The 72,089-nt window shown below is 44.0% G+C and overlaps 1 long non-coding RNA gene across 1 annotated transcript; it reads left to right on the top strand.

The window, feature by feature from the left end:
* The first annotated feature begins 28,120 nt into the window (after positions 1-28,120).
* LOC118169466 lies at positions 28,121-38,187 on the top strand. Its single transcript, XR_004752129.1, has 2 exons — positions 28,121-28,242; positions 36,229-38,187. It is a non-coding gene; the product is annotated as an uncharacterized LOC118169466 (long non-coding RNA).
* Positions 38,188-72,089: the final 33,902 nt, after the last annotated feature.

Raw genomic sequence — 72,089 nt, 5'->3', positions numbered from 1 at the left:
AGTTTTGGTGCAGACAAGAACCAGTCTGAGAAACATCCCTGAACGAGGTGCCTGCATTAAGGACATTAGGTGCTGCAGAGAAAGGAGTTGGTGGCCCACTGTATTCTTTCATATTGTGAGTGCATTTATTCTCTTCTTTATCTTTCCTGCCTTCTTCAGCAAGGGAAGAGCCTCAGCACTGTAACAGATGCTTTGTAACAGACTCTCACCACCTCCAGGTAGAAGAGGATTGTTGGGCAAACAGCCGATGGAGAGCCCACCAGCCAGCTTCAGCACAGAGATGTTGGGCTGCTTGGGAAAAGGCAGGAAGGCAAAATCCTCGTGCTCAGGAGCCCAGCGGTATTTGCACTGCTGATAGGGAGACAGGGACAAAGGCCCAAGAGCAGCTTTATTTGTTCTGTGCAATCTCATGCTGGGGCTGCATAAGTCTAACTGTTTCCATCCCTTAGCTAGATTCATCTGGGACTTGGCTCTCACTAAGCCATCATCAACATGTGTTCCTTTACACTGCTCTGCTAGGGAGGAGAGTGGATGGCAGGCTCCGTCCCCTTACCCAGTATTTGTTGGGAAACACTCCCAGGGAGTGAAGGGTGTTCAAGTGCTCTCCTGTCCCCAGCAGGAGGCTTGAGATGCCAGCTGGCAGGGGCAGAGTGTGCTGGGGGTAGATGGAGCATCACATTTGGTTAGTGCCTTGCATCAGACCTCTCCTGGTATTCAGAAGTCTTTGCTCATTAGGCCCCTCGGCCAAGCAGTGCTCACAAGGGTAAAATTTACAGCAGACGTTGTGTGGGTGGGTCTCCTCTGAGAAGAATGATACTAACCCAAGCACAGAGCCAAACAGCTTTGCTTTCCCAAGGATGATGTGAAGATAAAGCCAGTTATGGCTAAAAAATATTTTGCAACATGAAATCTGGACGCTGTCATGAACATGGAATTGCAATTAAAATTCTGTCCTGCTCACAGCCTCACCATTAAAGAGCGGGTCACCAGGATCCTTCTGCTGATGACAGCCAGGACATTTGTCTATTACTCTCAGTGTGGTGGCTGCAAGAATGTTATTAGGCAGAGAATGATTTTATCATTTAAACTTTGGAAATGCAGCTCATCTTAATAGTTAGGTCCATCAGAAGGTATAAACTCTGCAAGGGTGATAGACCTGGCTTGAAAAATTCATACCCACACCTGACCTTTCTAGTTTCATCTCTGAGAGATTGTTTCCAGGGGATAAATAACAGAGTATTTCATCTGCTGGGCCCAGCCCATGGTCTTCCTGAAAACTTCAGTTGTCCAGAACTGATGAAGATAAGCCAGCATCTCAGGCAGGGGTTGCAGTGGGTAGAGCAGAGGGCAAATAAAAAAGTCTCTTAGGTATTGCCTGTGGCTTTAATTCAGGAAAACACTAAGGCATGTGCTCAGCCTAAGACTGTAATACTAGCAATAGTCACTTGTCTACTTAAAGCTAGGCATGCAGTTAAGTACTCTGTTGGACCAAGGCCAGCGTGTATAGCACGATGCTGCTAGAGGAGCAGTCAGCAGCAGGGACTGCATGCACACATCGGGGCTGAAGGCATGCCCCCGGCCTGCCAGCTGAGCTCCGCAGGCAGCCCTTTGGGGCTGGAGACTGTGACGCTAACCCCTAGGAGACAGCCTACCTGCTGCCCTGGGGATGCCTCCTGACAAGGATGAAGCCCTCCGTGTGACCTGCACGTCTGGGTAGCTGCGCTGGGGGCCCCGAGTGGAGCGGTACCAGGAACAGGAGCAGCTCTGCTGGAGAAGCACGCTGACACGCTCTGGAGGCAGGGAGCCTGGCTCTGCACCAGACGGTGCCGCCTGAGCCACAGAGGCATAAGCACATGGTGCAAATGTCAAGGGGAAGTTGTTCAGTGCACCTACCCAGTGCTGCTGGGTTTGGGGTACGTAGCTTAGACCAGGACGCTTTGGGCCTCCTCGTCCTTTTAGCTGTGTGGGTGTAATACTGGTGAGCACAAAGTGTGGGCGAGAAGCTGAGAGCAAATGTAACAAGGATGTAGCTCAGTACCTGAGCGCTGGGGGGTGGCCTGGAGAAAAACCAAAACGGCAGGGGTCACCTGGCACTGGAGCTGAGAACAGAGGGACTTCTTCCTGCCATGCTCAGGGAAAGGAGTTTTCCTCATTCTCTGCAAATCTGCAAATGGGCAGGCTGCAGTACAAACATAACTCTCAACAGCACTGTGTTGCTTTTTGGTTTTGATAATTTTTTTTTTGTTTTATTTTTCCTCTTGCCAGAAGTAACACTCATCATCTTGAGCACTGTGAAATGCTCGGGGCAGGATGGGCTGCTGCTGCTTCAGCAGCCAAACACTTCAGGTGTGCTGGATGCAGTCCTCAGACAACAGACCTCTGGGGCAACGGTGTGCTTGGAGGTTGGCTGCCATGCAGAGGTTGTGCTGGGAGCCCTGGAGCCATGCAAAGGGATGGATCCTGCTCTGTGAACGTGGCAAGTAGTCAAATGAGGGAGAAATTCCTCACTTTTTTCATGAAGAAGCCACGATGTGTTTTTTATTGCTTCACAACAACAACAAGTGAAAGAAAAGCAGTCCTTTGTTAGTAAGAAAATGAGATGCATTTTGCCCATTTAAACACATATGAGATTAGACAAATGTGCATTCCATTAAGAACAGTTTTCTTTGAGGAAAATACCTCATGTTAGCAGAGAAAAAAATAGCTCAAGGAAGTAACTTCTAGTATTACACTGTGTCGCCGGAGTATTCTAGGTGACTGAGTGCCAAAAGTTAGATTTCATTCATTAGAAACCATGCACAGCTCGATTGAAACCTCTGAATGAGCAAGGATCTGGCTTTTGAGTCTTATGGAATATTCAGCGTGGGATGTCAAAAACATTTCTATTCTAAAGTGACATAAATGAAGACAAATTTGGGATTGCTTAAGCAGTGTGTGTGAAAAGATTCAAATTATATCATTTTGCCTTTTTAATCTATATATTTTTAAATAAAAGGACTTTCAAAAAGAAAAAAATAATTTTTCCCTAAAGTGGTATCATTTTAAAAAGATGTTTCCATACTTTTGAAATGCTTCATTTTGGAGTTTCTCCCCTAAACAAAAATGCTAAAATCATCTTCTAGATTTTTTCCAAGTTGAAGGAAATACATTTTCTTAGCTAACAATTCTTTCATTAAAGAATATGAAACGTACTCTGAAAGCGTACTTGATGAAAGATGGGCTTATTTCACTGCACACTGGAAAGCAGTCAGTTCTGGCAAGGGCAGTGTGAAGGTTTTTGAGGGCTCAGGAATTCACAACGATTAGACACTTAAGCTAAGATGCTTCCCAAAAGGGATTTGGAGCATGGCGCTCTCAGCTATGCTTGGTCATAAATATTACTCCGATTTTAATACCATGTGTGGTAAGCGATCTTAGACTTCAGTGGGACTCAGAAAGACTGTCTTGTGTGCCTAAAAGAGACCCTTACTGCCAAATACTATGTCTTAAAAATGTATTTGAGAATAGCTCTAGCTTGGATTTAGCTGAGTGTGTTGGGATGCAGCTTGCCCAACAAAATAAAGATATATTCCATCAGGAGATTTGAGACTGGTCCATTTCTTTGTTTGCATGTGTACATTTCTTTGGGTGGAAAAGTAATATATATAGCAAAGGTGAAAAAACAGAAAAACTGAAGTTTCCAGAACAAATCTTTCAGCTAAATTCATTTTGGTGAATGATATCCAAACACAGTATTTTTTGTTTATATATATATATATATATTTTAAAAAAGCTATACACATATACATATATATATTGCTTTCAGATACGAAGTGTTCTTTGTTAGGAAACTTTCTGATTTAACCCTGATCTTAGATAGAGGTCTCTTATCTACACAGTACCCAGTAATGGAATAATCCAATTAAAAGCATTTCAGATACAGGTAATTTTATGAAAAGCACCGAGCTATTCCAGGGCAGAATTCCTATCTCACTGCTTAATTATATTTTCTTTCTCTACAAAAATACAGCTATCTGCAAGTGTAATGAAGTGCTTGCTGTGAGGAAGGGGAGCTCACTGGTTCATTAGCAAAGCAAATGATTTGCCTTTGGCATTGGTTAACCCTAAGGGCCAAATGCCACTCTCAAGTACGGCGACAGGAAAAAAACAGGAGGCAGTCTGGATTAACAGTGCTTGGAGTGCGAGAAAACTTTCATCCTTACCCTTCAGTGGGAAAGTAAATACAATATTGCTGCTTTCCATCCATCATGTCAGGTAGCTCGATGGCCTGACTAGATTACAGAGGCCACACTAAGAGTTATGTATATTGGATCAAATTGAAAAATGCCCATTAAAATGGGATGCCTGGAATTTAGCTGGAAAACAAAATATTTCCTCTCCAAACTCATTATACTTACAGAAAAAAATGGGGTGAGTAAATGAGAAAGCCTTAAGGGACCCTCCTATCTGTTTTAAGATTGAAAGCATATAAATATAGTTGTGTGTTTGATTTCTTTCATGGATTTGTCACAAATGTTTGGATATTTCTGGCTTAATTTTGGGAAAACTTGTAAATGTTAAACCTTTCAAAACTACACATTTGTATCATCTTCTCATGTAGAGTATATGTAGAACATAATGTTTATCCCAGATCTGGAAGATGGAATAGATCTTCCAGTGCTGGCTTCTTGGTGGGAGAGACATTCTTGTCCTGATAATTTGTTGATTTTTCATTCAAAATACTCCACACATGGCCCCAGTTTTCACACTGCTCAGGAACAGCTGAGCACTTGCCTCCATTTTAGCCAGCTCACTTTCCTTGGCTAAGGGCTGGAGGCCCAAACTTTCGGGGATGCGCCACTCATAACAGCTGACCCTTCTCCTTCACACCAGGGCAAACGGGCTGCCAAAATGCAGACGGAAGAGAAGGGGATGAAACAGGCCTTGGACAGACCTGCAGGCCCTCGGCTTGCTCCCACCAAGTGTGGCAGTGGCTTTCAGGACTTTTCAGAGCGCCACACAGGGTGTTCAGCTGTCACCGTACAGGTGATATGTAGTATAACTTCTCAAACTGGATCAAGATTTTTGCGTTTTTCCTCAGAAGTTTCCAACACCCGTGTTTTAAACTCTTGACAGGCATCCCACCATCATTCCGCCAGTTCTCACCTGAGGCTTCCTAAACTCTCAAGTGTTCCTCCCCTTTGTATCCAACCACATATCCTTTTGCACAGCAGCCCCCCAAATGCAGAGGATTTCACCAAACTGAATTATACTAAAAGCCAGGTCAAGCAGAAGGGATTGGTGAGGTTGCTGAGTCCATGCAGGGCTGGCTGTACCAAACCAGGGGAAGTATGAGCCTTCCTGCTCTATTTCTTCAATATTAGGTTTATATTTCTGAATATCTGTGCATGTGAAAGCAACAGGGAAACATCTCACTGTGAATGCAGGCAAGGAATTGTTGGTTGTCAGCAGGAGTGGAAAGGAGCTAAGAAGGTGAAGCCACGTGGTGGTGGAAAGAACACCAAGTCATTTTTAGTCATTGGCTTTGAAGGTTAGAAGTGGCTTCTAGGTCATCTGGGCACTGCAAAAAAGAACACCAGTATGTGGTGGGCACTGGAAATCTCACCCTGTTTTTTGAAGTTTTCTACTAACATATTTTTCTTGAATTAAGCTTCCTCTCTGTATGCCCTTGCATATATCCCCTTGCGTAAGGTTTCCCTGTTATTCCCACGTGCATTTTACGTTTTCCCTGTCTTCATTCTTGTCCACATACACACAGCAGGTGGGCAGAGATTTGTCATCCAGTGTGATTTTTAAAGGTGTACAGGGAAGGATTCCAATGTTATTAAGCTTTCTCACACTAAACAGTCTAATTTATTGTTGATATGTTACGGTTTTCTCTTGGACTCACAGTCCTTTTGTATGTTGTGTTTGAATCCCTTTACTGCCAGCGCAGTAAAACTTTGACTACATCTAAAAGCATTCCTAATAAATAATCTAGAACTCCAGTTATTTCCCATTAAAAAGGCCTCTGTTTGTAAAATTCTTTTCTTCTTTAATGGATTTTTTTTTGCATTCAGCATTTCCATCATTTGTAACTGGATCCAGTGCAAAACCTTGTGGAATAAATTTTAATCCCACTGTATAAACTGAGAGCAATTTAAGTGTCATTTGAAGGGCTACTCCAGATTTGCACAAGTGTAACTCTGAGAAAGGCCCATTGAAAAAGCAAACTGAAGATCTGAATTTGCAAAATAATGCTTCACAAGAGCTACAAAGCTGCAAACTGACAATTCAGGTGCAGTTTGCAATGCAATTAAAGACAGTGTTTCCCAAGGGCATGCCAGATTTGATCAAGGATCTAGAAACAGCCCAGGTACTGAGATATATTTGGGTGGTCAAATATACTTGCTTCTCCAGCCCATTCCTAGAGGTTTCCAGCTTCTTGTGCAAGAGGGAAGCAGGAGCCGTGGGTCCCTGCCACCTTGCAGCACCCACCCAGAAGGGCAGGTGGAGCCCTGAAGAAGCTCCCATACAACAGAGCCAGATATCTCAGCTGTGCTGTTTAAGTCCCTCATCCCCTCCAGACCCCAGGCCTGAATAACTGGGAAGTGAAAAACAGAAAGATCCCTCACTCATTCCTCTTGTGTCCTTATTTTCCTTTGGGACAAAGCCCTCGATGAGTGTGCAGATGTATGTATAGCCACCTAGGAACAGAAATGCAGGAAAGCCCACCTCCCCGCCCCACGGCTGCCTGACCCTGCCCTCTGAGCCCCCATCAGCCAGATCCACTGGTTCCGCGTCCGTCCCCGGGTGGTTTCTGCAGTCAGTACAAACATCTCAGAGGCAGGACAAACATTTCAAAGTTTTGCTTTGTCTTATGCCAAAATACTCCTTTTCTGCATTTAGGAAAGCAGATAAAGAACAATGAAGAAAAGCTATCTGAAGAATAGATACTTGTACCAGCAACATCATACCACAGGAATGCAAACATGCTGTAATCCCAAAATCATACTGGTCCTCATTCTGCTGTTGTTGCCTCCCTGTTTGAGAAGAGATACAAACACCAGTGTATCTAAACCCCGTGATTTGCAATTTCCCCAGATTCCAACAGCTCTGAAAACTTTCATTTAAAATTTTAATTTATTGTAGCAAGAGCACATGCCCTCCCATTGAAAATCCTAGGCTTTGGGCAAATCCAGAGTTTCTTAAAATTACATCTCACAGAGATTCAAAAGCAATATATTTGATATCAGAACAAAAATATGTGTGAGGAAAGCAGGGTGAGAAAGTGACTGAAGAAATTGGCAAAGGAAGATTGCATCCAAAAGATAAACCACCAAACAGCCAATAATGGATCCTTCTTAACTTCCAACAGTTTGACTTCATGATTTTTCTAACTTAACTTATTTGCAGGTAACGTAAGAGACATATCTGTAGTTACAGATAGCTCGATAATAAAGCAAATTGCAGAAAATTAGTGAAGTGTGTTATTAATGATGGCCTGTTCCCTGCCTCTACAAACGGCTGTGCAGACAAGTCGCAGGAAGGAGGAGGAACGTGGCGGTGTGGCGATACCTGTCACCAGCCTGTAAGCAATGCAAAGAACAGAAATCAAAGCACAGATTGTTACTGTCCAAGCTCTCAGAGGAAAGACTTCTCACAGACACTGTCTGTTTACCATCCTTAGGCAGTGCACAGCAGTCTCTGGTGCATGCTGTCCCGCTGTCTGCAGGCGCTCAGGAGATAAGTGGCAGACCTTCAGTACCTTGCAGCATCTTATAGAGCAGCACTGCAAACTGTAGTGTGCACAGCTGTCCGGCTCTCCTCTTCCGATTCCTTTTAAATTAATATTTTTAAGCTTTTCTGTGGCAATGCAAGGTCTATAAAATACCTCAGGGGAAAAAAATGCTATTTGAATTTCTTGTAAAACCACATTATTTTGGGACCTTGGACTTTACACAGCTTCAGTGACGGCAGGATCAGGTGATAGGACCCTCTGCAGGTGGATCAGTATGGTGTGGTGGCCCCTCTTGGTTCTGGTATTGAAGAACGACTGACCTCAGTGTGTCCCTGCAGAGGCTGTCAAGGCACGTGCTAATCTCACCCTCCCGAGCTGTGAAGCCCCAAAACATCACCTCCCCTTCAGAGCACGTGTGGCAGGAGACAGGCATGCTTTAGATATTATTGGCCACGTGAGAGATCCGGGAATTTCCAGTTCTACACCACTTCTATGCATCCCTCTTTTTTGCTTACTGGACTGAATAGGAATATTTATGGCTCCTGGAGATTATTGTTGGCCTTCTCTCTTGCCATCTATCTATGTGGGGTAAATAAATCCCAGGTCTTTTCTCAAAGGAGAGGATATCTGTTCATCATTTTACAGTGAATGCAAATCTTCCTTTTAAAGTCTCTCTTAACCATATAGTCTCCAGCTTTAGCTAGCTCAGGGCCACGAGCCCAGTGAACATTTGGCTAATGTGAATCTCTGTGGATCTTCTGTGCAAGCCATTTCCTTACGCGTGTTCAGCAACAGAGACACTAGTGATGAGTCAGTGATTGCATTAGCAAACACTCTATTTTCAGGTTCCTATGGGGCCAAGAAGACCCTGATAGACCAGGGGAAAAACCTGGTCCAAAGAAGCATTGCCTGGGCCATTATCCTGGCTAGCAGGCAGTTTGGTCTATGTTTGTTTCTTTCATTTGCCTGGGCCATGACAGCTTTTAAGACTGTTGTTAAGGCTGAGCTGAGATCCCTTAGACAAGTAGTCTTAAAGTATGATCATGACTACAGTTACAGGTGCTGGCCCAAGCCAGAGCTCCAGCAGCACCAGTTACTGCCAGATAACAGGTACAAGGTTTTCCTGGCAGCCAAGCAGAGAACAAAATTTAACAGAAAACAAGATAAAGATAATTGCTTTTCTCTGCCAAACATCACCACCCTCCCTGATCTGCAGCCAGAGCAGCTTCTGAGACCGCTTCTTAAATAGTTCCTCCAAACCAACCTCCCGCTGCCACTCTTGTACGTGGAGTCTGACTCGTTTGGAAAGAAACAAGTTGGAGAGGAGCCTGCCGAGCAGCTTCGCAGGCAGACCTGAGTGCTGGAACCCTGCAAGGTGGCAGTGAGCAGAAGCCTCTGCTGTGTCCCAGGTGCCTGCAGTGTGCACAGCTGCCTGCAGTGTGCACATATGTCTGCAGCATGCACAGCTGTCTGCAGGGAGCACAGCTGTCCTCAGGGAGCACAGCTGTCTGCAGAAGCACAGCTGTCTGCAGGGCATGCAGCTCTCCACATGGCACACAGCTGTCTCTGGTGCACAGCCTGCAGGTTGTCCTGACGTGAGCATGGCACGCAGCTCTCCGCATGGCACACCACTTTCTCAGTGTGCACATCTGGCGCAGGCTGAACATCTGGCACAGGGTGCACAGCTGTCTCACCCAAGCCTGAGGTGCACATCTGGATCAGGGCACACAGCTGTCTGCAGCTACAGAATCCCAGTAGCCTCATTCTTCCCTGAGCAGATTCACCTTAATGCAGTTTTATTGAGCTTATCCAAATTCACACCTTCCTTTAGATGGGGTTGACTTTTTGGGGGTTCCCAGTAGCTGAGCCACCAGGCACACGGTCCTGGAGCTGGGCAAGGTGTGGGGAACTTGCTTGCTGAGGGATGCCAGACATTTCAGCTGGCATCAGCCACTGAGCTGCCCATGGTTGCAGACTGCCTAAACCTTGGCAGAAGCCACAATTACCTTCCCATGACATCATGTGGGTCAAAAACTTGAAAGGACAGACCCTGAGAACAGGAATTGGATGTGACAAACCAATGTGACGTGTGTCAGCAAGGCTTTAGGTAAAGCTGGTCCTGCCCTGGGCAGGAGAAGAGATTAGATGATCTGTCAAAGTCCCTCTCAGCACTGCAGGAAAGAAATGAAATCCTCACATGAAGTACAGAATGTAACTGTTATATATGGCCACAAACAAAATGTTTAATAATACTGAATAATTAATGATACCAGCGCCACTTGGCTCAGTGACTCACTGGAGATGGGAGAGATGCCAAATCCATTTCCACCCTCCCTGCTTTCCCACCTTCCCTGCACGCATGGCAGTAATTCGCAGCGCAATGGAGGCTGTCTGGCTGGCGAGAGCATGACAACCTTTATGGGGTCTGGTTTGAGTTTTCTCAGGACCAAAGCATCCCCGGAGGGACAGTCATCTGACGAAGAGAGCAGCTGCACTCTGCATTCAGGGGAGCAGTACTCCTGTGGCACAGCACACCTTCTGCAGGCTTGCTAACTTCAGACCTCTGCTCTCCGCGTAATGAACTGCTCTTTATGGACTGGCAGCTGGGTTACCTGCTCCGGAGGTGGCAGCACCCCCCAGGGGTGCAGGGACCCAAGTCAAGAAGCCTGGCAAGGTGCTGGGACTCAGAGCAGGCAGAAAAGCAGGGCCAGGGAGCAGGGCAGGGAGGATGGGACAGGCAGCAGGGGTCCAGGCTGACTGGGAAGATGGGTCCCAGGAGATGGCAATGCAGGACGGGATGCTGGTGCCTGTTCTAGCTGGAGGCACACCAGGTTGGGACCAAATGTCATTAACAGGATTTAAACCCTTCCAGTTGCTAAATCCACTTGCAGAGGAAATAGGAAGCACTGCTCTGCCCTAGGCATGCAGAAATCCATCTCCTGCTTTCTGTGTTGCATTGGCAGTCATGGGCCAAATCCCCCCAGGCGGTGCAGTGCGGACTTGCAGAGGGGCCATGCTATGGGAACGACGGAGAGGGGACAGGGAGAGTGGCTGAAGCTGGGCATGTGGCAGGGTGGGTCTGCAATGGAAGCTGCAAAACCTAGAGCCCAGCGAAGGCAGGAGTGCAGGAGGAGGGAGTTGTTCTGTTCCTGAAACTGCTGAGTAAACAGACTTTCTGCTGGATCAGGGAAGCACAGTTTGTCCAGAATATCCCAGGATTAGATTTAATGGTTTTCATCCATTGCCTACTTCATTTGCATATTGCAGCAATTGACTCGGATCCAGGTGAAATTCAAAACTGCAGGCCAGTATTATTCTGTTCCTCGGGGTTTCCTTGGCAATCACATGACATTTAATAAAATAGCTGGAGGTGAAATAATCCTATCATAATCCCAGAATAGTCCCAGCAGCTCCATAATGCCGGAATGCAGATCTATTCCAGGGGATATTTCCTTTGCAGTAGGCAAGGCGCTGGTATCTAGAGGGCGGAGGAGAAGTGTTGAAAAGGGCTTGGCATTTGATGTGAAGGCTTAGAGAGTGTTCAGCTCTGCTGTGGCCGAGCTCATTCTTGATTGAGGACAAGAGGGTAAAAGCAGCCAAGAAAAGACTTGTTTGCAGAAGTGATGGTTTCCAGCCCTCCTTACGGGTGCCACAAGTGTCCAGGTCTATCCTTCCTGCCCCTAGCGTAGTGTCTGAGTTTCAAGCGAGCATTTGTTCTCTTAAAAGTCTGGAGATTTCCAGCATCACCTCCTGTGTGACTTTCAGCTGCCATTTAGTACTGGTGGAGCAGAGATGATCTTCTCAAGGAGCTATGCTGTGATGGGTTAGAGGAACAAAACTCCCCTCAAATGGTCAAGTTGACCAAATCCTTCCAGAAAGTGTAAATATAACTTACTTGACACAGCTGGTGGAGTAAGGAGCTTTTTGAGTGCCCTCTGCACTCTGCAATGGTAGATAAGACAGCAGCAGAAGGATCTTTTCCTTTTGTACCCGTCCTGGGCAAGCCCACACCACCAGGTAGAGCCATCCCACAGTGATCTGTTATCATCCCTGCCAGAGATTATTAGGAGTATTCAGAGCTGCGTTAGTACATGCAAACTTTAATGAGAGACACCTGAAAACACTGAACCTCTATCCCATGGGAAATGTGGGTATTCTAGCTTTAATCTTGAGACAAAAATGAAAGGAAAAAAAGGAACAAAGTGGAAGGAAAAGTCACAAGAATTAACATTTTTGTTGGATGGGAAGTCCCCAGAGATGTCATCTGAAACCTCACATATGTTAATTTTCTACAGATAAGGAAGTGCTGATTGCTTTGATGTGACAAAGCCTCTAGTAGAAGTAACATTTGGTGTTTTAAAGGGGTGATGTGAATATGGGGTAGGAGCACAGTTCTGGTGCTCCGCTCCACTTTGCTGCTACCAGAGGCATGCGTACTGTAACCCCAGTGTTTGTTTAAACACATTAAGCCCAATCTTAAAGTAGGTTTATTTTCCAGTTTTGCTGCATTTGGAATGCCTGATCTTGAACACCATTCGTTCCCATTTTTGGAGAAAACACATTTTTGCTTAGTAGTTCTCATACCAGCACTGCTCTTTGGCTCTTCCGCCTTTGCAGTTTCTGCCCACCAGCATCCAGTACTTGTGGAGGGAATAACCACACTGCTTCACCTCTGTGTCATTAGCCAATGCAAACCAAGCAGCCTACTTTAGTTCTCTCTCACAGTACACTCTCCAAGTTCCTAAGCATCTTTGTAGCTCATATGGAAATACCTCTTCTCATTTATCTCTCCTCAAGCATCTTCTTTCCTCTGTCAGTATTGTAGTGGTGACCGAGACATCCCATGTCTGAGAGCTGCAGAGTTTCATGGGTTCCCAGTGATGGGCTGTCCTCTCACGGTGTAATTCTTGAGCTCACTACCAATGCATACAAATCTGTGTGAGGCACTTTTGTCCCATTTCACTTGTTCTAGTCCCTGAGATTTTCTAATTCTTTCTGCATATGCTATAATTGCACAAAAAATGACAATTTCCCATGTATGCATTCAATTAAATCTGTGTTTCATAAGAATTTTTTAATGGGATATGTTTCTTATTGTTTTGTTTATTAAATCAGTTTTCATAATTGTTTGCTTTTTTACTTTTTATTTTTTATTTTTTTAGCTCTGTTTTGACAGTATCCTGCCACTGTTCTGGATTGGTCTTTTGTAGCTGATGTCTGGTCTTGGAAAAGCTGTGTATATCTGATGTAATACCACACAAACACAAAATGTGTCTTCAGATTAGAGCTGGAATAACAGACAGCATTACCAAGATGGTTCTCGGTGCACTGAGACAGGGATCTGGCCTAGTGATTCCACTGAGATAACCTCTTTGAGCAAAAGAAGCAGGACCTTACCCAAAATGTAGGTAGTATTGCACAGTAATGAAAACATTCCTTGAAGGGGGTGTTCCTTCCTCAGCTTAAAGCCAGTGCAAGTCTGCTAGCAAGGTATAGTCAGACTGAAGAGCTGGGATCCTGTTTCTGTCCTAGTCCCTCCGACCAACTAGCCAATTTATGGCTAGACATCAATTTTTCCATGAATTATTCAAAACCTTCTGAGGACTGGGGCCATGAGTTCAGCTTTTCAACAGATCTGAAGAAACAGCCTCTTGCCTGGTAGGATCCACAAGGACGGGAATAACCTGCAGGTGCAAGTTATGGGGAAGGGCAAATAACAGGGCCGTGTGCTCTCCCCACCAAATTTCCATCTCTGTGCTGATGCTGCAGGTCTTGTGATAGGGAGGAAGCCAAGAGCTGCATGGGCTTCCCTTGGCTGCATCCAACCTCGAGATAGGTGTAGTCGCTTCTGAAAAATCTCACTGAGTGTTTGGATGTATTTTTAGGCTCTAAGTATTTCTGGCACTTCAGTCCCCTTTCATTTCATCAGTATTTGCAACTGTAAGAGAGAAACAATTTCATTTCTCTGCCAGGGTGGTTGCTAGGATTAGTGCATTCGTGAGTGCAAAGGGCTGAGATACTGTAGCAGGGAAAGTAACAGAGGTCCCTGAGACGTGCATTGCTGTGCAGCGAGCATGGGAATTTGCCAGCATTGTGGCAGGGCTGATTGTTTGAATTAAGCCTCACCATATTTTCAGGAAGAAAACTGTAAACAGAGAATACAAATGTAACCATTGTTATTTGCAACTCAGCTTTCAAGACTCTTGCCAGATTATAAATCTTGACTGCATGTACCTCTGCCGTTTCTCAGGTCTGAATCAAAAATATTTACCAAGGAAATAATGTTTGTAGCAATGATCTCAGAGCAGTGCAACTCATTAGCTGGTAATATGCCTGCAGGCAGTACGAAAGATTCGATCCATCTGGAATTAAATAGCAAGGGATAGCTGGAAGCTGTATTCAATACCGATGGTGGGAAAAGCCTTAAAACTCCTTGATTGCAACACATGAAAGCTGTGAGCCATCAATAACCAAAAAAATATGATGTGCCAACTGTAGCAAAAGTAACGGCAGGGCAATGCCATTATTTGAGGTCATTTCACCTTCATCTTGTCAAAAAGGGATAGTGGAAGGGCGTGACACAAGCCAGATCTCTAGCCTATCCCTCCCTTGTCAGTAGGACCTAATTGGCATTAAATGCTGAATGTGTCTGGCTTTAATATAACTCCTCTGCTCAATTACTTCATCCACTCAAGCAATGGAAAGCTGCCCATTTCAAGTTTATAGGGGACAGCTTGCCTAAGTGCTTCAGACATCAGAGGCCCAAATGACCTAATTGATATTTTATTAATAAATTCTCAGAATGCTTCTAACTTGTGCCAAACAGGGGAGGAAAAACCATGTTGGATTAGGAGGGAAGGGGCTCTCTTCTACGTAATACATCTCTTTGAAGCTGCCTAGAAGTGAGGGCAAACTCTGGAAACTTGCTTCTATCCCTGTCAGCAGGGTCACTGGGAAACACACAAAGCACAATAGGGGAAGGAAGGGTGAACATTTTATACTGCACCTCTGACTGGTGAGTCCATTTTGGGGCAAGTGGGGAGCCGAGCTCCATTGCCCTTTTGCTCTATGGCTTCTCCACTAGCACAGGGGAAAAGGAAAGGTGGCATTGCCTGGTAGAAGTTTAAATATTTGAGATACACCCCAAGTTCATAACAAGCTATATTGAGAAGCAGAGGCCAAATGTCAAGAGGAAAGATTTCCTTCTGGATTCAAATTTGATGGTCAGCTCTGGCCACGAGCATGACGAAATCATTACTGCAGTAAGACCACTGCTGGCTGTTGCCTCCCACTCTGTCTGGGAGCACCTTTATCACATAAGGCTTTCCAAGCAGGACATCTGTCTCCAGTGGGTCTGGGTGGGGCAGGACAGGACTGTCACACCACGGAGCTGCCATTGTGCCTTGCCAACCTGGTTAATACTAACAGGGACAGAACAGGGTTTGACCCCATTAGTTGCCAGGTGTTGCTGCAGCTCCTGAAATGGTGGGGCACTGACCCCAGCCAATAGTCTGCAGTCCACATTAATAAATGTAGCATTTTAGCAGCTCTGACAGATTGATAGGCTCATAAAAAGCAAGATGGAAAGGGACCACAAAGCACCATCTAGTTCAGCGTTTCTCTGGTCTGCAAGGCATCAGGAGACTGTGAAAACAATGCAAAAAAATTGTTGTAAAACTGTACCCGCCCAGCCCATACACTCTTGTGTGTGCCAAAACCTAGTGGGGGAAACTAAACACAGCAAATGAGTGCTCAGCGCTTAGCTTCATTTTCAGCCAGTTGTAAATGAAAAACATGGTGGAAATGCTGCACGGGAGGACCTGCAGATTCCTCTCAGATGGTTCATGTAGCCTTTCATTGAAATATATATATATATATCCAGAGGCATTCGTCCATTCTCTCCTTGTGCTTGCCAGAGAAGTGAGCTCTAACCATTCATGACAGAAGTCTGTCCAACCTGTTTTTTTCTCGCGTTGCCTTCTTATTTTTTTATACCTAAATCTCCACATTTTTCAGGTAGTGTCATTTGACCTATTAGATGTGTAAATGGACCCCTCAGTTACTGCAATTTTTCATTGTCTTTCATCTTGACCTTCCCACATTGCCAGGCAGTTCTTTTTTGCTGAAGCACTAGCGAATTCATGTAAGCCTGATGAAGAGTATCTTCCCAGATCAACCAAAACCTCTGTCCAGCTGTGTGTGCATCTGCAGCAATCAAGTCCAGGAACAAGAGGGAAAAGGAAACTAGGGAAGCTGTAGGCAGGAGAGGCTAAACAAGCTCCATCCTTCTGCAGCAATACTAATAGCAATGAAGCAAAGCAGCAGTATTTTATTTTATTTATTTATTTATTTTAAGGGAGTAATTATCTTTTTTTTTTTGCCTTATTTATTTTTGCTTTTTGGAACCTAGTGAGATAAACTTACTGACTTCCTGGTGCAATGTGTATGTTTATATTCCACCTTTTATATTCCACATATGAGTTCTGGTCTAATGTCAGGTGCAGACAACAGACAGGGTCCCCACTCTTTAAGGAATTCAAGTATGAGTATGAATGGCCACTTCCCTAGAACAATTTTCCACCAAGGGTGTAAGGAAAAGGAAGAACAAGGAAGTGTTTCAGCTGTTGGCCATAGCTAACCAGAAAAGCAATTTCACTCCCAAATCCGCAATAATTTTAAAATGAGATTAGACAAGGCTTGCTTGATTTAAAAAACGGACATGTAAAGACATATAGTAGCCATATCTGATTATATCTGCCATAAGGACAGTGCTATTATTATGTGTTATTACTCTGAAATTATTTTTTTCAGCTCTATCTGATATGCAGAACCGCCAGCCATGGGGTACCACATGGTGATGACAACCTGCAGGCAAGGTCTCCTGCCACTGCTAGCACATTTCTGAATGGTATCTGAGGTAAGTTAAATTAAGCATGCATTGCAGTAGCCTGATTTTGGAATTCTGATTCGAGTGAGGAATGTACACACTCTAACAAAGGAATACAAATGTTATCTGTCTTTTGGGTTTTCTGAGTCACATTTTTAAAATTATGACATATTAAATTGTACTTTATTTCACTTGATTTTACTTCCAGTACTGCATAAATAACATAATGTATGCATCACAGAGTGTATAAATTGTCCATGTGCGCACAGCCAGCTGTCAGCTGTCTTTGGAGGGATTTTTGGGATTGCATGGAAACAGTGTCTGTGATGCCGAGGTGGGAGTAGACACAGCTGGATGAGTGTTAGCACTAATAAGCCTTCCCAGAACCTCTGCATAGTGCAGTGATGTAGTGATAACCAGCTGGGATCCTGCAGAGCCGGCCCTGGACTGAAGCTAATAAGTGCTGGTGGGCTCTGGCCAGCCCTGTGCAGAGCCACCTGGCAGGCAGTGTACCCTGATCCCCAGAGAAGCTCCAAGCATGCACATTTTATCCTTCTGCTATGCAGGTATCCAAGCCTCCTTCCTTTTTCAGTACTTAATTCGCTGAGCAAATTTCCAGGTGAGTGGTGAGATCTGAAAAGGTTGTTTCTAAACAAATCTGGCTGGTAAAATATTCAGAAGATGGACACTGAAGTATAAAGCATATCTGCTTTGGTCTGGTTTTGTGTTCTGTCCTGTTGGGAAAGATGGGACTGTGGCATTCCAAGATAAAAATACCTTCTGGGTTCAAAGGCAACATTTAGCTCAAGGAACAAGTAATCATGGCAGCCAACCCTATTAGTACAGCTCCTCGCATGCTGGGAGGTTTCTCTAGCCACTTCATGTTGCTGAGAACCTACCAATATTTTTACAAAGTTCCCTGACCACATTTAGGTTTCCCCCCCTTTTTTTTTTTTTTTTTTAAATAAATGCCCAAGCTCTGCACAATTTCAGTCATTCAGTTTGAGTCCACTTGTTCATTTTGGATATTGCATCTGAGAGAAAGATCGTACACTTGTGTTCAGTGCATCCCCCCTGCTTTTCACACAGGGTGTAGAAGAAGCCAGCAGCTGAGCTGTGGGATCAGAGTGTTAGAGAGAGGCTTCGTGTGATGCTGCAAACAATGCAGTTGGAGCTGTCATATCCATTCACCCACCCAGGAGCTTCGTCCTTGCACCATGTGCTCTGGTGACTAAGTTAACTACGACAAGTCAGAGTTAATGTGGTCCTGGAGACTTTCATGGCTGCATTTTTTGAGGCTTGGTCATACTGACATGGGACCTTTCTGGGGCTTACACCAGCTCTCAGACACAAGGTGATTGCTGTGGTCAAAGGCATGAAGCAATTCTGGAATTTGGTGCTGGTGGAGACCAGCTAAATTAATCTAATGGGGCTTTAGTTAGTCTTATTATAAAATTGGTATGCATGCACCAATAAAAGCAGCTGTGCAGCACATAACAGCCTTTTCTCGTCTAAGGATAAAGAAATCGACCAGCTGATTGATCTGAGCTCTCCATCTATTATGCATGTCTATAAATAAGAAAAGGAGATTTAAGTCACAGGTCTCTGGGACTTCCCATTTTTGTAGGCATCACTTCTTTTCCAACCCCTTTCAAATCCTGCCTGTCCTGAGACAAGGGGATTTCTGAACCGGCCATTAAGTTGGAATTGGCAATGTCTTTCTTAGTATTTTAATGCAACATTCTGCTTTGGAACTCTGGATCTGTTATTTGAGGACAAAAGCAATAAGAGAAAACAAGGCATTCCTGAGAGGCAATGCAATTTGTATGTGGCATCCTTATGTTACCCTCCTTATGTAGCACGGAGTTCTTTACAGACCCCTCTTTGATCCAAGATGAACCTTAGCCCTTTAGAGTTCAGAGGTTACATAAAAAACTTTCTTCCTGGCTTTTAACGTCAGCAAGTGGAGATTTAAGCCCTAATAGTGACAAACTCCCATTGTTTTCTGAGCGCTAGGATTTAGATGGGATTAAATTGAAGGAGGTATAGAGCAGGTCTCTGCAGCTTGCTGCTAGTAATGGTGTTTCTCCTGGGATCTTCAGGCTTTCAGGAAGAAAGTCGGTGCCTAGTCCTAGTCTTCATGCATGTCCTGACCAAAAGTACCTTATCCAAATACATCTCTGTGAAACAAGTTAAGAGGAATCCCTGCTTATCCCATCTGCTTCCATTTTTCTATATTGATGTTGGCTGATGGTGTTTAGAGACATGTAACAAACCATCAGTGCCCAGAGAGCTTCCCACTGCTTGGTTCCCTGTGGATAGCCTTAAAGGAAAAGAAAGTGCAAACATTTTGCTCAAGGTATCATTACCAAATTCAACTTGTAACATTACCAATCCAAACCCAGATGAGTAGACGCTGTATGTTTCCAATGAGCCTCAGCCTCTAATAAAGAAAAATACCAGAAAATGACAGCATATGCTGCCAGAAAATATTTCTTCCTCTGGAGGAAAGGGAGAGAATGAAAGAGCTCAACTGTCAGTACAAAACCCTTTGCATGGAGAGATTTTGGAAAGGCTCCCTAGCCACGGTGGGCAAATCCTTATGTATGTCTCATCCTCACCCTGTACTTATAAGTGCTAATAATGCACTAACATAATCCAGTTTTTTTTTAAAAATCACAGTAACACACTTCAGTCCATCAGCCTGGAAGCGACAGCTCGATCTACCACGAAATGCGTGAGTGCAGAGCCCAGCTCAGCAGGATCTGCTGTTTGCCTCTGATGCGCTGCTCCACCACTGCCAGGGCGCAGACCCCACCTGGGCAGCACCGCACTCTCTTCAAAGGCCTCCACAGAGGGCCTCCTCAGAGCAACTTGAAAGCAAGGCAGCTTGGAACGGAAAAGGCCAGGGTCACGGTGGAGCATAGATCACTCCCCAGGAGCAGCCACACAGCATGCGAGACACTTGGTGCTTCCTGGAGGCCTCTGAGCCGCGAGGTTTCCTGCATTAACCAGCTGGCTGCCGGTTTGCTGGGGTGGGCACTGTGGGTCAGTGTTCGGTGGCTGCAGCTGGCAGGGCTGCAGGAGGGCACCTGCAGGGCTGTGTGAAACACACGCCAGCCTCAGTGGCTATTAAAAGAAGGATCTCATGAATAAGACATGGGCTGGAAAGGGAAGAATCGGCCCACCATCCTTCTAAGGTGAAGAGGGGAGGCCGGACCTGTTCCCAGAAGACAGGGTGTTTCCCCATTCGCAGCAGCCCCTCCTCAGGCAGATGCAGAGACCACAGCCTGGCTTGGCAGCGGACCTGTGCTGTGTCTGCTCTCTGCTGCTTTGGAGGGCCGGCCAACGCATCTGCTGCTTCACACTTCGTTTCCCTCAGAGATCTTGGACAAACATTGCCTCTACCCTGGGGACTTGTGTCTCTCAAACATTGCCTCTACCCTGCATGCTTGTGTCTCTCTTGCTGCTCACGGCTGTGGCTGCAGGGGTCTCGCTGTGTGTCAGAGCCTGGTCAGGATGGCCGCACACCAGGGACTTCTCCTGTGCCTTAGCTGGCTTAGGGGCTTCCCCGGCACAGGGAGAGGAGCAGCTGTCACTTCCCAGGGCTCAGCACTCTGAGGAAAGGAAATGCTTCAAAATGCTCTTTTTGTGTCCCCTGAGGGGCAGCGAGGGATGGGGATGGGTGCCCGGCACATGGCCAGTTGCGGGCAGGAGCAGGCCATCTTCTGGGGCAGTGCCTGGCTGCCACCGGTGGTGCCAGGCAGGGCTGTGAGGTGCCAGTGCCCCATGCCTTGCAGAGGAGCAGCTGCTGGCAGGATGGGTCCTTCAGCAGGCAGACAGGAACAGGCAGGAGCTGGACCTGGGAACGGTTACACAGCAAGACCCTGCTGGTCTGCATGAACTGAGGCCTGCAGTGCCCCACAGGTCTGCAGTTGTCACTGGGTGCAGTGGGAGAGGAAGGTACTGCACTGTGGTGTGGCAAAATGATTTTTTTTTTTTCTCTCTCAATGAACTTAATTATGTTTGGCTTTGCTTTGGGAGCAATTTTCTGGAAGAAAACAAGTGTCTGGGTGTCTTTGCAGAAAGGGCTTTTTGCCATTAGTGGTGCAGAAGCTGATGCTGTTAAGGATTGAATTGCAGGATACCAGCCCTTAGCAATACTGCAGTGCTCGTTGTGGATGCAGCTGGGTGTAAACCCTGCTGGCAGAGCCAAAGAGCAAGCTGTTCAGCCTCCTCAGCTCTGCTATCCAAACTACTGCCATCCAAACCCACAAACCATAGCTAAGCCACAGATACCCCACCTATGGTTTTGGACAGATGTTCCTGACCTTACTATCCTGTTTTGCAGCTTGGCATCCCTCAGTCTCAGGCAATATCAGCGAGTCTGGGAAGGGATCCATTCACTTAACTTATCCAGCGTATAATTTTGCTGCTCTGAGTGAAATCACTTAGTAGTGGGAAACACATAAAGAGGATACATAAGGTTTAATGTAGCAAACTTCAGAAAAAGAGATTACCAGATGTATTTTTGTTCAGTCTGGATCTCTAAAAGAATAACTTTCTAGGCTATTGCAAATTTTTTACATTAATTCACCTTTTTTTTTTTTTTTTTTTTTTTCTGTACAAATGGAACATGTGGTTTTTTATTCAGTATCATTAATCAGTGCATCACAGATCACAGTGATCCCTGAAACTCTTTTCTCTCCATAGTCTCTCAGTCTCTTCACATATACCCACACCCGTCCTCACCGTGTCCTTTTCCCTTGCGAATGCTGTGACCTTGATTGATGGTGTGGTCTGTGTGTCCCTCATAGGTTTCCTGTGCTTAAGAGGAGAGTGAGAATGCTGCAGAGCTTCCAGACCTTGCTGGGGGTTCAAGGCAAAAGGCCTCTTTTGTCCCAAGCAGAAACTTGGCAGCTGCACAAGCACTATTATGTCGGTGGTCTCTTCTGGTTAGGGCAAGGGAGTCCCGCACAACCTTCACACGCTGCCAGCCCCGGCTGCTTTGGAGGAAACAGTGGGGGGGGAGGGCTCCCTGCTGGTGAACACCAGGTGCATGGTTCTGGACCACCAGCAAGCAATGGTGAGCTGCAGGTTGGCCCAGAGTCAATCTGTGATGTTCAGAAGCAGGAGAGAAAGAGATAAGGAGGAAACAAGGCCGGTGAAACCATCTGATAGCTACACATATTTTTGCATAAGAGGAGAGTGATGCTACAGTGTGAATCCTTGCTGTGCTGCAGGGTGGCTGGCTGACTGCTAGGAGGGCAGCCAGCACACAACATCTTCAGGAGATCACCCTGTGCTGGGTAACTTTGGCTCCTTTTCATCAGGAGAGCATTACCTGAGAGCTGCCCATCTCTGGGCATCAGTTTGGCAATAAAAACAGGTATGGCAATGGCTCAGGTAGTCCCTTGCATCATCAGTTCACTTGGCTTACACAACCCTCTCCTTGAGGTGAGCCAGGAGCCCCTTTGTGCTCTCATCTAGAAGTTTTCCATAGAAAAATCAGAGCAGGGAGGGGGTCTTTGGAAGTAGCCTCAGACCTTGTTGGGAAAAGCCACATCTGTTGCTGGGAGGTGTGGTTGCCACTCCCTTGCCCATTGGGGTGGCCACCAGGTCCAGGAGGCCACCAGCTTGCCTGTGACAGGACCATGGGGACACAAGGAGGACTGGACCAGCTGTGTGAGCCCTGGGCTTGATAGTCAAGGCTAGGTTGGCCCTAAGTTGTCACCAATTCAGCAGCTGGATGCTGCCTCTGAACACCTGTGACCCAGAAAGATGAGGTTTGGGGGTAGGTTGTTTACTGCAGAGTTGCCAGCACCCAAGTCTTATAACACTGTGGTGATGGTGTTTTGTTTTGTTTTTTTAATCTCAGCTGCCAGAGTTAGAGTACCATTGAGAATAGCAGTTTACATTTCTTAGTTTAGTTTCCAAGAGAAACCAGGTTTACAGGATCAGCATACCTATCCATCTGTCTTTCAGTCCCTCCCCAGTGACCCTCAAACTTTCTAGCAGACTGGAAAGAAAGGCCAAAGTTTCAAAGTTATTACATTTTTATGAACCCTGCAACACTGGGCAAGGGAGGGAATGAGCATGATCTTGTTAAAGCCCTCCTGAGGGAAGGAGAATCAGGACTGGGCTGTCAGCTGTGCCTTGTGTTGGCAGCTGCCTGCCCAGCCTGTGCACGCTGGCAGCTCTGTCTGTCTGTCTGTCTGTCCATGGTGCTCCTGCCTGGAGATCTAAGGCACCAGCATCACTTCTGCTGCCTGTAGTGCAGCTTTAGCCTGCCTGCAATTCTTCACTGTTGCACACGTAACCTGGAAAACAAGAAGCCTGCCAGCCCCTGGTTTCAGAATGCCAGCTGTGGAATATTACTTGGATAGCAACATTTTAAAAGCACGGATGTTGGAATGCTTTTCATTTAACTCAGCATTGTGTGTTCCCACATCTGACGCCCTTCATCTGGTACCTCGTGGTTCAGCACCACTACATTGATATCTCAACATCTGTGTTCAGCACCACTACATTGATATCTCAACATCTGTGTTGTACCTCTTCTGAGCTGGGCAGAGCTGCTGCCTATTTTCCTGGTGATTAACAATGAGATTAAGTGGCCTTCTACCTCTGCCATATCCCAGGCTCCCACACAGTGACACGTCAGACACACTGGTAAAGTCAGCTGTGGATAAAAAAGGAATTCACTTACCATATATATAAGAATAGCAGAAAAACTGAATGCCTGCAATCTTTTGACTTATATTGTAGATTCTCAAGAATAAAAGCTACCTTTTGCTTTGATTTTGCAACACACTGAACAGTGGGAACTTGATCTCAGTTGGGGTCCATATGCTTAGTAATCTACCACCCTATTAACAATTAATAAATGCATAGCAAATGATTGTACCTGTTCTCAAGGGGTTACTACAATGTCTGTTATTTTTGGATTCAATTCATGAATAACAGATTAGGAGCATAGCTTTTCTTCTTGCAGCTTTTTTTTTTAAAAAGGCACTATGATATCACCTAAAAGTTAGTGAAATCTTACTGGTGTCACATCCTCTGATATCTCTTTACTGGAAAAGAGAAAAAGAGCATCTCCACCATTCCATCTCTTCTAATTGAGTTGTATTTATGGAGAAAAATTTTGTGAGGTATTTCTATTTATCTGAAAGAAAAAAATAATCCAAACACTTTCTCTAACAGCTGACTGTTTGGATCATTTAGGCAACCTATTTACTTTTAATAAAATACCTGTGTTTCTATAAAAAATATTTTATAAAGTGGTTAAGCCCATACATAAAAGTAGTATTTGCATTTCATTGCCTGGGAGGTGACTGGTCATCTCCATGCAGCGTTTATTCCTCTCTGTGTTAGCAGGCTCTCGGGTTTCACAATTACAAGGACACGGCCCTGCTACGAGAGCCCATGCTGGGAACTGAGGGACAGAGGCGAATCCACAGATTTCCCCCAGTGCAGAGCTCAGAAAAAGGATGCTCCTTCCTTTGTGCATCCTTCTGCAGGTTCTTGGCAAGAAAGACTTTGGAGCAAAGGAGTAGCACCAGGAGGGGCAGTCAGCTCTTGATAGCTTGCAAGGGTTTAGAAGACATTTGGGGAGACCTATCAGCATATGAGACTGGCTTCACCCTGAGCAAATTGTGCGTGACTGACTCGTTTCCTGAGTAAATCATTTAATGGCAAGGTGAGCTGGATTTATGCAGTAAAAGGCAAGGTGAGATGGATTTTTGCAGCAGTGCCATCTGGAGAAGGATCAGTTTAACTGAGAAAGGTGGCAGTGAGGAGAACAGTGAAAGGGCAGCAGTGAACGAGCAAAAGTTAACAGCCAGGTCTCAGCTCCAGCATGGCCCTGGAGAGCCAGGGGACCCGACTGCCTTCTCAGGAGTCCAGGCTGCTGTCCCTGTGGTGTATTACACCTCCTTCTCTGCCCCTTCTCCCCCTGTTTAATACCAAGCACAGTATTTATCAGCTAGCAATGCAAGAGAGTCAATGAACTGGTCCCAGGGGGTTAATGTAGCTACAGACTCGCTAAAATGCCTAATTACCACGTTGAGGTATGTGAGATTGCAATAACTCATTCAGTTATAGCTCACTTTTCATACTTCAGGATGAAAATCCCCCCTGTGGATATAAATTATTAGTTGTTCATATTAATATGCGTCCCAGGGCATCTAGGAGGCTGGGTCCTAAGGTAAGATGAAGAAACTCATTGATTCAACAGCTTCTGCCACTGTCTCTGGACATGCTAAAGCTTGTAAGCAGGGGCAAATTTCTTTAAAGACCAAGTATTGATTTTCAGATATGTCTCTTAACTGTTAATGGACTCCCTTCAAAGCTGTCGCCACTTTATTTATTTATTTATTTATTTATGCTTTTACTGTCCATTTAAAATATTTCATGCTACCCCATGGCTGTTTCATCTGCAATGTGTGTGCCCACATGCATTGTCTAAGGGCGAGGTTTGCAGTTCACCTTGCAGCCCCGTCGCCCCGTGCCCTGAGCAGCCTGCACAGAGGGGTAGCCCTGGCACAAAGGATGCTAAAGCCAAAATCTGCCCACAGTGTGTCTGTTTCCAGACTCATGACCCCAGATCCAGACACGAGCTGCACTTCTGCAGCTGAACTTCCACCAGGCTCCCAGCCCCTAGTTTGGCAACTGCTGCTGCAGTTCATCGAAAGTTTGTCAAAACCCATCCAATTCCACAAACCCCGCGGTTCCAACAAATCAGCATTTTTCTACAGAAACCTGTTCTCCTGGAAACTTCCCAACCCAGTCCTACAGAGAACCATTATTTCTGAAGCACTTTTGTAAACATTTATTGCAGGGTTTTTCTTAATGACAATAGCCACAGACTCTGGCAGAGGTTAGTCTGGCAGTTTGAAAGTTTCACTCTTTCTTGTGCTTTGGCCAGAGAGAGAAAAGGGAAAAAAAAAAAAAACAAAAAAAAAAAAAAAAAAACTGTGTGTCTTTCAACACCACCGCTGTGGTTTGGCTGCAGGATGTGCTGCAAACACAGTTTCCTGGAGAGGTCCCTGCCTGACACAGCAAGATCGTGGCACTCAGGGCATTGCTCCTAGATAGTGGCAAAGATACTCCACATTAGTGTATCGTCATCCTGTCACAAATCTGCACCATAAAGGACAGTTTAGCAGTGCATAGGGAATTTCAAGTAGTTGGGAAGAAACTCAGCTTGAGATGCCTCCATGGGTTTCCTTTGGTCTTTGCTACAGAAAGGATGTCCGCCTTCCTTTGCCCTCCAGATCCCTTTCCTTGCAGATACTTTCCATGCTGAAACTTTGTTTTTGCTTTGTGCAATCTTTATGTTCGAACCTCCTCTCCCTCAGGTTTGGATGACCCCGCTCTGTGCTCCTGAGCTCATCTCATTACCTAGCACACCTCTGGGGTCTGCCTGCTCTCTAAACTTGATCCCTGCTGAAGATCACGCCACACCTGCACGCTGCTCACCCATCTGGCTGTACGCTCCCAGATTCCACTTCTGAGCACCTCGAAAGCCATTTATTCAGTCCCTTTGGGCTGCTGGAGGCTTTCCCCTACAAATGAAGGGCTGATGGTGCATTTGATTTCTTCCTACTGCCAGATCACACTCTGAGCAGCAGACCATTGTTGCAGAAGTATGCAGGAGTTTTACAACCTTGCTGCATTTTGAGCGTAATGGTTTAGTGAGTGTAACATATAACTGAGAGGAAAAGCAGCCAGAACACTTCCAGAGCCTTTTACAGATGAGTTAGTTACAGATTGTCCTTGTACTGCTGCGTAGGGGTCAGGCAAGATGGAAGAAAGCCTCATCTCTGCAGGGGTCCCTGTGCAAGTGCCGAATCTGCTGCAGTTCCACGCCAGCCTGAGTGGTGACATTGCTCTGCAGAGCGAGACAAAGGGCTACCACCCAGCCTTGTACCTAAAGCTCACTTCAGGCCTCCTTAATAAGTGCAGTCACATTTAATGTAGACACCAAAGTGAAACTAAGCAACGTGTTTGTGTGGTTAGGGCAGCAAATGGAGAAAGTAACAATGATTTGCATCAGGAGCCTCTAACGTGTCAATTTTTTCTGTTTCTTGCAGTATCTGTAACACTGTTTGAATTACAGCCCAGAACACACTTTCCTCTAAACGTACTTCAGAGGTAGTAGAAACCACACAGAGCAGAACTGCATAACCCTCTTTCCTCCTTAAATCATTTCATATTTCACAGGTTCTAGAGAATGCTTTGCAGTTCAGGAGAACAGTCGCTCTGGGACACCACGCATCCCATCTTAAATAATAGCCCAAGTGTTGCCTGGAGGAATATTAGTAACATTTGCCAATTTTAAAAGGCTTGTAAAAGAATTTCCCATTATAGGATTTCACAAAGCAGCTATTTCAGTATCATTTATGCCTTGTTATGTTTCAACACCTCTCTAAGTTTATGTGTAATTTCTAAAATAGGAAAACACTTGCTCTGGTAGAGGCTTTCCATTATTCTATCTAGAAAACATTTTACTCCAATTTTCTGGTACCTGCATTTGGATTGAGCTCTCTGGTCCTACAGAATCATTAGCATCCTCCAAAGAGTGCCATGACAGCTGCCTGCACCGCTCACAGTGGGCAGACCGTGAGGTCAGGCACGGGGAGGGCTTGTTAAGCTGCTGCTATGAGATGCTGCAGTCCCCTGGGATTTCTCTGTGACTCACAAGGCAATGAGGCGTGACTGCCTCCAGGGAAACGCAGGAGGGGCTGTGAGCCCAGCCTGGCCAAGGCTGGTAGCAGTTTTGGTGCTGGGGACCCATGGCTGAAGGATGTTTCCTCCACGCAATGACTCCAGCTGTGACAGCCGTAACGCAGCTGGGGCAGGAAGACCTCCACGGAGCCACCCCAATGCCTGCACTGCTTCAGTAGGATCACTGTGGAGAGCCAGGAGGATGCTGTCAGGGCAAGACTAGTCTTGTTATGGTCCTTGCCCTGGGCTGGACCTTGCTTTGCCTTTCCTCTCCTTCCTTATTCTGCAGGCTTTTTGGAGCCAGCAGCGTGCCACTGCCACTCTGCCCCAGGAGCCCGCCTGGCTGCCTGAGCACCGTACTGGTGGCATGGGGGGCTGCACAGATGGGGAGTGAAACAGAAGGGCCCCAGGTGTATTTGCTGATGCACACCTGGGTCTGCAGCAGGTTTGAACATCAGGGCATATGGAAGAAGTGGATGTGAGACAGCAGAAATCCTGATGGCAATGCTGATGTCCCCTGCACCTCCCTGCACAGGCTGGCACAATGCTTTGGGTCACTAACTCTAAACACCTGTGTGAAGCATGCTTTTAAATTCTTCTGGAGCAGGTTCACCTGCTGCCTTCTTCCACCACTTACTTGTGGTTTGGTGTGCTAGAGGGTGCTGCAGGCCTGAGTCTTCTCAACCTGAAGAGGAATTTGAATTCAGGGGTCTGAACTCATGCTCTGTGCACCTCCCAGTTACGTAAATGGGGGGAGAAGGATGCCTCTTTCCTTCTCTAAAAGTAGCCTTAACTTGATTTTTGGAGCATGAACTTCTTGGTGAGAAGCCTTCTCCAAGTATGCCTTGCCTCTTCTGGGATTCAGGAGACTGGTGTCCAGTTTGGCTGCTCCCCTTAGTATGAGGTAAGTGCCCAGTGGATTGGACTCTGGGAACTTAGGCTTTGTTGAGAAGTGGAAATGTTGGCATTAAGGGAATATAAAGCCAAGTAGTGAAACTTCCATGTGGTTCATATGGTTGCTGAAATGAGAGTGGCTTTCTGGTCAGCAAAACTGGACCTGTGCACCTCAGATTATGCTTTGACCTTGAAGGGCTCGGTGGCACTCCTGGGAAAGCTTCTTCATGGGGCTCACCATGCAGTCACAGCTGGGAGGGCATTGTGCTGTGCTGCTGGGTGAGGGCTCCTTACCTTCTGGGGCTTGTGTGGGGTACATGAGAGCTCTGGCTTGCTCCAGACAAACAGTACAAGGGGTCAGGGACATCCATCCTGCTTTTATTGTATGAGAGCCAGCCAAAGGCAATGTGCCCATGCCTCAGCTCTTCCAGTTCCCAGCTGCAGCGTAACCCCACCTCCTTGGGGATGCAAACTAAGGCAACAGCTGAACTGGCAGGGCTGCTGTGGTACAAGCATGCTCTGTGCTGCTGTCTGGGGCTTGTAAACTTCAGTGCAGAGGCAGGGCAGAAAGCCACGGATAGTAACATCTTAAACCACTTCAGGGAGCCTTCCCAGAGCTCGTTTGTCAGAGCCCGAGGTCTTCAACTGAACATGATCTTTCCTGAGCAGAAGGCATCAGTGCTGCATCAAAACACTGGAGATATTTTCAAGTGTAACCATAAAGTAAAAGACAGGAACCACAGCTGCTTTCATATACACAAACCTCAGGGGAATCTTCCCCATTTCCCCAAAGCCCTGGGCATTTGAACCATGAGAGGCAGTTGTGCATGCCTGGGTTGTCATCTCTTGTGTGCTTTCACCCTGAAACAGGCATAAGGCACTGCTAGATCCAGCAGTCCTCAAAACGCTGAGAAAAAGGTGAAGATGAGCATAAGGGAGATGGAGCACAGGGAGAGGAGGGGCTTTCACTGCAAGTGCTTGGAAATGTCACTTCACAATGAACAAGTACATAACTTAAAAGCAAACTGAGAGCACGGCAGCAGTCAGCGCTAGAGTGAGTTGGAATGGCAGGCAGGGTAGGTGGCAGCAGGGAGTTTGGTGGGCTGGCGAATAGTGTGTGCTTTGGTGCTGCATGGGACTTGTGGGTCATCCTGGCAGCAGCTGTGCCTTGGTTCCTGGCACTATGAGATGGAGAACAACATTTCCTTATCTCGTGGTGCTATTGTAATTTTTAATTCGTATCCATAAATCACTGTGAGAGCTCATGTAGTAGTATCAATTTACTGTGGAGCTGAAAATGATATAATCATTTTTTTTTGATAAGGCACAAGATAAGTACTTTTCCAAGTGAGAACCTCAATTAAACACCATTCTGAAGAGATCATAGCCTAAGCAGCCTAATATTGAAACAGGGTGTTAGCTAACCACAAAAGAGCTTTCCATGTTCAGAGCTGGATCTCCAATTTGTGAACTTTAAGCCTAGAGGCATAATGGCTTTCTATCAAATCTGACGTGTTAGAATAAAATACCAGTGACTGTAATCCTAGGGAAGAATCCAAAGACTGCAATAGACCTAAAGGAGAAGGAGGTGGGCAGCAGAGCTCTCTCTGTTTCGGAAATGTTTACTTGACAAATATTTAGCGAGCTTGGAGGTATTTTTGAGAAAAAAAATGTCATGGGTTCATGTTGATGAATGTTTTGCTACTGATTAAATCTGAGCCTGTATAAACTGTGTGGTGACAAAGAAACCTGAGATTGTAATGAGGAAACAGTTGGGTAGGATGTGAGAGATTGAAACCACAGATATTGCCATCCCCAGGAGAAATGCTTTATTCTAAGGACTGGAAATTAGTTTGGGACTATTGGATTCCATTCAAGGAATAAGTCCTATTATGTACAATATCTCCTAATCTTTATCCCAAAAATTGCCTTGAAAAGCCAAATCTTGTATCATAGTAATTAAAGGAAAACATATGTGAAACATGATGCCTATTTCTTGTCTGGACTCTCATTAGCCTGTCCACCATAAAACACCACTGCGGCTCCAGTCAGTATAGATCAACATCCCTCTTTGCATCCCCAGATAGAGAATGGCTTTGAGCATTTTATAGACACAGGATTTCCAAGGCACTCAGTTTTGGTTGTCCAACCTGGACTCATTCTTCAATATTCATTTACTTATGCAGCTATCCTTCTTTGTGCAGCAGTCCCATTAACTTCACTGGGACAATGAATTCAAGCAAGTCCCCAAACTGTTGTTGAACCATCATGCCTGGCATTTACCTTTTCATGTAGAGTTGTTGTGTTTTGTTTTTAATGTAGAGTTATTTTTTTTTAATGTGGAGCCAAAAGTTTTGATAAGTGCTAATCTAAACATAAGTTCCCTAACTCTGACTTGGGCCCTTAATAAAGCAACACTCAACATGCAATGTTTTTGGACTTTAGGCTGCTAATAATAATAGGTTCACCTGGTCATCAAAGCTGAAAATTTTATAGTTCTGAAAATTTAGGCCTAATTTTATTCAAAAAGAACAAATAACTTGCTGCAATATGTTTGTCTTTCTGGGGTAAAAGTCTGCCATACCTTGAGTAATTTCCATTTGACATTAATAAACATTTCATTGCAACACACTTAAGCCATGTTGTATATCTGTGCTCAGCAATATCGATACCCAAAGGTCGGGGCTGAGTGAAATGGCCTAGATCCCATGAAAATACAAATAATATCTGCGGTCAACCGAAGTCTGAGTTTCACATGTGCACAGATATACTTGGTCACTGGAGTTTTTCGAATATTTCCTTCCAGAGACTTTCCTCGTAGCTCTGTTGGCTGTTGCAAAATTCTGTTCTTTGTAAGTAAAAGTTAATTATGCTAGTGTCATACCTGTTCTGTTTGTGAGAGGTAGGGCTGTGATAGGCGTAGGGGAAGCAGGTGGGGTTTGGCCAGGGCACATCCCCACTGGGCAGTGAGGAGCACCAGGAAACCTCTCCACCTCCACGGGACTGCGGTGAGGGGTCAGCCACCGGCAAAACTCACATCACCCCTTTTTCCAGAGTTGTAAACCCCATAAGGAGAAGAAATCAATGGTTAGAGCCATTTCTAATGGTGCCTCGACCTTTTCCTTTGGGATTTCAAACCACAGGATAGGAGTGAATGATGCAGGTTAAAATAGAAGCAGAGCTGGGAAAGCTGTGTTCAGTGGGTAGCTTTTCGGACTCAGGCCCTTCCTGCTCATGCTCAAGTATTTCTCTCCTCATTACATCCGATTTTATGAGTCTGCAATCGGAGATCACATTATAGAGTGGGAGCACTGCTGTAGTCAATGCAGAGACATGCTCATTCTTTTCATAGTTACTTTTCCCAAAATGCTGTAAAACCTCCAGGTTTGTACTGATAGCCTGGGTAATTGTTATGCCTTATGGAGAGCATGAAATTGATCCAAATCTGGTGTTTTTGTTTGTTTTGGTGTTTGGTTGTGGGTGTTTTGTTTTGTTTTTGGCAAACATGGGTGAGATATGCACCTAACTCCTTCAAACTTTGATGTGAAATCAAAATGTTTTGGTTCATATTCCCTGTAGTTCACCTTAGTTCATTATCTGGGAAATATGTAATTCCATATCCAGGGTAAAGTCTGAAATTTAAAAACAGACAAGTTCCCGAAAGGGAACAAGAAGAGTTCAGCAGAACCAGGCTCTCTCTGCAAGGCAGGACCTTCGCAGGCAGTTGGTGTTAGGAGGAAGGGGTTGGATGCAGATGCTGTGCCATGACTATTGGTCCTGAATCATCCCCCGGTCCCTTGCTAAGCACGTGTGCTGCCTGTACTTAGTGCTCTTCCCCTGCTTTCCTTTGAGTCCATGAGCAGTTTGGCCCAGGAGCAAAGCTTTAACTGCTCGCATTTCTAAGTGCTCTAAATTCCTCCTGTGCATTTTAGAAACTTTTACAGAGAAAAAAAAAAAAAAGGAATTAAATGGTTTTAACACCTTTAAAACCATTATAGGAGTAAGAGGATGGACTGAGAGATGGGTAAATATTGCTGTGGGTTAATGGACTCAGGCCTAGAACTGTAACAACTGCATTTTTGATTCACAGATGAAAACCAAGTATTTTTAGAATAGTATAAGAAATAAAGTGATCCTTTTTGTTTGTTTGTTTCATGGCATGCCATTTGAAATGTTCCCTGAACTAAAGTTTCATTCCACGGCTTTATTTCTCCCCATTTTCAAATAAATTTAGATGAAAGTGGAAACAAACTATAGCGGTCATGAAGAAACAGTAGTTTAGTCTGGAAAACAATAAAATGAAACAGCTGGACTTTATCAAAGTATTCTTCTCTGCTCTCCTTTTTTTTTTTTTTTTTTTTTTGGCAGATATTTTTATTCTGTGAACATGACAATATTGGTGCAGATTTAACCAGAGGCACCAACCTTCCTCACAAAGCTCTTGTTCCACCATAGATCCAATGGCATCCTTAGCTCTGCTTCCTGGGGTCATTTGGCCAGGAGGCTCCTCTGGCCCCTCTTATAGCCAGGAGCGAATTTTAATAATCAGACTTCTCTCAAGGCATGTGGCTGGGGAAATTGTCTTCAAATTTGGTAGGGCCTCAGGCAGAACTGGGAATGGAAACTAGGGATAATGTGATTAAGGGTCTGCAGAGACAGAGCAATCCCTCAAACAAACTGGGGCTTCATGTTCAAACGACATAAAATCTGGCTCAAGTAGACTGCTTCTAAAGTAATTATGCTGGGAAACAAGCTAGAATAAGGCTTGTAGGAACAATCTGCAGCCACTATGTGAACAGTTTATCTTCCTGACCAGCCCAGAGACAGATAACTCGTGTGGCTACTTATCTTCATTGAGCACCCAGACAAGGCTGAGCATCTTTGCCCTTTCCCTGTTCTGTGAGTTATCCAGGGAAAGCAGTCCAACAGAAAACCTCCAGCAGTCATTGATCACACAGCTGGAGTCCAGCAGAGACTGAAGAATTAGGGTTAGGATGATAAGAGCTATGCTTTGCTCAACTGCTGCCTCAGCTACATGTAGCCAATATTCTGCCTCCTCCCAGCATCCTCCTCTCAGCCTGCAACCCTGTTGATTTTAGTTAAAAAAGAGAACAGTTGAAAAGTTTGATCTGTGCTAAGGTTTTTCCATCTCTCTGATCAGGAAAGGTGCTGATCAAATATGCTTCATCTGTAGCAGGTGCAAGAGATTTGTCTGACAGGAGATATGGGAACTATAGTCATCCAAGTACCTGTGTGGCTGCAAGAAAAACTCCAAGCCTTTTGCAGCCAAAAGCTGCCAGGAGCAATCCAGACCTGTGCTGAGTGCTGCCTGGAGGGTGCTGAGCTCCCTGCTCTCCCACAGGTGATTTTCAGCTCTCAGTACCTCCCAAGAAGAGGCACAGAAAGGGTGCTGCAGCTCTGAAACCTAACGCATTCTGCTTGTGCCCCCCTCTATTTAGTTAGGAAAGTGGTAAACATTGTGGAGATTAACCTTGTAACCTCAGCTAATTCACGTTAAGTTAGTAAAATGGAGCAGAATCTAGGAACAATCAGCATTTGTGGCTTTCTGGGCCTTTTAAGCTCATTTCTTTGCAATGCAAACCTCCCTCTCCAATGATTTGTTCAGCTTTAAGTCCCCTGAATTCCAAGCTTTTATGTTATTACAAGCTTCCCTTTACTGACCGTGTCTGTGCCAGCAGGTGCATGAACCGGGAGGCCCATGGCAATGTGCATTTTATTACTTCCAAACGGACTTTTTTCCTGGTTCTTAGCAGTTCTGGAACTATTACTTGCTACGTGGCTATTAAGGTTACAAGAGGAGAGGTACGTCAGTGCTAAGCCCGTAACTACCACTATCAAAAAGGCTACTGCACAGTTAGTATTTGAAAGGTGTGTGCCAGGTGGGACAGCAGCACATGTGGACAAATACCAGTTAAGGAATAAAGAGACATAACAGTTTCTGCTAAGAACAAGCAAGAAGCCTTAACCAAGATATTTGTTTGCATCAGAAGAATCCACCTTAATGTCAGTGCAGGAGACAGGGGCTGTCACTCTGCAAGGAGCGTGCTTCTCTCTATCAGCTGCGAGGCTGGTGAGGTGCTTGCACTCTGAGATGCTGCCTGCTGCTTCTGCCTGGTTTTGGTTACACGCTGTGATTTATCTCTGGCAGGAAATGTACAGGAGGTGATGGCTGTGATCAGTCAAACAGGGCCTTTGAGAGAGGGAAGGCAAGCTCTGGTAGCTTCATGAAGAAAAGATGACTCAGTTGGGTTGCCATTCAACTGTGTGTACACAGCCCTACTCAGAACTATTTCTGGTTTTATTTAAGTGTTCCAAGAGCAGTGGAAGTCTATTTACAGGAAATCAAATATCAGACAATGGGGACCTACCTCAGCAGGAAAAAGCACAGGCTTTTATTTACAAGGAACTAATCCTTCCAAGCAAGGGTGAGCGCCAGAGGCAGTGACAGACTCCCTTTCCCTTCCCGAATGGCTGCTAAAAGGGACAGACATTGCACCCTGTCAAAATGTTTACATATGGCCTCCCCGACAGTCAAACCTGCTGTTGCTGAGAGCCAGAAGTGAGCAATAAATAACACCACTGACTTTCACCTTGCTGTAAAAGCTTTCATCTTAGCGGGCAGGAAACCTTTTCTAACACACTTCACACCTTGAAAAAAATCCTTTTGCATTAGGATGGGGAACTGAAGTGGCCTTCAAGAGAGGTGTTGATGCACAAGGGGACCTAGTCCAAAGACCATTAATTTGCATCCTGACTCTGTCAAAGGATGAGGCTTCAGGAACAAGATGCTTTCATGCTGTGCTCAGCCTTGACTTCTCCTTTCTGGGAAGAGAAGGCTCTCAGGAGGAGGACTGAGATTTAAGGGACCGTGGTGGGGAAAACAGATTTCAATTTTCATGTCGTGGTCCTTGCAAGCCATTAAAAATTGACTATTGTAGATACAGACTTGCTGACACTCCCGTGGCTTTCATAGTCTGTCAGTGCTCTTAGCAGGCTGAGATGTTAGGGTTATTTGCTGCGGGCTCTCGTCCTCTGTCAGCTCTTCAAATAAAAGCGTTCCCACACCCACTTGTTCTTCTCAGTACCTCTGCAAGGGCTCTCCTGCCTGCAGGCTTTTATAGCCTGTGGTCTGTTTATGGGTTTAGCTTTATAGCCAGCCTAATTAGCTGCGGTGATAAGGATAATTAGGTAATTAGGATAATTTGGATAGCACAGTATGAGGCTTTTCAAACCTTTCTTCTGGAGAGCTTTGTCTGCCACAGCATAGTCAGTTACACTTATCTAATCTCACAGAAAACAAAAAGCCCATATATCTCTGAGAGTGATTGATGGGGGAGAGTTAACATCCAAGCTGAAGTATGAGCTGAGAGTAAGTAACCTTGAAACACAACCTGTGAGGGCAGAGCTGTAGCACTGAACTCGCACAGCCACAGCTGATGCACAAGCAACATGATAGCTTCCTCTTATACTGCAGGTTACCACATCAGGACTTGGATTCTCTTTCTAATCTGCTAGCTTTTGACAGAGACAGTGATGAACCACTAGGAAAAAAAAAAAAATAAGGACAAAAGATATAACCAAAAAAAAAGAGAAATTCTCCATCCCTTGATATCTTCAAATCCAAACTGGATGCTTTCCTGAAAGATACACTCCAGCCAAGTATAACTTATAAGCCACACCACCAGGAATTACTAGAAACTCTATCATTCTTTGGAGAGGCTGAGACTACAGGGTCTCAAGCCTCTCTTTTCTGAATGTCTGTGAATCAATGAACTTTATCTTACAGCTTTTTTCTGCCATTTCCTTTTCTCTGTATTTCCTAACCTAGATGTTGTGAGAGTGGAAGTAGGAGCAGCAGTGGGGTCATAATTGCAAAGAGAGGAAATTTGGTACAAAAATTTGGAAACCTTTCTCTCCTCATAATCAGAATTGTTGACTGTCATGCAGGAAGTAAATATCTCATATTTTTTTCAAGGGGTGAAGTATTGTCCAAAGCTCACAGAGGACCAAAAGCAAGATATAAACTGGGAATAAACAGGGAATTTGAAAAGAACCAAACAGGGGAAGTGGACATTAAAAGCCTGGCTGAATTTCCCACATTTGTTGGAAGAGAACATTGAACAACCACAGGAGCCTTGGCTGAGGAGGAGGAAGATATAGGACCCATAAAACATGGTTAACGTTCATGGAAAAAGAAAGAAATGTCAAGACAGCTGACTGATGAAGTTTCTTGGGTATTAACTAACAGAGAGGATGATTCAGCATGGAGAAGAGCAGCCAGGCTGAGCTCTGTTATTTGCTGCTCTGAGCTGCCCCCAGGAATTTTCCTCTTTGTCACCATGCTGGAAATATGAAAAAGCTGACTGAGGGATTGAATTGAAGGGAGGCAACCTTCGCAACCAGAACATCACACGTGTACTCCCGGGGACGGGGCACAGATGCAGGTGCAGATCTCTTTTCTGTGCTGTGATGTGGAGCCTGTATCTGGAGACAGGAGGGTGTGGAAGGATCCCAGCTGTGAGGTGGGACTGTGCAGCCCCTCAAACGTGGCCAGCTGGCCAGGGCTCAGTCCTGACGGCTGAGCTGCAGAGCAGGTATGAAGCTGAAATGCTGTGAAGCCGTGCAAGCGCCTGCTATTCTGTAACACTGGGCCTGCCTGAGGGCATGGAGAGCAAAATGCTTTCCTAACAAATTGTTTCACTGAGGTTTTAAACTGGAGACCGGCAATGATCCAATATACATAGAGAAAACATGCCAAATACAAGCTGAATTATAAGAAACTAGGGGCTGGATCTCCTCTAATCTGCAGTATATTATATCTGAGAGGGCCATGCAGCACTGAAGTGGTAGAAGTCTCTTGACTTCTCCACAAGGACTGGTTTTATCCACGCATCATTCCTGGAGGAGACAAAGCTGCACTCCCTTTTGCTGCTACAAAGCAGATGAATCCAGGATTTCCTGGGCAGGAAGCACCAGCAGAAATCTTTGGGCATGCCTAAAAGCCAAATCAGTTGTAAGCTTCTCCCAGCTGTCTCCTGTGTTCTTCAGGCTTGTTGTTCTGTATGAAGATACAATGCAACTAACTGGACTGATTGCCCAAACATGTACTGGCTTTTGGAGGGCTTGAAGACTTTCCTAAATAAAAGCCGCGATCTGCTTCTGAATCGTTCAGCGATTCGCAGTGTATTTATGAACTCAGATGAATGCCTCTAGTCTATTCTTTCCATTAAGTCACTCTTGGCTTTTAAATGTAGCTGAGTCTTGCAGCAGACCTTACTCTTAATCAGCACTGACTGGAGCTGCTCGGGATATTTTAGCTGAAGTGAATTTTCCCTCAAAAGATGTCATTTTGAGTCCTTTTCTTTTTTTCACAATAATCAGTAGTGATGGTGACTTTTCTCACCAGTATTTCTAATGCTTTTTCCACAGGAAAAGAAAAAAAAAAACTAAGGAAAGATTATTGATTTTATTTGCTGACATTCCTGTGTCATTCAATCTTCCAACTGGCATGTCATAACCTATTGTAGAAGTGTTGCGGCAGTTGATGCGTTCTGGGAAGAAAAAGAAGGATGTGTGGGGAGATGAAGCAAATGGGAAAGTGGACACAAGCACACAGTCCCTTCATCAAGTGAGATGATACATGACATAATGGACAGCATAGGATGTGATAGTTATGTTATAATACCTGCTATAATAGCCATGGGAAAAATATATTTTTATTTTTGTTTTATTCTTAAACAAATAAGGGCAGCTGTTACTCAGCAATGATTGAAACTTCCTGTCTTTTCTGGTTTATGTCTTCTACCAGCGTCAGTATATTTTAGCATTTGGAAGAAAAAGTGCTCATAAACTGCGTGAGCAGCTATTGTTTAAAATATTTTAAAATGATTCCCAGTGAAGGCTAGAATGGCTGTGTCTCAAGAAATGATGTAAAGAAATGATGTAAAAATAATAAATGTAACATAAGAATAAATATATATTAGAACATTCAATTTTTTCCTTAAAAAGGGCGCTTTTTTTTGTCCTGAATGCATAGCTCACTGAAGAAAGCATTCAGTGCTTTGTTTTTTTTCACTCTAGTCAAAGTGAAAAAAGATTATCATATTTGGAACTAATGAGAAAACTAATAACTGTACCTATCTTTGGAACTGCCATGGAAATGCAACATTTTGTTGGCATTTGATCACTGCTGTCCTGTGTATGTATTCAAAGGAGTGTTGGAGCTCCCAGGCTGAAGTAGACCAATGTTGTTCTCCTTGAGTTTTTCTTTCACCAGTAATAGCCAGCGCCTAGTTCTCATTTAGCCATTGAGACTCATCTTTAACCTTCTTTCTTTAGGACTGAGTGTTCCTTTCAAAATGTTTGTTATCAATACCCACTGCTAGTTTAGGTACTACTGTTATCTCTATAAATGTTCTCTTTCTTAGTTCTCTCCCTCAGTGATATTGTCTGGAAACAAATTCCACTCTGCCTACTATGCAAAAATAAAATTCAAAGGGAAAGCATGTCCTTTTACTGGCCTTGAATTTGTTTTACTGAATTGCCTCTTTTAAAAAAATAAATAAATAATGTGAGCCAAGGGGATTCACATTTCCCAGTCTCCCTTCCCTGACACTTTCATTGCTCATACAGTTTTATCATTTATTTTCTATTTCTTCTCTTCCTGGGGAAGAAAAAAATAAAAGTTTAACAGTCTCTTCTCACAGACTTCACTTCTAGTTCCATCGTAATTTTCATTACAATTATCCAAAGTCTGGGCATGGAAGATGTTTTTTTGAGACAAGTAAGCAGGAATGCACATTAGAATGGGCTGGAAATTTGCAGTGTTTTCAGCAGAATGATGAAAATGATTTGGGCTGCAACAACTTATGGTGAAAGACACATTCCATTTTTTTTTAATCTAGAACAACTGAAAAAAGAATCAATAGAGCTACATTTTATCATTTAAAAATGAACGTGTCCCGTTTTATGGGCTCAAAATGATGCCTAATTTGTATAGTGAATACATTGTATTTACGCTTGCAATCAAAATAAAACATTTCCAGATGACCAAAAAGTAGTTCTTAGGGAACCTATGGGAAGACTTTTGTAAACAATTATTTCAGGATAAAAGTTACGCATTCAAACTATTTGCCTATTTGAGTATGGAAAAAATGCTCAGTATGAACAACTATAGTGTTTCTTCCCTCTACCCACGCTACAGTATTCAGGAAAGGTAGTACTATTGATTTTGTATAACAACATATTACAGTCCTTATTATTTTCTATTCCATCCTTTGTACAGACGCATGAATTGCTTGCCTTTGGATCTTAGCTATATATTCCTGCCTTTCCATCTATTGTAATTCTGAAGGGTGTGTCAGCTTACTGAGAAAAACTGGTCATGCTTCCAGCACTCCGGGAGCATTACTCCTCTGCTGAAGCATGCTTAGGATGTTGGCTCAGTCTGACTGTTGGCTGTATGCTTCTGCATGTGTAGGTCTCAAGGAAATTTCACTCTGAGATGCCACAAGCGTTTGTCACTGGCCTTTACTGTCTGGAGTGAGTCAGGGGCCAGGAGCTTGCAGGTGTTGAAGACATCTGTGTGCTGCGTTGGTCCCTCACTCTTAGAGGCTGCGCATCCTGCCCTGCTCTTTGCCAGTGAGGGACAATGTCTCCCTGCCCAAACACCTCCCTGAGGAACTGTGGTGAATGAAGATGGCAGTGAGGGGCTCTAAGCAGACTCTAATCTCAGGTCTGTGGCCTGGAGCTGAGGTTTCTCTCCAGCCTGTGAGGACCAACTGGAGGAAAGCTGTCCCATGCTGGCAGCAGCAGGGAGTGGGCACCACCTGGGCAGTAAGCACAAGGCTATTTTAAACCCAGGCAAATATTGCTTTGCCAGTTTTCATCTATTTAATTGACACTGCCATTTCACATCTCAGCAAAAAAAGCAAATACATTGGTATTGAAACAGCCAACCTTGCAGTAATTAAATGCTATTAACTTGTTGAGAAATACTGAGAATTTTGGTGTGATGGATATTTCAGATAAAGCAGTTAGTGTTTTGGCAAATGCATCATGGTAACCAAGGCCATAAAGTTGTGAAGTGCCCAGTTCTGAGAGCTCCTGCTATTTTTGGACAGAGGTAATTTTGTGCAGAGAACCACAGCATCTGACCCAAATGGCTACTTGAGGAGTTCAGAAAGCCCTTGCCAAGCTGTTCTGCTTGAGCTGTCAGATCAGTGGGGATTTCCAGGTGTTATTAATGCTGAAAGCTTTTTGCTTGGACTATCATGGAGAGATAGGGATGTCTCCTGGGAAGTTAAAAGGCCGCTTTGCACATAATAAAAGATTCTTTAATACCATCCCATGGAGATTCATCTTGTTTCTAATCTATCAAAACTAATTTATGCCTCAGGGGCCTTTGGCCTATTGCCCAAGTTGCCTTGCCCATCTCTCATTTAAAAAAAAAAAAAAAAGGAAGTTTGGCAGCATCATCATTTCATGAATGAAGCAGATTGATGTAAACAATGTTGTAAGTTTAATGGGGTCCATATTTACAAGCATTAGTCCCACTCTGACCCTGTACTCTAGACTCCTGCTGACCTGGGGGTTAGGCTTGTCTGAAGATAACATGAGTTTCTACACCAGTCCCCGGATTTATTCAAGATTGTGTTGACTTTCGGCCTGTCTGCCTAGAATATACATGGGGAAGGACAGATTGCTTTCTGCACCAAGTGCTGTCTAAAGGAAGTGTCTGCTGAGTTTTTGGTTCTGGGCCAAGTTTCCTGCTGTCTAGCATTAGGGCTTTGGCAAGGCAGTCTGGGCCCTGTCATAAAGAGAATCTATAAAAATGTTTTTTTCTTGTCATCACACATAATTAAGGACAACATTTTAATCAGGCTGCTCCCACTTAATTGCAGTGCTTTGTGTTAGCTACCCTGGACCTGCTGTTTTAAGTAGAACCGCTGCGTTTGTCAGATGGGGTCAGGCTGGGAAGATGAAACCTCATCTGAGATATGGAGAAGTCAGTTATTTTATAAGGATGGAATGTGCTCATGTCATGGTTTGTTACAAAATAACCATGGTTAAATGCAGGAGGGATTGATTGCTGTGGTACTGGAAGCAGTCATCTTTAAACTCTGGTAGCTTGCTGTGGTTTAAGAGACCACATGGAGAGATGAAGATTTCCGGTCCAACTCTTGTGACTGGACAGCCAATTTTGATTGATTGATGATTTGATTTTTATTTAAATAATAAACAGAACAATGAAGAGAAGTTGTACATCAAAAATATCCCAGAAGACTCAAGACGTGTTTTTACTTAAGAAATAGACCAAAGAAGAACTCAACCAGGAAGCCATGAATGGTCATCTTTGGATGATTCACAGCTCTGAGTGCTCCAAAACCTTTTTTTGCCAGTTTGCTTTTTTGTTTTGTTTTGTTTTGTTTTTGTTTTTCATCAAGCCTTGAACACCACCATTTTTAGACCCTGTTAGATCAAGACATAGGAGGGAAGAACATTTTCCAGCATCATGAAGGCCTTAAAACCTGCTTGGTTTATAGCCAAAGAATCCCACAGAAGAACACAGACTTTGACTCATGAAAATCAAACTCCATTCCTAGGCCACAATGGTATCCCCAGCTTTAAGTGGTGCAGAGAAGCTAGTGGGCAGAGCTGATACCCTGGGTTCCTTCTGCAATGATCCACTCACTCCGTGGTGCATTTTGCTCCAGCTTCAGCTTGTAAAGTGAATGGCAAAACAGGAATATACAGGACATCTGTAAGAAGTGTACTGGCCTCCTATGTTTTGGAAACTCCCGGGAATGAGCCATAGAAGCATATGGATGCAGGTTGGCCTTGCACATCTGTCTGGCCAGGATGGGTCTCTGCAAGCACCTCTGCAAGTGCCTCTGCAAGCCAGCTGAATTGGTTGCTCTGCTCTGTAGCTTGTTTCATGTAAAGCTGATCACTCAAAGCCCATGCTTCAAAGGATGCAGTCCTCTGTCAGAGATGTTGGCGCTAGTGGTTGCTGAATGATAGCTGAGATGTTTGCCAAGCCCTTTTAATAACACCAGTCAGTTGTTTATGATATGTTTAAGCTAACTCAGGCTTCCCATCAGGAAACACAGAGAACTGCTGGCATTCAGACATAAGGTGGACTAAGGCCAAAGTTGCCTTCTTTGTTCAAGTGTATTGACATTTTGCAGTCTATTAACAGCATTTGATGGCTGTTACTGTTCTTACTTTTGGCTGACAGAAGCAGATAGAGGGAATTGTACCACTCAAAGCTGCAGGGAGAGCGTGAACTGCAGATTGCAATGAGCACCTTAGGAATGTACTTGGAGCCACGTTTCCCATTTTACCCACTGCATAGCCAGTGAGTCTGATAAGCAGCTGGGTTAGGGGAGATCCTGAAGGAGCAGCACAGACAGGCTAAGAATCTGGTACACCAGCTTTATGTCCTAATGATAACTAGTTTTTCTTCTCCCTGACATTGGCAAAATCATGTCTGGCTGCTGCTCGCAGCAGGGATTTCTGGGTGCCCAGAGCTGGAGAGAAACAGTGGTGCTGCAAAGCAGCCAGGAGGGAGAATAGGTATGCACACGTGTTATACATATCCTGCACATATGTTGTATTCCTTTGTCCTTCCAGCACGGGATCATCCAACCTGACACAGAGGGGAATGCTGTCCGTGACATAGTCTGGGGCAGGTGCAGGACCAGACACCAGGGCCTGCAGTCCACTTGTCTTCACACCCACCTCTTCTTAGGCTGAAACTTGTGGGCCAAACTCAATACACAGGAAGGTCAATTAAAATAATAATAATAAAAAAGCATTAATAAACACGTGACAAGAGATATGTTCTCTCATCTACAGCTGTTATCTTTGAATGCTCACTACTGCCTCTTCTCATGGGATGGGCTGTGCTGTGGTACACATACATCTCGCCATGAACTGCGAAGGACTGGCCCTGGCTGTGATCTTCCCCATGATAGCTACTCAAGCCTCAGCAGATTTTTAAGGAGGTGGGGAAGTGATGCTAAGTTGGCCTGCATGTTTTCCAGCTTATCTGACAGTCCCCAGGCCACAGACCTGTTTTCCTAGGTTTGCAGGAAGGACAATCATGTGAGCCTGCTCAGGAGAGGCAGAGTACATCACATCGATGTGATTGGGAGCAACAAGTGTTTCAGAAATGCACTACCCTGGGGGTCCTGGTGGTCAATGCAACTTATTAAAATTCAGGCCTGCTAGTAGTGTTTGTTTCTTGTCAATGATTTTGGCCATCACCCATTGGAAGACTCCTTCCAAGCTCTTAACCCAACCACACATATTCACTGGAGAGGGATAAATAAACATATGAGACACAAATAGGAGACAGGAAAGTCAGTAGTGGAAATCCCCTTTTGGCAACTGCTCCATTTGTGGATAAATGCTGAAAAAGAACAGTGCAAAGGGAATATCACTATTGCCAGCACTGGGCTCCACTGGACACTGTGTACCAGACTGTATTTCAAGGGCGTCTGTAAACACCACCCTCCTTCTAGCAAGTCAGGTTCCTGGGAGGATTGGCACGAACTTACATCTAGGCAACAAGGGAAGGATCAGCTGAGGAGAAGGTCTTCTTCCCATTCCAGGAGAACAGCCAGGCTTTCTGGAAAGAGACCAGGCTCAGACCCTGAGTATTCACAACCTTACATTCTCCTAATCCTTTACAATGCAGAGTGACCTGGTGCATGCATTTATCTTTGTAATGAAATGCAATGGAAAGACTTGCATGAGCTGTCATGGCATCTCATTAATAGTTAATGTAGCTACTGGGCTACAGTCAGGGTCAGTACGTTCCTATGTCACTTCAGGTACACCCTCAAAAGGACACGACTTGGACAAAATCTTTAGATCTCAGTGGAAGCAACCTGCAGAAAGTACGGATGTACATCTGAAATCCCAGGCACCCAAGTCACAATCACAAGGGACATTTGGTGACCTGGCTGGCAGTTACAGACCAGTGATCTGTTGCTGAGCGTTTCTCACTGCCTTGGAGTTCTCGGACTCAGCTAATGATAAGCTATCCTGAAAGCACACAGGCCTGGTTACAGTGAGTGCACAGCAGTGACAAAAACAAAGACCAGGAGACCTGGCTGAGCAACCTGCTAATCTCAGCCAGTCACCAGCACACTGGGATGGGACTCCTGAGGTCTGGATTCTCTTTTTGCCTCTACTGGTGCATACACTATAATCTTTGTGAAGTCATTTCACTTCTCAATTTCCCAGTTTCCCTTGTACCTTTGTCTTCTCTACAGTGGTAATTGAGCTTTTCTAGGCAGGGACTGGATCTTATTCAGGGTCTTTAGGTGCTACTGAAATACAAAAACACAGCAATATTGGAAGTCCTGGGAGATTTTGTTCTTGCTCCATTTACAGGCAGTCACACCTCATCAAAGAGATGTGGATAATGTTTAAATAATATGACACATCTTACATACTTCCTTTTGAGCAGGGTGTTTAAGATACCCAGTATATGTATTTAATGAGATGTTAATATACTGTTCTCATACTTTATGGTTCTTGGCAGAGGTGCTTGCACTATCATTCACAGGAGGTGCATTATGTGCAAATCACAACAGGCAGGATTGAGACCTGGGTGCCCACTTTGCTAGAAGAAGTCTCTGGGAAGCTCACAAGGTCACTTCTGCATTTCATAACTTCTTATTGACTAAGGAAACCTCCTTTGGCTCTGCCTCAGCTCCAGACCCTGGAAGTTGCTATCTATAGACACAAAGGGTAAAACCAGCCACGGTCTGGTGAGAGACAGCTGCTCCAGCATATCACCCTTCTCCTGCACATCACTTGCATTGTGGTCAGAGGTAGTTTTGCCATCCAGTAAACTGAAGGCAAAAATGACATCCCTGGAGAGAAGCACATAGCTAACACCAGTAAAGCATGCTCCTGGTTTGTATGAACTGTGTACAATACAAGGCACAGGCTTGTCTGCTGACATTGTCACCGTGGTCTCCTGGCAACATCAGAAGGCATATCTTCATGTCATTTGCCCTATATTGCTAATGGATCCTGGAAAATCTTTTGTTTGATAAAAACATGCTTCTGAGGCAAAAGGATTAGTTTTTTACCTGTTGGTCCCAGGAAGGCCTTAATGGTTGTGAGGAATATTGCAACACGAACATGCTGCTGAGCACAGAGAGCTCAGAGAATCAGCACAGGTCAGCATGTTTCACATTGCCATCCAATTCTTCAAGCCAGCAGCTGATTTCTTGGCTCTGAAAAGCTCTCAGGTTATTAAATATATAACTATCTCTTCAGATTTGTTTTTCTAATGGCAAGTCAAAATATGGTTTCAATTTCATCAGAAAAAGTTCTATTTGTACAAGTGTTTGCAGTGGAGTTTTATGGTCTGTTCCCACTTGGATCAGACCATTACATTGCATTCTGCTGAAGTTTGTGCTGTGAGTGCTGCAGCCAATGCTGATGGGCAGAGAGTGCACCTTATGTTCAGCACATCGCTCTTCTTTTTTCTTCTTCATTACCACTGAGGGAAATAATTGGGAAAAAGCCAAGAAGACTCCTTAAGGCATGTTTCCAAGTCAGGACCTGGGATGTGGCCAGGTAGCTTTCAGTAATGCGATGGGGAGCCAGTTTCCCACAAACCATTTCAGGAACGCACCCTTCATCTTCATAGTCCAGTTTCATCATGAGTAGTGAGGATCCACGTGCACACACACCCACACAGAGAACAAAGCAGAGGAACACATGGCAAAGCAATCAGATATGAAATATGGGCAGTCTTGAATTTCATTTTGCTCCAATGTTTTGGACTATTCTCCTTGGAGAATGAATTTGGTTAAATGCATATAGTCTTGTTACTTACTGTCATGGCCATAGTCAATCCGTGACCAACATAGTGGTCCCTGACTTCATTTTTTTCTTCCTGCTTTCACTTTTTTTTTTTCTTTTTTCTTTTTCTCTCTCTCTTTTTTTTTTTTTTAGGTCTGTCTTTCTTTCTTTCTCTTTCTTTCTTTCTCTTTCTTTCTTTCTTTCTTTCTTTCTTTCTTTCTTTCTTTCTTTCTTTCTTTCTTTCTTTCTTTCTTTCTTTCTTTCTTTCTTTCTTTCTTTTCTACTAGACATGAGGATAACTTTTTATTTACCCACCAGCTTGTGAAATGGGAATTTGCATTACAGTGCAACAGTTACTCCTGCCACTTCTCCAGACTCCTTATCAGTAATAAATTAAAAAAAAATAAAAGGAATTAAGCACAGTGACAGAACCACTGAATATGCAAATGTTGTTTTTGCACAGACACTTGCGAACAAGCCAATAACAGTAGTATTTCCCTAAACAAAAAACCTTTTTCTTCCACCAAAGATGTCCCCCGGTCAGCAGCTCTGCGGTAGTGCTCAGGTAACTAGCTGCTTGCTGCAAATGCTCAGTCTCAAATAAGTCAAAGAACATGCTTCAAGTTGAGATTGGCAAATGTGTTATAAGATACCTATTTTATTAGAAAGTAGCTGCCAAAAATAGACCAAAATCCCATTCCATATTCGGGTTGCAAGAACTAACTTGCCCATCTCTTCTCAGTGGAATGTCAACACAGAGCTGTGGAGTAGAGCATAAAACTCTTCTGAAATTCGGCAGGTTAGTTCCCTGGCACACACACACTAGAAAAAGACACTTTAAATCCTATCAGCATCTCGCTCATGGAAATAGGAATATCCACATCTTAGTTGGCTGACCAAACAGAAAAAATATGTTTTCAAATTATGTTGAAGTGTTTATGATTATTTTTAATTTTCCCACTAAAACGTGTAAAAAATATTCCCACTGAAAAATGTTTTCTTTCACTTTGTTCTCTTGATTTTTTCTGTAAAAAGAATTTTGTATTTAAAGGGACTAGTAGCAGTTTTAAGAAGTAAAAACCTGTATTTTATGCTTTTACTGAAAAAAAAAATTCAAAATTTTAATCTTAAGATTTTCTTTTCCAAAATTTAGTTAATATAAATTTATTCAGGTTTTTGTCAGCATAAATATACATTTTTCAGAAGAAATTATTTTCCATAAGATGATATGCTTTGCTCAAGATCCATAATACAGGGGAAGCAGAGAAGTATTTTGAGCACCTGAAGGTTTTGGTATTCAAAATCCTTTTTAATAGAAAGTTTCTCTAAGGTGTTTTTTTGTTTGTTTGTTTGTTTGTTTTTTGTTTTTGTTTTTTGTTTTTTTTTTTTTTTTTTTTTTTCCCTAGTTCCTCCAGTTCAGTGAAGCTATCAAAAATGAATTTAACCATGACTTAAGCGCAACTCTACTCACAAATCCAACCCATTGCTGTGTCTAAATAAACAGAAAGCTCAGCAGCAGAGTTTTGGTATCCGTGCTTCTCCAAGCCACAGCTCTCTCTAAAATATATTACTCCCTATATAAACGACAACAGTTAGAATTTTTTAACCTCAGTTAAAATGTAAAAACAAAGCAGGAATCTCTCCTCCAGCCCTTACCCCATTAGATTTATGGTCAAAAATACGATGTGTCTCTCAACAGGGGGAGGTCACAGAATGGTCTGAGCTAATATTGGAGCCTGTGAAAAAATGCATTGTTGTTTGGTTAACCAGTGTCACACAATTAAGCAATGCTCAAAAATCAATTAGTCATACACTATAGCCAAAATGGCATGTTTTTCTAACTGTGCTATATTTTATTGCATCTTGAAGCTCCGATACTAGTTTTAACCAAGATGTTTTTAACTCCTGTGTGATTTCAAAATGATGCTTTCTTAGGAAAAAAAAGTATTTCAAATCTGGAAATGATAGAGTTCCTAAAACACCCAGAACAGCTTTAGAACAATTACCTTTGTCTGCCCTGGTCTGTTTCTCCAAAAGCTTTTAGGTCAGTTTTTCTTTCTTCCTTTTTTTTTTTTTTTTTTTTTTTTTTTTAATTTAGCTAAGATGCAGCTGTGAAAACTGGATTCTTCTTTTGAACTCCTATATTTACATTTGCTTCTGGCAGCCCCGAGGAAATGTGATTGTTTTAAAGCTTGCTGCAGAGTTTAAAAAGCCTTAATATGGGACACCAAATGTAACATGTTACACAGTGCAGTGGATTTAGAGATCCGTACTGCCTATATTGCAGTCTGTGGTGGTCAGGTGAAGCTGGGGTATATTTGCAGCTTGGATGTGCTGGTGATTTCTGGTGATTAAGGCAGCTAATAAAAAGATTAGTGGGTGTGAGTGTTCTGAGCCAGATGAGGCTTTCCCCAAGATCAGGACCATTTGTGCACAAGTCAGTGCTTCTGATCTGTCTGGAAGAAGAACATACAAGGCCTTGGTTGTTGCAGTATTTGTATAATTAACCTACATTTTAAGATACATGGGAGCCAAGATCATTTTGATCAAGATGTATAAACATTCTTGTTGGCTATCGTAAGGCACAAAATGGGTCTCCTGGCACAAGTAATTCTTACTGAAGAGTTGCCATTGTCACAAGGCAAAATGGTCACACCTGGGGCATGAATGCTAGTAGCCACCAGCCCCAGGGGACCATGTCCCTGGACAGAAGCAGTTAGTGTCAGCCTGCCAGCTCACAAAGCCTGGCTGCCTGGGGGACTGCAGACAGCCAGTACGGCTGTGTGCATCAGGAGTGGAAGTGAATTAACCTCAGCTAAAAGTCAAACCCTCAAGCCCACAGCAAAAACTAGTCTCAAATCTAATCTCTTTCTTAGTAAAAGGAAGATGTAAATTGAGTTTTAATCCTCTAGTTAATGCAAATCAGCATCAATACATTTAAGCACTATCACCATACCAAAATGAGCCAACTTTGCTGATGAGCTAAGGTCTCAGGTTTGCTCCTGACAAACACTCAGGGACAGTTCTTAATATTACATGGATAGGTAGTCCTATTAAAATCAGTCCTATTAAAATCCTACTCAACTAGCAGGAATGTCCCTTTGATACATTGCCGGGTCAAGAAATCAAGTGATATGTGGTTGGTGATAGTTGTATGTTCCAGCCAACACAGATGGTGTTATGGGCAAACTCCTACTGTATTTTGATCACAGAAGCTTTGATCCTGCTTCAACTGCAGTGGATAATCAGTACCACTTGGCTCTGTGTGTCCAGGTTCAGAGTCTGATCTGCAGTGATCAACAAAAAACACAAATACCTGATGGCTGAGACATAAACTGCCATTGTGTTGCACCCAACAGCAAGAGACTGCTCACTAAATATTCTGGGTTTTGTGGTCCTAATCGTAAGTGGTCCCACGGACATGTTGATGATCTCTTTCCTAAGTCCAACATTAGCTCCTTGGATTTACATCTGTGAACTAATGAGAAAGTGGTATTAACCATGTCACTGGCAAGGGCAAGGTGGTCTGGCACTTAAATACAATTTTTCTGTATGTTGATGTAAATCAGATAAATCCAATGAGGACTTCTCAAGCTTTACAATGGCTAACTTCATTAGCTACGTGAATGAGAAGCATTTCTCTGGGTGAAATATCCATACAATAGGTTTCTTTCTACCAGGGTTCAAAGTACTTCTTTTTCTACGTTTTGGTGTTGTGAGTGGGAAAAGAGCTTGATTGTGTCAGGATCAATTTCAAGCCTCCTCAGTGCAGTATGTGCCTGGTTCAGCTGAGCTGACTGTCACTGAAGAGGAATGTGTGTGGGCCATGGACTGCTTTCATCAGCAATATTTGCTGATCGCTGTCATGCTTACAGTGGCAGGAGATCACAGCACTGCTTTGGGGATATGTCAAAGAGCATTTGGGAGGTAACGGCATGCTCTGCTGTGTGAAAGGGCAGGGGAGGAAGCTGAGTTACCACCAGCCCCCTTTAGTAAAAGAAAAAGCAGATTTTGATAAGGCAAGAGCAATACAGTAGTTAATGTCTCAGGGAGAGAGGTGTGAAACACTTCAGTCCTCTTCCTCCTACTATGCTAAGCTCTCTATGCCACAGAGTATCGCTCTGTCATGGCAAGGTCTTCACCTGCCAGGATTCAAGATGCATCATCTCAGAGGTTAAAATACAATTCCTCTCTCTAATGTTGATGGTACGATGAAAGCAAATCCACAGTTAACTGCAATACTTGAGGACATGAACAGAAAAGTCTGTGGCAGATTATTATTTTTTAAATGCTTGCTCTTAAAAGACCTTTTTCTTGGTTTAAAATTTCCTCTGAAATGAGAAAGAACCATTTGAAAAGATTAGACAGCATCTTTCTGCACAGCGTGGCTTCACTGCGTACATAGCTGTACCTGTTAAGACAGCTGCATGCAGACAGCAGCAGCGAGGTGCACCACAACCCACACCTGGGAAGCAATGTTCTGGCTCAGACAGCCACCTCAGAGCACGCAGTTTCCTTGCAAATAGTGGCTATGCAGAGGTCATGGGCATCCCAATCCTCCTTCAGGAGTAGGAGTGACTAGAACTTCACCTTCTGGGCTAGGGGCCTGTTTGATATCTTGTTTGTACATTATTTCCACTCTTCCCCTCCAGAGGAACTTGCTGTCCTGATGAAGAGAGCCCTCCCTCCTGACACACAGCACAGACTCTTGGTGAGTGTTCCTCTGCACACGTGTTTTCAGATAGCAAGTTTGCCAAAGAGAAATGCATACTCCCTCCCTGTTACTCCTATGTGGTAAATTGGGGGTTTTGACAGCTGCACTGCACGTTTCTGTCATTTACAGGAAGGAGGGATCAACAGAACACAGAAGTCCCTATCTCAGACATATCACTTCTCTTCCCTTTAAAATATACAGAACAGTCACCTTAAACTAGACATAAGCCAGAGCTGGATGCCTAAGATTTGGGTTTTTGCTGTCCTCTAGAGACTGGATCTTTGGTTCAGGCTTGTATGATAGCATGGTTTGACCTGGAGTCAGAACACCCAACGAGTATGCATCCCAGCCCTGGCCAAGTTTTGCTGTCTCTCTCTGTGTCAGTGTCTGGGAAATGACCTGTAGTTTTTTGTTGTTGTTGCTGTTTATTTATTTATTTATTTATTTTATTTTTTTCTTTCCAAATTGCTTTATTTTTTTCTTACTTTTTTTTTTTTTTTTTTTTTTTTTTTTTTCTTTCCCCAGCACCTCCTTACTGGTTCTTTATATTCTCTTCTCTTCTTAATATGATGTTAAGTCCTCAGCGAGACATTCACAAGATCCTGGGACATTGTTGCCAACTGATCTAGGAAATGAACTTTATTGTTATCCTACTTTAACTGCCAGTTTCCTAATTCTTCCTACTGAATCTAAATGGGCATCTTGGGAGAACTCCAAATAGTTTCTCCTCCTGCAGTGTCTCCCCTTCAGACACATAGAGATGCCAGTCTTGCCACTCTGCAGATCATCCTTTCTCTCTCACATTTTGGCCAAAATAGAACACATAATTCTTTTGATATATCTCTACATAAATCATTCTCTCTAGCTACTCCATCATTTTGCTGCGCTGCACAGAGTTCCTTCCAATTTGTTCTCACTACTGTTACTGAGCTGTCCAGAACTGAATGCAATATTAATATTCCACACACTGTATATAGTGCTTGTCAGGCAAAGATTAGGAGCCTTATGAAGACTGATTATTTAAACCTCCCAATGCCACCAGTGATCATGGAGTCAGTGCCTATTACTACCTCAAATCTGAAAAATTCCACTCATCTACTTATCAAGGTCAATTCTTGGTTTTGATGGTTGAGTGAAATATTAGCTTTCCTTATCCTCGGCACAGCAAAGGGTAAGCCAGTAGACTTTGGCATCCAGCCACAAAATGTCTCGTATCATAACAGCATTATGGTATTTGTAGGCTACTAACAGAGCTGCCAGCCCGGGTTCAGTGTGAGCACTGCCTGTTCACTGCACAGGAGGGCTCGGCACTTCACTGCGTAGAGGAGCAGCTAGGTGAGCGGACAAGAAATGTTGATGGGAAAGCTGAGTCTCCAATCCCTGTTTCTCTCTGGGACTGGAAGCTAAGTCAGTCCTTTACACCAAGAGGGAAGTGGGACATTTTACACAGCTTGTTTGAGGTCTGCAGTCATTTTTCTGTCTGCATCATCAGCTCAGGACAGGTCCTCTCTCTTTCCAGGCCCTCTCTCTTTCTTTTCTTTTATTTACCAACTAACCAACCAAAATACTTTTGCATAGGTTTATACATATATATATATGCATATATATATATGTATGTATATATATCTCTTTTTCTACTTCTGCAGAAGTTTTAATGACATAAACCTGTCCTACCTGTGGGCTTACTCAGATAGAGCTCTGACTCCATCACATATTGTAGTTCACCACTCATTTCCAGCAAAGGGTCAGCATTGTCTAAAGCTTTTTCGTTCCTTGGTCACTGACAGATGAACATGATTTTTCAGCCTTGATTGTGGTTGGGAATTTCTCCTGCTGTCTTGCCCATAGATTTAGATTAGGCACTGTCATAAACTGCAGAATTGCTGCTATGCAATCTATTAAGCTGGTGAATCCCACTGAGGATCAGTCACACTGATATACTTGAGATTCACAAGTCTGATCCAGTGCTTGAGTTTTTCAGACACTGTAGTGTAGAAAGGGAAATGACAGGAAAAGTGTAGATAATTTTCTGGAAATGAACAGAAAAAAAATAGATTTGCCGTGACAATGTAAGCAAAAATCTGCTTAATCTCCCCCTTCCTTTCCTCAGCTTCTTTGTAGCTGATAGTTGAAAGTAATGAAAGATAAAGTCCACATCTTCATTACTAATGTCCACTTGCGGACACTTAAGACAGAAACCTGTAATACTTACTGTTCCAGAGTAATGCTGTATTTATAGACCGTATGTATTTATATATTGTATGTATATATGTAACTTCGTTTGAGTTCAGATGCTCATGAATTAAAATGTCAACACATGCACTTATTTGCCTCATTTCAGCTGGACATGCAAGCATACCTGAAACCAGCCAGACAAGTGTTTGGAGCCTCTCCATCTGAACTCACTGTGAACCATGTGGCAAGCACCTTCATGGAACAGATGTAGCCCTTTGTGTAGCTGCAGAAATGTGATGATGGATATCTGCATTAAACTCATGGTGGAGCCACTGAACAAAGTGGCAGAGGGCCGTTAATTAGGAGGTTAGCTCAGTGGCGTGTGCCCTGAGATTCTGGTGGTGTTGTGAGATACTTCCTGCACTGTGGGAACAAGGCTGTTCTGAAATAAGTCCAAGTCCAAAATCAAGCTTCTGTTCTGAAGGAAGTAATAAGTGATAAGGATGAGATATGAGACCGAAATTATGGGCTGCTAACAACCCTCAAAGGCTTCTAGATATAGCTTGTGGAGTTATCATGGGCCAGATACTCATGCCAACAAGTTTCCTGAAGAAAATATATCTGTTCAACACACACCGATGAGGGAGCACTGCAGAATTGCCATGGAAAACCAATCCATATGGAGTGCTTTCCGATAGTTTTTAAAGTTAAAGGAAATAGTCCTGTGGTTTAATTGTGCATAGTACATCACCCCACTCTGAAAGGTCACCCAGCTCTACTAAGCTTATGAAAAGGAGTAGACCAAGTGGATTACTGTTCTTAAACTTGAAACTCTTAATGTGGAGGAGGAAATTCCCAGTTAACCTCTGATCTGTTTCCAGACACCAGCATTCATAATTCTATCATTAATTTGCAGATTTAATTACTTCTTCTAGCAAGTTGGTATGAATATTAGAAGGTAACTTTGGCTTATGGAGCATGTGTATTTTATTTTATTTTATTTTATTTTATTATTATTATTATTTTTTTTTTTTCCGAAAGGAACAGTGTTGCCAATATATTTCAGATTCACAATTGGCACAAAGAGAAATTGCTGATAGAGTTTCATCATCAGCAGGTTGCAAAGGAGAGACATCAACACTAACTAGACTTTTTTCATTACAGTTCTAATGCTATAAGGACTAAGAAACATTTCACCTAAGGAAAAAAAATTACCCAAGGGAAGATCTGGGGCTTTATTTTCAACCACATTCTCCCACAGTTACACCAATGGCAAGAATCTATTGTTGTGTACAGTGCTGGCATTTTTCAGATGACTCAGTCTGTACACTATCTGTACCAGCCATGGAGTGTGACATTTTCACATAGTTCCTGCCAAAATGCAGCTGCTTACCTCCATACAACATTTTGCAGGCAAGACAGCATTCACATATGTTGCCCTTTAGGTATAAACTGGGGTATTAAAGAGCAATAGCGGCTAGAAAATGTATCAACAACAGTGTGAAGAGATCTGCCTTCAGGATATTATTTCTGTACATGGAGCATTAGTGTTTGGAATATTGTGCAATCCATGACTGAGAAACTCTCACCTCACTGGTTAGTTTTTGATGTCTCAATGAGGCATGAAGACAGCAAATCCCTTGGTGGTTAGCAGGAGACATTGATTCATTTCATGGGTCTCAAGAGGGCAAAGACCAAACTTAATAACCTGAGAAGTGAACGTTTTGAGAAGTCTGATGTGGAGCTGGGCCTCCTATCTGAGCTCCTGACGCTTACTCAGCTGAAAGTTGTTCACTTTGTGGAAATTTCTGAGAAGGCCAAAAATAACAGGATTCTGTTCCTCTTTGGAAATCCTTATTCCCTACCCCTTTCATTTCCATTCAGGAATTCAAGATGCTAAGTCAAGGGCCCTACCTAACCTCTGCTCCCTCCCTTTCCACCTTTGACTCAATACAAAGATATCAGTGGAGGTGAATCATATGCACTGCATTGAGGCAGTCTACTGTGTTTCACTGTAGAAAAGGGTGATGCCATGAACAGTGTAGCCACATGCACCACGCTTTGTTTAGCTCCAGTTGCTGTCACAGGTCACTGGTCTCTCCTCCCCATAGTCAGTGGTACACAATTTCTGGGTCATTGAGAACTACTGCTCCCATCAACTCATCACCCCTTTCCAGGAATAGTAGTAGGCAAAAACTAGATTAGAGCTTTTATAGTCAATTCCAACTTTCAGCTTCAACAAAATAACTGAAAGATTCAGCAGGAAATGGCAATTATTTGCTGAATAAAGGACAACTGTAAGGTTTTAATAAGAGAAAGCTGGTAGGAAAAGCACTAAAACCCAGGGAGTTAGATGGAATATGGTCCATGTGAATCTAAACAGTTTAAGCTAAGATTGTCAGTGACTACAGATTTTCTGGTGCAAAGCTCTTACAGAAAAGTTTGAAAATCAGAAAATGGCCATTATTTCATGTCTAAACTTTCTCCTACTCCTCACACTTTTTTTGCTTGTTTGTTTGAGGTGTTGACTTCAGATTATATTTACCAAACTGGATCACTTTGAGTTGTTACACAGTACTGTGATGCAGGTAGGAATTAGGCAAATGCATAGAAAGCATAAGGAAGCTATAAAAGAAACGAAGATTTTTATGAAGAGCAGCCTTCAAAACTGTTTAGGATTATGCCTACAGTGTTTCAATGAAATCTTGGGGCAGTGGAATGATTGACATTAAAGGGACAGAAAAATATAATGTCCTTCTCGTGAGAAGAATGTAATTTCAGCACTAAGGACAAACAAACAAACTGGGACAAGCAGATGAAATAAAGCTTAACTGAGTTTATTTTTTAAAGAAAATCATGGGTTTAGAAATGTTGAAAAGCTGCCTTCAGTTTTAGGTTTGACCTTATTCTTGGCATATTCTTTTCCCACAAGTGTCTGCGGTGCCCCATGACTCATGTCATCTTGTGGATGCCTCTTGCCACCCCTTGTCCTGGAAGACTATCTAAGCGAGAGGCTGCCAGGCAGAGTTGCACAGCACATCCCTGCAAGGCTCCTACAGTACACTCAAACACCAGCCATAATGTCAAGTCCTAAGAAAATGTGACCCTTCTGCACTTCGCTTTGTGTCTTCTGTGGAAAATTCCACTGGAAACGATCCATTTCAATGGAAATGGTTGTTTATAATGTTGAAACAGACCCATTTTTGATAGCAGAAAGTGCGGGGGTGGAGGGATGCTCTGCTCAAAATATTTCAACTAATTCTACTTAGCAGATCAATTCATCTATCTCAGTCTAAAAACAATGGATCTACTATATTTGTTATTAAATAGAGTTTCAGGACTAACCCCACTAATGAACGAGGAATAAAGATTAGCTTTCTTTTCTTTTTTCATCCAAAACTAACAAGCAAACATAACTTTGAAAACAATGAGCTATAATGCTGGACTGCCTTGATTTTTCATTGCTTTCTTTCAAAACTATGTGTTGTCAGTTAATTAAATGACCTAAATTGGAAGAATTCAGCATAGCTTTTTAAATGCTTCAAGGTGATCACGATGTTCCAGGTTGATCCATGTTAATTTTTTCAGTGTGTCTTGCTTTTCAGAAAAATGCACAAATGTTAATGCAGCTCTAATGATTACCATTTAATACAATGTGTAATGTACTTTAGAAAAAAGATTTTATAAACTTTTAATAGGAGTTTGCTTTCACTGGAACAAAAGATCTTAAGTCACACCTGGAAATGAGATTCCTAAATCTCTTGTAACTCAAAAAATCTTGCCTTTCTGCATGTATTTCCTGCAAGGCAGGCTGATGATTGCACATACCCTATTAGAAATGAATGGCTGATCAGAGCAGGCACGGCTGCAGCAATGGCATATTAACTCCTCCCGAAAGACCCGAATACCTGATCTACTACTCCTGACCATGTCAGGCCACACAGTCCAGGGGTCGTTTATCCTTGCCTGGTGACTGACTGAGTAAATGATGTGAAATGATCCATCCACACAGCTCTGACCTCATAGTACTGTGAGGGCCCAAAAGGAGATGGAGTTCACTGAGACATCTCTTCCAAGTTTATTTCAGATTTGGTGGAGCATAAGGTCTTCTGTTTAGGATTTTATTATCTAATCTGTTCTCTAACATACTGTGTTAAAAACAAACACTCATCATCTGTTTCCAGACGCAGAAACAGCCCTATATTCCCTCCACCTTCATACAATGCATTCCAGCCACAAACATTGTTTTTTCACTATCCCTGACGTCCAGTTTAGAATGAAGAATGACTCTCTGTTTGGCCTGGGTATGGTTATTTACAAGTGTTTGTAAAATGTCTAGGACCAAGGAGGAAAGGGGAGAAAAAAGGCCAAAGGGATTGAAGGTGGGAAAGGACCATTAGCAACTGTTTGTTTTATTTAAAGTAAAAGTTCATTCTGGCGCTGTTTTAAAAAAACAAACTCATGTATTTTATTGCCTGCACTTGGGCCCAGCATGGTCTATTTTGGCCAGAGGGCTGCAGTGAAAGGTGGGATTTCTTCCACTGATAACTTGCAGGATCTCACTGGAGTATTTGCTGGGCGAGGCCTGCAAGGCCCAGCATGGCCCAGACACCCAGGGAGTTTGGCTTTCGTGTTTCACTTGAGTTCCATTTGTGAAATCTGTAAATTATGGGCACTTGCGCATATGCCAGGCCCAGATGTTACTGTGCCAGTTGTTACCATGGGGAGCCTGACACCTTTCCCTGCTCAAAGACCTCCCCTAGGGGAGCACATGGACCTCTGGTCTGGTCCTTTCCCTCTGGTCTGCAATGAGAAGGAGCAGGACGACATGGAGGCCACCTGAGGCCAGTGCCAGGGCCAGCCCCAGCCTGGCTGCACAGCTGTGTCTGTGGCCTTGCAGCACAGCCATCTAGATGAGGGCACAAGAGCCAGCCTGAAAGCTTGTGTCCTTCTTTCCTCTCTGCCACACCATTAAAGTCCTCACAAGCAAAAATCCCTCTTGAAACACTTCATCCTCCAAACTTTCCCGGCTTTCCTGCAGAAATCTTGCTACCCCATCTCACTGTTGTCTAGAAATACGTGGGACATTTTGTTGTCATTATTCCTTTTATTCCTTTGGACAGAAGGTTCATAATTAAAGGCAGCATGTAGACTTTAATGAGGAAAAAACATCATTAATACTGCCATGGAAAGCTGTAGCTGTTCAAGAATGACAAGCTGCAGCATGGACTGAGCCACACCTGTTGTAAACCTGCCGCAGTACTTGTATTGGACAAACACACTTAACATGCAAGACAAAACCAAAATGCTAAGCATTTTGTGTGTGTGGTCTGATCAAGTAGTGCTATTTTCTGAGTTATTTAATTTGGAGAGAGGAAAATGTATTGTGGGCCAGTGAATTTTATTTTTCACTACTCAATAAAGAAATAAAATGCCTTAGAGGCCCCAATTAGCTTGTAGCAGTATCACTTGGAGACTGCCGTGTATGGAAGTAAAATGTTTCCACTCCAGCAACAAGGAGAGGTTGACGTCTGTGGGGAGCACCTGAGCTGTGGCTGCTGCTAGGGGCCTCAGGGGCTACGCATGGCCTTTGTTCTCTCTCTCTCTCTCTCTCTCTTTTTTTTTTTTTTTTTTTTTTTTTTTTTTTACTAAATACTCTTTGTAGCATCTTCATTTGGGCTTGCTACATCACATGTTGAATCAACAAACAGTGCTTGATAAGCAAGCGGATGGTTGATAACATTCACATCTTGTCTGGGATTAACGGGTTTGCTGCAGTACTGTGGATCTGTGCAGAGCATTCATCCTCTGTGGTGGACAACGGCTACCTTTAGCCAAAAAAAAAAAAAGTGAAACCTTTGGTTGTTCATCTCCAAGTTAGTGGTTTGGGAGATGCTTAGGGAATAATGGGTCACAGGACTAATGAGGAAATCAAGTCTAAAGATGATAACGTTTCCTTTGGCTGGGGCAGTGTGCAGAGGACATAAGTCCTGGTTTTGTTGCTGCTTGGCCATTAAGTGGGTTGTCAGTGAATCAACATTTTTCTTCTGGTGCTACAACTCCAAATTCCTCTATGGATATTTTTATGGATATAAAATTGTTTTTGGAGGTTTTGTGGTAATGCTTCATTATTGCACCATAACCCCAGCGTGAACATCATTGCGGGGACTGAAAGAACTGGGAATGAAGAATTAGGGAGGCAAAGGAAACATTCATCATGTTCTTGGAACTCCTGCAGGATTGCAGTATCCCCAGGAGAGCTTGAGGCAGTGCTGGTGCTCTCTAGCAGGCAGCTTCATCTGGTCCTTTCCCTTGGGTGTGCCATCAGCAGCACCAGCCAGAGGCACCAATCTGTAGCTGGTTGGAAGGCTGGGTATGGGAATTCAGCATTTATAAGCAAGCAGGGTTGTTGCCAGGGCTGAAGAGCGAGGTCTGTTTGACTCTGAAATGAGGAAATTCAGACATTTATAGATATTTTGTACAAACACTTACAGATGCTCCTATAGGGCATGGCATCGAAGTGTTAACTCAGATACCAGTTATTCGTGCCTTCACAGCAAAATGGTGTAGCTGTAGCCAAATCTAACATACAGTGAAACTGTTGTGATGGAGTATACACTGGTTCTCAAAGCTTGGCTTTTTAGGGCCCATAGGTTCCTGGACACTGCTGATGCCTGAGCTGCAGCCCCAGAAGTTCTGCAGAAGTGTGGTGCTGCTGAGCATGGGAGAGTGAAGGAGCAGGGAAGATGAAGCACCTTGAGCTGGAGTTCAGCCACCGTGCTATGCTGAGCATTTCTGCACTTGCAGAAGTTGCCATGGTATTTTAATAACTGTGGGTGATTTAATGGCCCATCTGGAAAACAGCAGCACTGGTACAGCTCAGTTCATGCCACAAACATCATTGCCTACAATTTTCTAGTGAGGCAGCTTTCTTTTAGAAATCGGGGGGGAATCTATTTTGTGCCTCTTTTTATACTAGCATAGTCACACATGTTGGCAGATCTGTCCTTCTGTGTTTCCTGGTTGAAATGTACTCTGTCTCCAGTTTTAAATATTCTTCATTTGCAGCAGGGAACCGGCGCAGATGTGGAGAAAAAATAAATATGTATTCCTGCAGGACACATTCCTATCTCCCTCCTTAAACTTCTTATCAGACAAGTCCTTCTCTGCACTTTTCCTGTATCCGTCATGCAGCTCCAATGGAGGCAGAATCATCGACTGCTGTTCAGCAGAAGCATATGTTATGTTCAACTTTCTGTGCACAATGGCACTGAAAAAGTGACTCTTCCCACTCTTCACTTGGCCTTTGCAGTTTCATGGAGGAAATCTTCAAAAGGTTCTGTCCCAGTGCACAAAGCCAGTTGATGCCTCCTGGTAAATGTGGTTTCTCTGATTTATTTCAAAATATTTCTTCTTCAGGCTGGTACAGACTGTACTGGAGAATCCAGTTTCAAAATGCTGCCTTTGCAACTGTTACACAGTTGTTTTGTAGTCCTTTCCTCTAATTCTTCTTGCCTTTTGATAGGGTCTATCAAGAGACTCGGGAAACAATAAATAGAAATGTTGTTTAAGTTTATCTTAGAAGAATATGGGATGTTGGCTCAAGGAACTTTGCTGATTATCTTGGCTAGCCTTGGACATTTCCTTTGGCATATCTGTAATTGCTTTAAGAAACATGTTCATGCTGAGCCAACTTCTAATACCGTAGATTCAACTACTTGATTTCAGATAGATGGCCAAGTTCTGCCCCCTGCCTTACTGGGATTGCCCCAGCATAACAAAAGTGTAATTTGTCCCACAGCTCTCAGGTATTTAATTTCTTCATTATAACTTACTTATTGCTTTCAGGATATTTGTGTCTTGGATGAAATTTTAAACTTCTGGGAGAGGTAGTTAATAGGAGGGAGAGGGAGAAAAAGAAACTACACAATACATCTAATAAATACGTGACATCTAATTTAAAAATCTGTTGTTTCTTTCAACAAAAGGGGAAGAAAGCAATGCAGTCGTATTCCCTCATTCCCCAGGATATTGGCACAAGTCCTGGATCCACTGAAATTTATAGGGAGATGTAATTAATTAACTTCAAATACCAGATTAGTTCATGGATCCAGTATATCTCCATTCTGATGTGGATGTAAAAAAGCCTTTGATTAATGATCACAACTTTGCCCAGGTATTTGAGGGTTTTTACTTAGTAATGACTGCTCTGTTTGGGATTCTATATCGTCAGCACACAAAGTGATATCGAAGTCAGTGCCTGGAATTCATTACAGGCTTCAACCTTGTCCCTGTTAAGTCACTTGTAGTTTAATCATGGACTTTAGCAGCACTTAATTTCATCCTAGCTGTTCTCGGTAAACTCTTTTAAACAACGACAACAAAAGCCTGCATGGCCAAAGGCTACTGCATGCTCTGAAGACCTTGTGGAGTTAGGCAAAAGGCAGTGTCTTGTCTTCAACATCAATCTGAAGCCCAGAGCTGGAGGAAAGGAGCAGGTGAGCCTGCTCACATAGGGAGGGCAGATGTGGCTGCAAGGGATTGTCACCATGTCACCATAAGTTATCACTGCTGCTCTTCAGACTTCAGGCAGTAGGTCATAGTATATTTTCTCTGATGAAAAAAAAAAAAAAAAAAAAAAGAGAGACCTCCTAGCTCCAGCAGGTCTGCTGATGACTGGTTTGATTCAGGAACATGGGTCATTGGGTCATTTCACTGATCGAGGCTGTAAGGTGGCCCTATCTTAGCAACCCTGAGAAAGCCTAGCCACAGGCAAGGCTCAGAACCTTTTACATCAGAAGATGGAGCCTTAGGTTCCGTAGTCACACCGTCAGGAAGGCAGGCCTTGCGTGCAGCAGATGCAGTTCAGTAAAATGATGCAGCTTTGGCAGTCAGGAAACCAGACACATACAGAAACCTCAAGCTGGTTTTCTTGTTGAGCTAGTTTCATTTGTTGAATAAAATTACAGAGATAATTTTCATGGGGTTTCCACTCATTAAACAGAATGAATTTCCATTGCCACCAGGGGAGCCCAGATGTGCTCTTCCAGACTGGTGGGAATGAGTCAGGGAGCTTTGCACAGGTTTTCTTACATGCTGATGCTGATAAAGATGCCTTTAAAATGAGCTCTGTGGGCCTGATTCCCTTCCCATTTCAGGCAGCATAAATTGGGAGAGATTCTACGGAAACCATAGACTGTTTCTGTAGAATAGAGGAGAAGGGAGGTCCCTGCTTAAATTCCCTTTTAAATATTACATCGAGATTCCAGCGCAATATGGTACAGAGAAGGGGCACTTCATTAGGAAGCCCTTTATTTGGTTAATTGCATCTCTGAAATAATACGTTCCTTATGTGGAAAACCATACTGTGATCCACTGTCAAGCATGTGGAACAGGTTCGCCTTCTGGGTCCAAATGAAATAGCTTAATAGGCTGTTACAGACAGACCTGTGAAAGTAGGTGGATTTTTCTGTTCAAGCTGCAGTACTGTGGAGGGCAATGACTCAGTCCCAACGGTACTTCTCAAAACGAGGACTAATGCATAACTCTGGGCCTGAGTTCCCTTGCTCTGACACTGCTTTTGCTCTGCAGTTGCTCCATTCACTTCCAGCGAGCCTTTAAGCAAACCAAAGTTTAAGGCCGAACACCACTGTCAGGTCTCCTGACTGCTATTAGGAAGGAGCTTTGTAATTGTCTGCTAGGTGTAAATCAGCATAGTGCTGGGAGAGCAGTCTGATTAGCTAAATCTGAAGTCCATTTATATCACTACGCTCTGGCTTGCTGTGATCAATTCTTCCACTTCAAAGCCTGACAGCAGCAAAGGGTTTCAGAAAGCTACTGGCAGAGTTCAGGGACTCCGGCAAGCCTTCGCAATGAGAGTGTAATTCTGTAACTATGCTTTGGGAAGGATTTGCAGGAACATTCTGTTCTGACTTTTGGAGTAACCCAATGCTCAAAGCCATTCATAACTGTTTCCCATCTTCCACCCCTCTTGCAGGCCCCCACCAATCACTTAAATCTATGTAATTTTTAAGGATGATTCCATTTTAAAAATAAAACCTAGCATATGAACAGCTTCCAGCATGTGTCAGGAAGAGATAAGTCACCCAAAACTGTGATGGCCCACTAGGGTGCCTTAAGTGGAGTCAAACTCCTGTCTACACGGTCCTTATTAGGATCTTTCTCTCCTTTTCCCTCTCTCTCACTTCCTTTTGGCATTTGCTGTCTGAACTGTACAGCACCTGAGCTGGCGTCTTAAACCTCACCAGTCTTTGTGGAGTTCAAATCAAGTTCAAATGTTCTAATTAAGATGTGCCCTTCCTTTTTATCATTAGATAGCTGCAAACAGATGACTGGAGCTTCCTGACTGGGAAAGATTGGTCAATGGCCTTATATCCAAGGGGTGAAACATCCCTGCCGGGAAACAAATCTTGAGTCAAGTGGTCTGTGTAAGGAGATCTATTAAGTCAGAGCAGTAGCAGCTGCATAAAGACTTTAGCTATTCTTGCCATGGTCTTGTGGGAAAGGATTCTGTCCTCTAAAGTCGGTATCTGGGTCTCACACTCCCTGTTCAGACCTGATGCATCTTTGCCTCCAAGCACCCAGGATGGTGAGAGCACATTAACTGTTTCTTGTCTTTTCTTGGAGTGAGATTTGCTCTTCCTATTGGAATAGTGCTGGGAAGTGAAGACAAAGAAAGGGGAAGAGGAACCTTGTGAACAACTGACTTTCTGCTGTGGCTGCCAAAAAAAAAAAAAATGTGGTCATCTCAAAATGAAAAACATGTATTTTTTCAGAAATTTGCTGACCCCCAGTCAAGCTGCATTTTCTCTGCCCAGAAGAAATGATTCATTTAATTATTTGGCACTTTCGTCTCCGTAAAGAAATGAAACACCAGTATCTGTTGTCCCAAGTTTGCTTTAGATGGGGAATGAAACTTATTCCCTTGAAAAAAAAAAGCCAAACATTTTGAAACCTTCTCAGATAATTTTTTTTAGCCAAAACTCTATAGTACTGCCACTGGCAGTGCTTGACCTGGTAGAACATTTTTCAGGAAATCATGACTGCAGCTGGTTAGATCTGAACCTTTGATCCATTCAGCATCTACTTCAGATTAAGTTTGTGCTGCTCTTACTTCCTCATTGCTTCCTTTTTTTCTGAGGAAATATGAATACAAACATGGCTGATAGATGGGCAAATTCTAGCCAAAGCCCTCCTCAGACTTCAAGCTATTTAGGGGACAAAGAGATCTGGTGTCAGTAGAAAGCACAGAGGAGCTGTTTTCCATCAAACTCAAGAGGTGTTTGAATAGCTCTAATCTCAGGTCCGAATTTCCTGTTTGCCCCTTAACCCATGCAATACAATCCCCACCATGGCTAATGTACCAAGGCTGCTCAGAGGTCTCTCAAACTCCATGGCTGTACTGCTACAAGTCTGTAGGAAGAAACCCACCTTCATCTGCTATAGCTGTAAACACTTAATTGCCACTTCTGAATGAGGGGAAGAGTAGTCCTGCTGATCACCTCCCTTTCCCAAGGGATTCTTGTACGCTTTGCAAACCTGATTCATTCCTCCCCTGTCGGCTCATGTGCTCAGACATTTGCTTGGCTCTGGCTCCATGAGCAGACCATGTTGGTGGAAGCTGGGGATAACACCAAAAGCAATAGACCAGCTCCCCTCTGCCCCACAGCTCCCTCTTCCTTTCTTATGCCAATGCAAGAGTTGCAACAACAAACAACAACAACAACAAAAAGCAAACCATCAAATCATTTTTTTCTTAATCCAGAGCATGGCAGACTGGCTGTGTTTTCCTCAGGAACAGGGCTGTCCAAAAGCTCTGTGGAGGAGCAGCTGCCCATGAAGGTTTGTTTCCCTTTTCCCTTCCAGTTGCTGATGCAACCCATCACTACAGAACCAGAGGCTCGTTTGTCTGTATATACAGCCTGAAAATATTTTTACTGCAGTAGTAACATTGTTGAGGCTGTGATGAAAGGATATAGGCCAGTCAAGGTTTGTAGGGAGAGATAACATCTTTTATTAGAGTAGCTAATACTGTTGGAAAAAGCAGACACGCTTTTGGAAGCAATATTATCCTTTATTATCTCACTGTTCCCGCTCCCCTGTGACTCCCTACCATCCTTCATCCGAAACAATAAATACTTATAAAGTGGAAGGAAACTTGACCCGCTGGGGCAGGTAAGAGACAAAGGCTTGTGTCTGACTCCTGATCCCCATACCTCTCCCACTGGTATCAGCAAGAAATCTCCCAATGCTCAGGGGCATTACGTGGCCCCCGTCTGCCCCGCTGTTCTGTGCCAGAAACAACAACAATGAGCAAGCCCGCTTGCAGTGGCGTCAGTAATGAGCATTTCTGATGATGGTCCCTTGTCTGGCCTCTTTGTGCCCCTCTGTCAGCACCTCTTGGGTCATTGAGAACCCATTGGCAGCTGGAAACTGTAGGCTAGTAATGTGCTTAGCATGCAGCATAGGGCTGTTAGAGGAGGTATCGGGAAAATCTTTCTGTGCCACGGTTATTGACACAACAGAAAAGATTTGTCTGGGGTCATTGCAGGATCTCCTTTGCAAAGTGGATTCTAGAGATTAGAAGGACATTTGTCAAAAATGACTTTACTGATGATTACCTTGCTCTGCCTAAGGGCGGGGAGATGGACCAAGTGAAGGTACAGCCAGCTTCCTTTATGGGAGCCCATTTTCATTTCAGGGCTGCCCATCTCCCGGCCACCTCTTTGCAGGCCAGTCGCAGCTCTGAGATTTTGCTCTGCCCACTCGGGGAGGGGGGCGGGAGGGGGAAACGGGGGGAATGACACCAAGGAGCTGACCTCAGTTCCCTGTGAGTTTGGGCCTGCCTGCTTTCCACCTGGCTGTCCTATAGGGAAAAGAAATGGGTGGTGCTGGTGAAGCAGCCTTATGTTATGATGGCTTTTTTGGGCTTCCTATGATCATCAGACAAGTGAGGTATCTTTAGTTTGGGCAATGTAGCCAAGACCCCTCCCAGAGGAACAGAGAAGAAGGCTGTTCCACTGGTCACGATCCCCTCACTCCCGATGAATCACTGGCAGCTTTTTCGCAGCAGATCCTAATGCATCACCTTGTCCAAGATGGCAATGGGAGGAACAGGGAGGGGAAGATCATAATGCGGGGTTCAACAACACATTTCAACACCACCAAAACAGTATGATAGAGACCAGGCCTTGAGTAATTTGCTTGGACTGTGATTAACACCTAGAGGGGATAGTACAATCTGCAGTGACAGTGGAATGGGAGTGCAGGTGGCAGAAATTAATCCAATACAAGGATTTTGAGAGTGGGGAACACCTTTGTCTCATGCCAATAGGGACAAAGGGGTTGTCAAACCTACTCAGGGCAGACTTTCAACAGCCTGAATGACCACATGCCATGATCTCAATGTTATTTCATACCTCAGTAATCACACCCATGCTCTCAATGTTGCCCAGGACAGAAATGACCTCTGAACTCTGTTCAAATCAGGGAATTTTGCCCCATTTCAGGAGCTGGGAAAAGTAGATATACATGCAGACAGGCCACCCAGCTCTTGTTTGTAAATGAAGATAGCCATCATAAGAAGGTTTTCCTTCTCTAGAGAGTATCTTGAACTGGCTGGAAACATTTAAGCAGATGAATTTCTGGTTTGTTCAAAGAAACGCCTTTTTGGGAAGGAGGTAGAGATGGAGGAAGGGAGAAAGTGACAGAGAGGTTGTGAAAACATGTCAATTTGAACAGAAACTTGTTTTCAGTAGTGTCAGAGTTTCTTTTAAGCTCTGTTGTTCTGATTCATATCAGCTTTTTGATTATATTACAAATCTAGATTAATGTCATACTAGTGTTTTAGGTTATGTTGGTGTTATTTAAGCTGTACAATGTTTTAGGAAAACATAACAAAACAAAATAATAATAATAATAAAAAAAAAAAACAGCTACCTGCCCTCCCTTGGGATGTTATTGCTACCCCAAGTTCATTCAGTTACTGGTTTTAGTACCTTTCAGGTTAACTCAAATGTCCAGGTTTCCAGGGCAATTGAACAGCTTGTTTCCCTGCCAGCAGGCACTGTTCAGATTGTAGAACTCAGGTCCGATCTGGTCCTTCACTTAATAACTTTCATAGTGCACTTCTTGAAGAAGATGGATTTCACTAGAACCTGACAGCTTATCCTGCAGGTCCCTGGGGGTGAGCAGATGCTGTTTGTGAAGGGCTTTTGAATAAGAAGCTAACCCACAAGACAAAAGTAAACAAATAAAAAGGGGACAAATTCAAAATGGATCAAAGGAAACACTTTTCCATCAAACGTGTGAATAAGCTACAAAACACATTTCCCATAATCCTGTTAGACAATAAATAAATGAATAAATAAATAAAATTAGCAAGATCATAAAAGCAATATGTGTATTTATAGATAACAAGCATATCCACAATTGTAAATAATGCCTGGCAATATTATTTTAAAGGGTCATTAAAACCTCTGGTTTCAGGGCTGAGACTAACCTTTAATAAAATATGTACAGAGACTTTACTTATCTCCAGCTTTGGAGGGTATCTTTGCCAAAAACACTGGTGCCTGCTAGCTATTGTCAGAAAAGGAGGAGCCACATTGCATGGACTTTATTTTACAGTGCTGTCTTGTCTGTACTCCTGCTCCCTAAATCTGAGCAGATATTGAGATAAAATATTTGGCAGTATTCAAAAAGGAATGGGTAAATCTGTAGATAACAAAAATATCCCATATCTCATTGAAAAGGAAATCAAAACCTTTGCTTACAGGGTTGTGATTCTGCACTAGATAAATCAAGATCTTCATATGTATATGTTATTGTACAGCAGAAGGCTTCCTAAAAAGCTCACAGATGGTCTATATATAGGCAGAGAAACTGTAACAGGACCAGTTTAAGATTAGGACATGGCTGGCTGAAGGGGATTTCATTTTTTGCATGAAATTCCCCAAACATCAGAGAACGTAAAGAAAACACTGATTTGTTTCCATGGGCTTTGGCCCATAAAAACTTGTGACCAGAATCACCTGAAGGATGTTCCAGCCTATTCTCCTTGCCAATGCTGCATGTCCCCTCTGACAGAGCTGTTGTGGTGACAGGCCTTACATTATTTTACATTATCTCTGATGTCATCTGTTTGGTCTAATTGGAGCTGACTGGATCTCTGATCTGTTAGGACTACACATCTATGTCTTCACACCTCTCTTGGCCACAGTAGCTGCTAAAAAGAGCCCTAAGGACAACTGACATTCTTGACTACCAGCCCAAACATCTCAGCTGGAAGGAAGACTATTTCCCAAATGACATCCCCTCCCCCATGAAGGCTTTTGGCAGTCGCCCTGCTGCCATCTCCAGTCAAGAACATCTGGCTGTAGGATCAGACAGCAGCAGAGCCCTCTGACCCCTGATCCTGGCTGCCCTCTCCCTACCCCTAAAAGGGGGGCTGCCATTGTCTACTGAATTGCCTGGTGGCCTCAGGCTGATTCCCAGGACCATCCTCCCACCTGGTGCTGGCTGGATGCAAGTCGGGGCTGAGTGAGACACAGAGCCACCCACAAGGCAGCCTCCCCTCCAGGATGCTCTGGGATCCTCTCTGTGCATGTTGGCAGGACCAGAATCCCCCTGCCCACGTTGCATAGTGCCACATGCCTGGTGGTCCCCAGGCAGGGCTTTTGTCCTTGCCAAAGCATCGTCACCCACTTAGCACTTTGTAGTGCAAAGGTGACACTGGGCCAAAGTCTGCTCTTAGTGGTGTTGGTGAAAAGACAGGACAACTGCACTGAAGTCACTGCAGTCCATTTGCGTGTGACCAGAAGTGGGTTTGCATGCCTGCATTTGTGTCCTTGCCACAGAGAAGTTTCTGGCTTTGCATCCCCACCCAGAAAAACAAGAGACAAGGGAATTAATGTCATTTTCCAGGTGGCTCATGAAAAGCACAATTCCCTCATCCAGCTCAGCTTGTTATCCGCTTGTTATACAAGCTGCATTTAAACAATTATATTTAAATAACTCCCCCCCCATCCCCCCCAAAAAAAATCTGCTCTCAGAGTCCTAGCCACAAAGTTTTCTCCAGAGCCCTTCCCATTGTGTTTTGGAGGCCCTACACCTCCCCCTCCTCCTTGCCTTCGTTAACTGGAGTCCATCTGCTGCATCCAGCCTGCTGCAGCTCGGGGAATCTCACGTCACTCCTGTCTCGGCTAGAGATGAGCCTGAGCTGCAGATTTTTGGACAGAGATGGCTGTGTTTGTTTCCCGGTGCGGGAGGAGGGGGTGAGTCTTCTCAACTTTGCCCCAGTTCCTTAAAAACAAAAGGCCAGTAGTGAAAGGTGGCTGTGGCTGTGTGCCTGGTGATGCCTAGCTTGGCTACCTCCTCCTCACCCCACTCTGCACGGCCCCACCTTGGCTCTCCATGGTGACAGGTTGCTGTGTCACACATGGGTATCTGTGGCATCACTGCTGCAATGCTTCCATCACCAATGGAAGGCAGCAGCTCTCCTCCACCCCTCCCAGGACTGCAAATGCAGGGCAGCCTCTCTGCCATCTGTCCTGCCTGCACTGCATGGAGAATGAAGAGATGGACAGACAGGCAGCCCCCCAGGACAGGGAAGGTGAGTGACCATCAGGCAGGGAGGACAGAGAGATGACCCAAGGTCCCAGCTCCAGGGATGGAAATAGGCTGGGGGGGGGGGGGGGCGGGGGAGGTGAACATCTGCCCTTGTTTCCCCAGAAACTATGTACATGGGGCATGGTGTGTCCCCCCGAGTTCTTGTTTGGGGAGTCCATCCTTATGCCCACTCTGCTAGTCACTGCTCAGCAGGACGGCATGAAACAGAGGCCGAAAGCAATGCAAAGAGGGAACAAGTCCGAGAAATTGCTGTGAAGCAGATGTCTGGGAATCATTACGAGAAAACTCTCAATCTTCCTGGAGCAGCTGAAAGCTTTACTGCCAACAGCGCTTGGCTGCCAGTCTCCCATTGCTGTATAAATGATGATAATGCTCTTCGCTACTCCTTCTCCACACGTTTTCCTCCTCCCCCTGGGGGTGGGCTCTCCTTGGCAAGCACAGGGCTCTTGTTATATGTGAGGAGCTGTTGGCAGCAAGGGCTGGGATTGAACACAAGAGGGAGAGGGGGTAAGGTCCCTCTTAAAGCTAATAACCACCAGTGATGGGCCCCCGCTGCGGCATTTTGTGCTCATTACACAGCTACTCCGGGTGCCTTTAATAGGCAGCACTTGCCTGTTCACAAGCGCTGAGCTTTGATAGGGGTTGAAGAGTCAGAAGCATCCATTGCTTGTAGGAAAAAAGCAGTGAGCCCCTTTCCTTGCAGTACCACTGACCAGAGCCCAGGACTCAGTCCCTGGTACAAAAGTCCAAGGGGTAGCTGCCCTCTGCCATGGTCCATCACTCGTCTTTGCAGGCAGCACTGCCCTGCAGCCCTCTGGTACCCAGGGTCTGTCTCAGCTTTCTGCAGAGGGTCCCTGCTCTGGGCTTAATCCTTTTGCTGTTGGTGGCAATTAGCAGTTGCTCAAGGATCTACAGCTGCAGCTCCAAAAAGCCCACCCTGCACTGCTTCTCTCTTGATGATGGGCTATCTACTCAGCACCGAGATATTCCCAATTGCACACTCAGCAATAGGAACACAAAACAGCAGTGTTCCTGTACTTGCCCACTGTATGAGAACAGCTTTTCCACATACAGAGTTTCAGGCTGCGCTGCTTATGTTTCAGACCTGAAACCTGACAATCAATAGCAACAAATAATCAAATACCCCAGCCCTGTGCCTGGCAGACCTAGCCCAGTCCAGATGAACCAGGAGTTCATGGATGGCACCTCTGAAGATATGTCCTGTGTCTGGACAAGGCATAAAGAGCCATGTGAACCTTCCTTTGTAGAGGGCAAGGAGCTATTCTGACTGCCAACTATAAACTCAAGATATGGAGGTTCCAAATTTGCCGTATTCTTGGATTAAAAAGCCCCAGCCTTCTCCAGAAACTTTTAATGCTCATACACAGGTCTGTTGAGCACATGTGATAGCTATAATTTCAGCCCTACTGAATACACAGACAATCAGTGTCAGAGCTACTGAGCAGGAACCCATGAGAGCCACTGACCTCACCAAGTAGCAAGATAACAGAAAGCCAGCCCAACGTAACAGAGAGCAGGCCCTGACACCCCTTCCCTCAATAGCCCTCTCCCTGGGTCCCCAGGAGGGCCTTTCACATGGCTTTTCCTCTATTAGCCACGCAGGCCTGGCAACTGGGCCCCTGGCTCCCTTTGGGATGCTGGATTGTTGGATTCCAGTAGACTCTGGCACGAGTAAAAGGCAAGTGAGTGATCACTCCTTTGACTTACTCAGAAATGAGAAGCAGGCACAAGCAGGCCTCCACCAGCCAAGAAACATTTCTCTGTGAATCTCCCTGTGCCTTTTTGGTGGGATTAGTAACAGCACAGAACTGTTTTGCAACACAAATGCCCACGTATTTGTTTGGCCACTTTCAAGCATTGGAAATAAGCAGGAGGCTTCATTACCCACAGAGAAAAGCAGACTAAATGCAATTACTTCACTTCTTTCAGATCAAAATGGTGTAGTGCAGCGAACAGATAAACCCCGTGCCAAAACATTTCCTAAAGAAAGCTTTATTACAGTGAGGCCCAGTTCTCAGAGGCCTTTCATGTTCTTTGTGTTACAAAGTCGTGGATTGACTTATCCAGAAGGACTTGCACTCTAGAACTGCACTGCTTCCCTTTTGTTGTGTTGTTATAAAACCTCAGGTTTCCTAAATCTCCTTAATAAAAGTTCTCAAAGGGCTGATAGGAGAAGATGGGAGAAGCCAGCCAAGTGCAGCATTCCACGGCCAGCTCCCTCTTCACACAGGGAAAGAGTTAGAGACCCAGGTTAAAGGTCTAGCTTAAGCCACCCGAGTCTGCCAGATACAAAGCTGTTTGGCTAGAGATCTACCACACCCTGTGCTCCTTTCTTCCCACACCCATACTCTCCCCTTGCCAAGCCCATCTTTGCAGGGTGCTGACTAGGTTCTCAGCAGGGGATCTTTGTTCTCAAGGCTAAAAAAAAAAATTATTTTCTTATG

The sequence above is a fragment of the Oxyura jamaicensis genome, chromosome 6 (assembly GCF_011077185.1).
Source record: "Oxyura jamaicensis isolate SHBP4307 breed ruddy duck chromosome 6, BPBGC_Ojam_1.0, whole genome shotgun sequence".
Classification (NCBI taxonomy): Eukaryota; Metazoa; Chordata; class Aves; order Anseriformes; family Anatidae; genus Oxyura; species Oxyura jamaicensis.
Note: the sequence above shows the minus strand (reverse complement) of the source record. Positions and strands in the feature narration are given on the sequence as shown.